The sequence below is a fragment of the Hippocampus comes genome, unplaced genomic scaffold, assembly GCF_001891065.2.
Source record: "Hippocampus comes isolate QL1 unplaced genomic scaffold, H_comes_QL1_v1.1 scaffold486, whole genome shotgun sequence".
Classification (NCBI taxonomy): domain Eukaryota; kingdom Metazoa; phylum Chordata; class Actinopteri; order Syngnathiformes; family Syngnathidae; genus Hippocampus; species Hippocampus comes.
The window spans coordinates 17,802-81,740 of record NW_017805138.1 but is presented as its reverse complement, the minus strand read 5'-3'; the positions used below and the strand labels follow the sequence as shown (position 1 = coordinate 81,740).

General features: G+C 41.4%; 2 protein-coding genes across 2 annotated transcripts; one reads left to right on the top strand and one right to left on the bottom strand.

Annotated features, from left to right (window-relative positions):
- Positions 1-14,125: 14,125 nt before the first annotated feature.
- LOC109514261 (olfactomedin-like protein 3B) lies at positions 14,126-20,939 on the top strand. The gene is made up of 3 exons (XM_019867191.1): positions 14,126-14,363; positions 15,296-15,602; positions 18,081-20,939. Exons 1-3 carry the CDS (start codon positions 14,253-14,255, stop codon positions 18,860-18,862), a joined length of 1,200 nt encoding a protein of 399 aa, XP_019722750.1. The 5' UTR covers positions 14,126-14,252; the 3' UTR covers positions 18,863-20,939.
- A 2,829-nt stretch (positions 20,940-23,768) lies between these two features.
- Positions 23,769-49,934, bottom strand: syt6a (synaptotagmin VIa). The gene is made up of 7 exons (XM_019867190.1): positions 49,731-49,934; positions 34,237-34,648; positions 31,397-31,958; positions 29,088-29,208; positions 27,560-27,731; positions 26,323-26,473; positions 23,769-25,588 (listed from the first exon to the last, which is right to left on the bottom strand). The coding sequence occupies exons 2-7, from the start codon at positions 34,413-34,415 to the stop codon at positions 25,517-25,519; spliced, it is 1,257 nt and encodes a 418-aa protein (XP_019722749.1). The 5' UTR covers positions 34,416-34,648; positions 49,731-49,934; the 3' UTR covers positions 23,769-25,516.
- Positions 49,935-63,939: the final 14,005 nt, after the last annotated feature.

The following is a 63,939-nucleotide window of genomic DNA, read 5'->3' as shown; positions in this document are numbered from 1 at the left end:
ACAATCACACACACACACACACACACACACACACACACACACACACACACACACACACACACACACACACACACACACACACACACACACAGTGCCTTGTGAGTTTTAATTGTCTTGATGCTGTCTGTTTTTTTTTCCAAATTGTGTTTAATGACAGCTATGCGTGCATGCCATAACGCATTTGACTGCCCCGCAGTGGAACACGGAAAAAAAAGGGCTTGCGAAAGCGCTCTGACAGGAATTTCCCATCGCCCCATTATCAGCATCAGACAGGCTGAGTAATGGCAATTACATGTGTCCAAATGCTGAGAGACACTCTTGCACTCTTGCTTGTGCTTCCCTCCAGAGTCAAATCTCTCCGCATGAATGGGCTCCATTGTCAATCTGTAAAATGTGTGTGCATTTGTGTGCGTGTTTGCTCACGCGTGTGTTTGTGCATGCACGCACAGCCTTAACGAGGCTTTGATTAGCACATTCCTCCACCTCCATGACCTGACGAGCGCATGTCTCACACCTCGGGAAGATTCAATGCCGGAACTAAATTGGGCTTGTCATGGAGACAGCACGTCGCAGGATTGTTTATCACGGAAAATAAATCCCTCATTTTATAAAAAAATAGCATGACGTCGATACTGATCTTTGAACCTTCTGGGATTGTTTCCCCTCTAAATTACAGATTATTACGGATTTTTTGAAGCAGTCAAATCAGTCAATTCGTTGAATCAGCGCTAGACCTGTCTAACTTTTGGCCTAAGTATTTCAAATTACTTGCCAACAATTTGCTACTCAAAACTTAATAGAAAAAATACTTTCAATTTGGCCACACAATGGTGTCAGTTGAGAGGGTCAAGATTCCAATTTCGGCCTTCTTGCATGAAGTTTGCATGTTCTCCCTGTGCTTGCATTGCATCCTAACATTCAAGTTTTGCTAAATTTGATCACTCATTGAGATGTTAACAGACCAAATGAGAACCAGGGTTGAATACAATGAACACCTGCCAAAGTTCTGCGACTATAAAGTTAAGATGTTTTAATGAGACAACAGCTTCTGCTTCCTCGTCGGGTTTTTCCAGTTTTTGATTTCAACAGAATCCAAATAAAGCATGAAAATCAAACCGTGTCACATTGAGTGTTTCACTTCACCCCAAACACAAACCACTGAAGCACAGTTTGGATGAGAGACCATAGTAGGAGCCCAAATGTGAAGAGGATGAGAGATTCTGGGAGGGGGCCAGCCACTGGGCCTGGACTCCGCGTATCCTGTCTTCCCTCTGGATTTGTCAGCACTTCCAAACATGGCGACCTGCAGAGAGGATCAGACACTCAGACTGCGTGGAAAAGATGCCAGGCTCCTGTATATTATGTCTTTAGCGTGCCTTGGATTTTTTTCGCAGCTGCTGTTGGTTACTCCAAACAAAGCCTTGGCGGTCCACGTCCTGCTGATACAGACCCGGGACTAAACAAAGCGGTTGCTATGATACCATTTTCTTCCTCCAGGTTGAAGAGATGGAGGAAAAAAAGGCGATCAACAAAACTTACGACTCAGTGAAACCTCGGAAGTCCAACACAATACTGAGGGGCTGAGGGGCAATAGCTAGCTAGCTAGCTGGGGCTGAGGGGCAATAGATAGATAGATAGATAGATAGATAGATAGATAGATAGATAGATAGATAGATAGATAGATAGATAGAAATCTCATCCTGCTTCCTTTCAGTCTTTGTCAGATAATCACTTTGGTTGGTATCCCTGTCATGTTCCTGTCAGTGAGTCTCTTCCCCTTGTTGGTTTGCTCCTTTGTCTCTTGTTTTTTGGGCTTGTTGATTTCACATTTTAGACTCCACTTTTTTTCTTGCCTTTTTTTCTTTTGAGGTTAAAGTCCTGTTTTCGATTGCAATCCTGCTTTGCCTTGCTTCTGGGTTCTCAACCACGCACATCTCTAATAGAATGACACACTATCCTTCCCAACACGGTAATTACACTCTCACTGACGGGGATCTGTCACTGGTATTGATTGTTTGTCCCGATGGTTGCATTCAGGATCCCGCGGGAGGCCCGGACTGGAGCCACTGGTCAGATTGGTATCGTGTTAATGGCTCCGCAGGCTCCAAGACACATAACAGCAAATCATAAGAAGCCCTGGAATGTGGAGCTCCCTTAAATTGTTGTCATAATTAAAGACAATTGCACACTTAGAGCCATTTATTGTATCAGCTGTCTTATTTTTCTCATGGAAACATGAACATCTAAAATCTAGAAATTGCAATTCCCTCCAAAAAGTACTTGTCTAGGATACTTTAGCAATCTCTCCATACCACATAAAAATGCCCAGTAGTGGCTACGAGCAACACAGAGAAAATTTAATCCGGTTGAACAATTAGTAAATGCTCGTACTATAATAATTCCACAATTCTGTTCTATCATTATACCTTGTTTGCTTGTCAAATGCAGTAAATGGAATAATTTTGTGTCATGGATTGTTCACCGCCCAGAATTCTGCAAATATATATCTCTCTCTATATCTATATATCTATCTATCTATCTATCTATCTATCTATATATATATATCAGCTAGGAGTCTTTGTGCAGCAGACCCCCAAAAAATAAATAAAACACGATATCTGAAATCAAGCGTGGGACAGGTTAGTCCTCTCCATGGTAGCAATTTAAATTTCATTTCACTATTAACACTAATAAGGGCAACTATCTTCCATTATCTTTTCTCCAGGTGATCACCAACGATTGGGGTGGGGGGACGGAGCACATTGTTGAAGTGATCTGGGACTCCTGGGAATAAACGCACACATTTTTCACACATCGAAGATCTTAAAAACTGGCACACCAACGACTAAGAAATATAAAATTTTCAAAAATGGTGTTTGGGTCAATAAAAACAGTCATATGCCTGTATTTTATCCGTATTAAAATGCCGTTTTTGTCATACATCTGGTTAAGAAGTACATGGTCCTATGTGGCCCTCCAGTAGCGCTGATGAAAAACTATTGCACCCTCCATCAGTTAAGTTGGCCATCCATGGTTTAAGAGGACCAGAGAATTCGAAGAATGGTGTGCAAGCGTGGATTGGGAAGTAAGTAGACAAAAAGGAATATGGCAGATCAAGAACATCTGTCTACAGGACATATTGCATCTCAATCCAAACCGAGCATTGTTGTTTGGAAAGGCAGACTATTTGATTCTACTGGATCTCATTACATTGGGAAGTAAGTATCAATAAGGGACTTCCATATCGCAAATAAAAAATCCCATCCCTAAATTCAAATTTGATGAGTCTTCACCCACTTCCTCTTCTCTGCTATGTATTTGGGCAGGTAATGAAAAAAAGCAACTCAGAATGAGTTGGAAAGCAATTTTCTCGGAAGAAAACCCTCCCTGTCTTTTGCAAGGCAGACAAGGCTTGGCCCGATATCCATCTTTGGGGGATAACCTTTGACCCCAGAATCACATGACGCCGAGTGCTTGGAGACCCCTTTGCAGCCAGACAGTCTGTCTAAGAACGCCTTCGCTCTCTTATCCCGACACGTCCTTTTCTTTCTCCCTTTTCTCCTAGGTTGGCCTCTCTCCTCACATCCCTTGCTTTATCTTGGACACAACGCTGTGGTTCATGAACAAACACATGTTATTAATAGCTCCTTTGGATCATGGCCTTGGCCTGGAATCAAAGGCAACACACATGCGAGCACACACACACGCACACACACACACACACACACACACACACACACACACACACACGCACACACACACACACACACACACACACACACATCGTGTGGCAATAGAATTACACAGGATTGTATTGCCTGACTAATCTGGACTGTAAAAGAAGGACGCAAATTTCAAATAATGAAAGGAACCCATAACAGCAAATAAGATGAAATTGAGAGCGCCGTGTCTCATCTCGTGAGCGATCGGACACCTCCTTCCCATATACGGTTGGGCAAATGATAAGTACATGTTGTTACCATGACAACCAGGGGTGGAGTGAGAGAATTAAACACAACAGGCAGGCAAGCGTGCTCTACTTATGGGAGCAGAGCCCAGAATTTTGAATCGAAGCAAGTGCCCGTAAAGACAATAAAAGTATTTTCACTTCAGAAGGCAGCACTTCATACACTGCACTGTGTACATTTGACGCACCGACACAAACAGCAAACACAAATATACCCCGCCCCAACTTTGACTACCAAACAGAGCAATGTGCCACTTGAGCATGCGTTAGATAACAAGTACTCTGTGCATCCAGGAAAACTCATTGCGGCTCTGCTTACCTTTCGGCTATGACATGATCACACCAGTGGGGCTGTGGGTTTTTCGGCATAATAGTGCCGATGCATGATAATATTTCAAACAGTGTATGCAGTTACTGTAAGTAAGGCAATACCAAATATTAGTAAATATTTATGCACATTTAACATTTTTATGTGATTAAGTAATTGGTTAATATTTGGAGACATATTATTTTATTTTTCAAACATACTATTTATATATTGTACTTACACGTCTTTTTTAATGACCCTACTATATCTGTTTTGACAATCAAATGTGGCGTGACTCTTGAGTAAAATCGTTTGTCCGCATCTACCTTACAGGCTATTTTATGTCATGACAAGACTGGAACGTGGGTTAAATTAACCTGCGCGTCCCGCCCCTTTTGGAAACTCATGCCAGAGCATACAGTGCTGATGAACTGGAGGCAAGACATAAGGTCTAAACATCTGGTTCCACGTTCGTTCCTCTTCAGTCTTGGAAGAGCTTCCAGGATCCGCTGGATGGGCTGACTGGACTTGAGAGAGAGAAATGGACCGATTGTGCCAACGGCCTGGCCCCGTTTCAATTCCATAACTCATCCTCTTCAAGTAAAAATTGCTCTGATGTTCCCACTGGCTGCTGTTTCATGTTCTCACCAAATTCCAAATGAACCACGAGAGTGTGTCAACACTGATTAACAGCGTGGAACATCTGAAATGGCTTGCAATTGGTCAAGTGCTGACACAAAAACATATCCTAAATTCTGGGTTTGGGGTTGTGGTTATGTGATTAGTGTGGTCTCCCAGGCAGTCCAAACGATCTGGGTTCAAATTGTGACCCTCAAAAGGATTTGTGGTTGAAAATGGTTGCAATGACGAATGGATGGAATTCAATTTGGCATTTAGAGATAGGTGTTAGGATTAGGTTGAGCATTTAGGGTTAGGTGGCTTTGTGGGGGTTGGGTATTGGGATCATGGTTAGGAGTGGGTTTAAGGGTTTCTGTTTTGGCGAGGGTTCATTGAGTTCATGTAGGATTATGGTTGATGATTCAATCTTCGGGTTTGAGGGGTGGACTATGGGATTGGTCTTGGAGTCAAGCATGCATAAAGCAACAAAAGAATAAAATCAAGACAAAATAAATAAAAGAGTCAATCATCCATCCATCTACTTTCTATAGTCCATGTAGGGTTGCTGAAGTACAGTTCATCCCAGCTGACTTTCGACATGAACCATCCTCACTCACACTTTAGTGTATTCAAATAACATACCATGCATTTTTTTGCAATGAAGAGGAAAGCTGGCGTATTCTGAAAAAAAAAAAAAAAAACTCATGCTTGCATGGGCAAAACTCCATCCAGGAAAGCCCATGATGAGTTTTGACGCTGAGGCCTCGCGACAGGAATACAGATGTACGAACTACCAATGTTCACTCCTAATGTGTGTTACTTGAATGTTTCGCTGATTACAAAAGCCGTTTTACGGCCTGTTGCTAAAAATCAGTGTTGGGAGCTGTCAATTTTGAACCAAACGACTTGTCCCAAATACATCAATATTGCCCCCCCCCCCCCCCACACCATCACCCCCTCGCAAGCTTGGCATGTACGCAACTGCATGCATACCATTATCTCACAAAGCACTCATCAGACAGGACCATCGGCCATGTGCTCGATCAGAGCAAACAAGTCTCATCACGCTGAGGGTGGCGGCGCTCGGTCCGATGCCCCACCCCCACTTGGCACCACGCTCGTCTCCCAGCATGACTCACTGCAGAGACATGCCTGCAGCGTGATGCCTGCCAAAGTATGAAGTGAAAATAAATGTGTAAACGCAGGGGGCCCACCTGTGAGACCCATTCCAAAACGTGTTGTCGCCGCGTATCTCACACGTTGGGAATCACTGACGTTCCACTTGCATAAATCGCTTGAGCTCGTCATGTTGGCTTTGTGCCTCAGTGTTGATTGGCACTAAACACCGGCTCACAATGTAAACTCTGCATATTTCTTTAACAAAGTGATGACATGTTTAGCGGCTTTCTCCATGTCTGGATGAGTGAAAGTATGAATGTTTGCCACCCGCTGTAATTATCGCATGTCTCTTATAAAAACTCAAATAAATCAAACAAAGAAGCCATTGCATTATATCAAACTACAACTGGGGAACCCGCCGTGAAATCCTAAAATTTGGGGTACGTTTAGAACTGCTCAACAACAAAATTGAAACAAAAACTGTGCAAATGGGAACGTACAAGTGAGCCAGCTCTCGAACAAAAATTCCAAATTCTAAATTAAAAAAATGCACACAACGGCTCAACAGCAAAGCGAAGCTTTGCCACAGCTCATTTTGTGCATGTTTTCATTCAAATCTGCTCCCTGAACGATTTTATTTTAGAGTACCATATTTTTGTCCAACATGTCAGTCAAACCATCCATATTGATTGACTGGCTCACTGTGTTAACACAGTTTATTTACACCTGTCCCAGATGTGTCTCCTCTGTAACACGGATATGCATATAACGCACTCACAATTGAGCCTGCTGTTATGTTATCTGTGCATATTTTGTGACTTTCAGAGCCTAGGTTTACATTTCGCAGAGATTTTTTTTTTCCTGATGGGCTTTGCTTTCATGTCATTGTCAATGGTTCTGACAATATGATCTCTGAGTAGCACTCTGAGATATACCTTGGAAGAGAAAATGCATCATCGCTGGGTGGTCTGGGCTGGGGTGCGTGGGGAGGTGGTTGCAGTGAGGTGTGGGGTCGTATTTTTTAATCCCTTCATACAACAATCTATTTTGTATTCTTTTTATCAGGTTTGAGGTCAAAAGGAGGTGGAACCGATCCTTGCTGCTTCAGGTCAAAGGAGGACTACATCCTGGACTAGTTGCCAGTCAGTCACAGGGTGCTTATATTGACAGACTAGCATTCACGGTCATATTCATACGCACACGCACACGGGATTCAAACCCCGGGAAATAGGTGGGTTGCGTCAGAAAGTTCATCCAGTGTAAACATTGTGATGAAAGTATTGTTTTTAACAGTGGGTATACTAAACTGCCTTTACTACTCAGTATAGGCAGTTTTTATCTCTTGCAAAATCCAAATCTTAACCCAACATGCTAGGTGAAGTCGTCAACCCAAATCACTGTGCGTATAAATAACCCACTTTCAACCCAGCAGATTTAAGAGTGCAACGTCACTAAGTGGGAGCTGAACCCATGCTGCCTGCATTAAAGTGAAATCAGAGTAACACGGCACCACCCATTACATATCACATTCTTAAAACTGCTGTGTCAAATGTAACCCAAATTGTGTTAAAAATGGACTGAAATTGCATTGTTTAATACAAAACTACGCAAAAAGTAATGTCAAATTGATCTAAGTAGCGAAACAGCCGATGTTTTTACCCAATTTTGTTTTTTTTTGACCCATTAGTTTTAAATGTGTGAATTTAACTTCACCTGATTGACACACATGCAAAATTCGATATGTACTAATACTTTGACATTAATTTAATTAATTCAGTGACCACACTCATAACTCAAATCACTTATATCTAAAATCAACTTATTTCATTGAAATGAATGAAAATGCCATTCATCTTTTCCAGACTACAAAAAAAACACGTTTTTTTTTTTTGCAACATCTTTTTAATAAGAAAAGCAACACTCCATGGTATTGTACTTTATAAAATTATGTAGCAATAACAGAATCGCACAGAACGTAAAGAATTACGGTAAACTATGCAACATTCTGCTTTGATTGGCATTGTGGTGCTCCTTGTGGTTCGCACGCATTGGCCACAGGCGACAATATAATGTCTGCTGTGCTGTGGATTAACCTGAAGTCTTTTACAAGGTCTGTTGTGTTGCCACAAATCCTTACAGTTTCTCCACAAACATGACAAACCGCATCTTGGCTGTTTGGAGCTGAAATAACTCCACACATGACTCCTCCTTACGCGTTGCCAAAATGCCATTGTACAAAGTCAGACTGAGTGACTATGCACTTCCCCCAAGTGGAAAAACAAGTAGTGCCCACCAACTGGGCATCGTTTTTGACAATATCAGAATAGTTATCTTAATTTCCACTTTGTTCCCGTAATGATATACACAAAATCAGCGCTCATTTTGATTTGAGAATCAATTCTAAAACATTACAATCTGGTAACGGTGGTATCGACATTTCAGTATCGATCCACAAACTACTGCACAAGACGTCGGTGTGATGATGAAGTATTATATTTCAGCACAGTCCTTCACTGCGATTTTTTTGTAGAGACGCAAAGAAAATTAGCAGGTGGACAAACGCGGGGCACGTAGGATATTTTGGATTGAAATCCTGTTGCAGTATTGGAGACACTTTTAGACTGGCTCAGCGGGTCTTGACTATCACCTGGACTGAAAGGGGCCAGAAAGTCTGCTCAGTCAACCAGAAAGCCTCCGAGCAGCAGGGCTCACGCGGGTCAAGTGACTTGGCGCCTTGGCCGAATTAAAACCATTTAGAAGGGCCTTAAAGATTTATGATCTTCATGTTCTCTCAGTGTGAATGCTCGTGTGAGCTGGCACTGAGCTGCAGCTTTGATGACCTTCAACCCACACAGTGATGAACAAGCAGGCGTGTTGCTTTTTTTACTTTTTTGCTAACTCCCCCCCACCTCTCCTTTCTATGACATCATTGCATGTGTTTCTAAACGCCACTCACCCTACATGGGCAGTCTTTGTGTTTCCCTCTGTACATATAGTTAAAAATGTTTATTCCATCAGCAGTCATGTTTACTTTGTCAGTCCACATTTATGATGAGAGCCCTATTTTATGATCCTAGTTATAGGACATTCCACCATGATGTCAGACATATTTGCGGGTGGCAAAAGCCTTCAGTGGCACCACAAGGAGCAAACCATTCCATGTCATCTCACCGAGGCGATTGAGAAAACATGTCAAATGGCTTGAATGATGATTTTAGGCTTCCTCTCTAATGCTCGTTCACATGTGCGACATGTCAGTTAAAAATTCAAGATACTACATGAGGTAAACTGCTTGAAAGGGAAACATAGAATTAATTGTAGAAACCCAACAGAGGTAAAGTGATTCAAATATAGACATGGAGCAAATTCAGATGAACCATTGTTCAGATGATCACTGAGGGAAGGGCTAATTAATTCCGAAGAGTAGGTGGAGGTTGGATAAGCAGCATGATAAGCAGAAAGACATTGGCTAATTGAGCATGTGCTGGTGAGGGGCTATTTTGTCATGGAAACAACCTAGGACAATGGATGGTTTCTGCTAGTAGTCCTAACAAAATTGATTTTACAATGGAAACTGCAGTATTTTTAGCCTTGGCTTAGACTTAAATTGTTTTCCAGCTGGGCAAACAGGAGCTAGGATGAGCACTCGATGGCAAGCTAGCCATTATATTTCAGCAAATGATATTAAGAAAATGACGTAGGTTTGCTCTCCACTCTGATCCTTCATGAGTGGCTACTAGTGAAAATGAAGCCTCTAATTTCCTTCATGAACCAGTTGTATTTGTGACTCCTCTTATGGCATCTGTCTGTTAACATTGGCTTGAAACCACACCGACTTGCCATTTCTTAAATCTCTTAATTCAAACCAGCAGTGCCATCTGGAGGAGCCAAAAAGTACTGGTTCATGAAGAAAATTTGAGGCTTCATTTTCCCATCATTAGTAGTGCGGTAACCACCAATAAATACAGGGGGAAAAAAACAACTGAAATTTTAATTTTCAAAGTTAGTGCAAATGGAAGTTTGAAAACAAAAATTAATGAAAGTGCATTGTACTTAAAAGACAAATACAACTGAATTGTACGTAACAAATGTACCGTAACTGTTTTAAAAATACGTTTTAGCTGTACTATCAGTGTGCAACACTCTATGTGGAGTTTGAACATTTAATGTAGTGATTATATTTTTTGCATATCACAAAAGGGAGCCTGTCTGCCACACTTTGACAATCACCAGTCCAAACAAAATGGATGGATTGATGAAAAGTTTTACTAATTGGTTACATAGCCACCTTGGCACGCTGGTAAATGCAGACAAAAATGTACAGGTGGCAAAAGAAGGCACACTTAATTACCACGATACTTAATTTTTGCCATTTCTTTTTTTGAGGATTTGTGGACTATAAATATTTTTGATGCAACTATTTACTGAAAGCATGACTTTTCTTCGGATGTTCTGGCTTACACATACGGGTTATTTAGCTGTACTTTGCCTATCCTTTGCAAACCGAGGACTAATTGTGCATGTTTTTTTTCTTTGTTTCATAAAAAGAACATGTAATAACTGAATTATTAAAGTAAATGTCAAATGGAGATTTTTTCTTCTGAAATTGGTTGGCAAGTTTTACAGTTTGCTTGAAAAAGCTTCCAATTTCTATTCATCAAAGGAAAGCCACATACACAGACAGTCTGGTGTGATGCTCCCATCTGGTGGCGCAACTGTGAAACAATGTACAGACCATTAGTCTAATGCAGTGGGTGCCGTGGGACAACAGTATTAGAGATTATCAGAAGTGCTACAGGAAATCATTCATTTTCACTGAACATGTCCAAAAAGTATGATTAATTAGTTGTAAATATATGTTTGTTCATTTATCTGTGCTGGCAACGTATAATGACAGGCAGAACAACTGAATGCATTAGATGGCAGAGGTTACAATTAATTTGTGTATGCACCTTTTGAAATTCATACAACAAATTCAAATTGAACTGATAGAAGTGAACGAACAGTGAGTGACACATGGGGTTGGGGCCTTTCTCAAGGACAGTTGTCAGCAAGCATGTATCTCTCCAACATCTAGCCGGCTATGTGACCTAAATGAAATCTCTTAGTATGCTCCAGCATTCAGAGTTCTTTTCACTGGCACAAAGGGGCCAATATTTTTGGACAATTCCATGTTCCCACCTGAGGGAACAGCTTGATGTTGCCTTGTTTCAACAGTTCACAAAGCAAGGTCCTTGAAGACATGGATGACTGAGAGTTTCTGGTATAGATGAACTTGACTGGCCTTCACAGAGTCTTGATCTCAACCTGACATAAGACTTTTGGGAACAATGTGAGCAGAGACTGAGAGCAGTGAGTGACCTAACAAATGTGCTTCTGAAGGAAAGTAAAAAATAAACAAACAAACAAAAATCTATATACCCAGTTCTAAAAGTTGAGGAAAGTCTTCCAAGAAGAGATGTGGCTGTGATAGTTGCTAAGAGAGGATTGGCATCATCATAAACACAATGAGATCATATTTAAGTTCATAGGCAGGGGAATGAAAACTTTGTACAGTAGAAGGAAACCCTTCACAGTTTCTTACATTTCGGCATAAATTTATCATAAAATGTAGTCAGATCATCAGAAGAATACACAAACAGAATCTGCCTTTTACCACACAATTCTGTGTTTTCAGGTATTTTTGCACAGGGTGAATTTTGACTCATTCCTGATTACACAACTGTTGATATTCTGAAAAATTTCTGGAATGATTGTCATGAATATCAGTCTTGAAGTCATCTCACAGGATTGTCAATTAAGGTTAAGGGTTAGGATTTGGGGTGAGGGTTAGGGTTAGGGTTTGGGCTAAAGTTAGGGGGGAGGGTTCGGGTGAGGTTTAAAGGTTAGGGTTCGGGGTAGGGGTAGCGTTAGGGGTTCGGGTTTGGGATGAGGTTAGGAGTGAAGGTTAGCGTTAGGGGGGGTTAGGGTTTATGGTAAAGGGTTGGGGTTAGGGGTTAGGGTTAGGAGTTAGGCTTAACGTTAGGGCGTGGGGGTTAGAGTTACGGGTTAAGGTTCGGGCTTAGGGTTAGAGTCTAGATTTGGAGTTAGGGTCAGGGGTTAGGATTGAGGTTAGAGTTAGGGGTTGGGGGGTCAGGGGTTAGGGGTTAGGGTTAGGTGTTCGGGTGAGGGTTAGGGGTTAAGGGGTTAGCATTTGAGGGTTAGGAGGTTAGGGGATTCGGGTTATGTTAGAGGGTTAGGGCAGGGGTCGACAACCCAAAATATTGAAAGAGCCAAAGTACGTCTGGAGCCGCAAAAAATTAAAAGCCTTTTATAAGCCTTATAAGGAAGGCAACACATGCTGTATGTATCTATATTAGTTATCAACTAAGATGAACGAGGCATGGGAGACACTGTTGTGTTAACTATCGTAGCTGACGTGTACCGTTTTAAAATGCTTCTCTCGGCCCTCCAGATTCCCATTCTTTGCCAGTACCGTCGGTGAATTGTTCAAGAAACCCGTTTTTTTTTTCCCCCCCAACAGCCACCTGCATTGCATTCCGTCCTGCTAATAGAAACATTTGGTGCAGGCTATGACGCAAATCTTCGTTGACAGAAATGTCATTAATTATTTATTCTTCACATTTTTACAGCATTGGAAAACGTTAAGAATGTTTGTGTCATGTTTGTCCTCCTGCAGAAACCATTTTAAAACAAAAAGTATATTTCCCTCCCCCATCTTTTTCCATTTTCAAACATTTTTGAAAAAGCTCCAGAGCCACGGGTTGCGGACCCTGCGTTAGGGTTATGGTTAGGGGTTAGGGTTAGTTCGATGATGTGCTATTACCATGTAGCTCACGCCCCTAATGTACTAACATGTAAACAAACTCATAAACAAAATGCTTATTTAAAATGCTTTTTATCTGTTATATTTGATGTGAAAATTGGTCATCAAGACGGAGGGACAACAGAAAAAAAAGGCATTTTATGCGGTGCTAAAGAGTTATTGGTTTGTGAGTTGAAAAAAAAAAGTTTTAAATCACTATTATTGTACCCAGTTAGATGAGTCAAGCACCACGATAAATCAAACTGCTGGTGGCAAGTTCGAAGGAAAGGTCTCTTTGTTGCTATGACAACACTCGCTCTCTGTCTGTGGGATTTAGAACATAATAATAGGGGTGGAGCCCCGCAGTTAAAAAAGAAAAGGAGTCATCATCGCGTTAATGTGGCTTTATATATGATGAGAAATTATACAAAGAAAATTTAGTAACCGGTTTTAGTTCATTTAATTGTACTTAGTGTTAGTGTGAAAAGTAGACATACGAGATGGTCGAGTAAAGTCAACAAGAGCATCTAAATGTATATGGAGGTGGTTAAGTCGGTTGTATTCTGCCCAAAGGCAACTAGGATAAAAAGGTGTGGATCCCTGATTTGCAGTTATTGTTGTTCACTTGTGTGAACATTGTAGAATGACTTCTCGAAATAAAAAAAAGCATTATTTTTCTTGACAGTTTGTATTGAAGGTATAGAAAATTTGCAGGAAACATTGTCAACATACGTGATTTGTCTTTGCGGGGCACATAGACTGTTGTGGACCGGATCCGGTCCCCGGGCCTTGACTTTGACACCTGTGATATGTGCATGTATTTTACCGGCTAAAGAGGTGATTACAGGAAGTAACCCGGTCAAAACACGCAACAAAGAGGCTGTGATGAAAGCCTAAAACAAGCACCAAAAATGGACAACGCAAAAGTCAAGAATCAAGAACGCAAATGGGTCACAGAATTGATGCGGCACTTATTGCAAACATAATCTCATACGCTCAGACAGATTTAAATCCAAAATATTTTCTCACCTAAAACGCTGGTGTTTTATTACAATTCATGGTCGCTTCCATGTTGTGTACCAGATTCAAATGTAAATCCAGGTACCTGGAAATAGAAGATGAAATGCTTCAGAGTGATTATTTCAAGTTCAAGAAAAGATGAACAATTACTGCAAAGAGTTGAATAATGTTTGTGCATGCAGGATGCATGTGCAACAAACAGTATCCCAGTTGACTCTGAGAGGTACCGAGGAGGCCTCCTCCATCTGGCTCCTCCCTGAGAGAAAACATTCCAGTAGAGAGAGAGTGCGCAAAAGGAAGTGGAAAGTCTCCGTCTTACAACACACCGATTGCTTGCTCGGTGGACGTTGAGTGCATGTGAGGAAGTTCTGAAGCCCGGAAAGTGAAGCTCGTCACCCAGCAGCGGGCAGAGGACAATGAAGCTGGTGTTCATCCTGTTACTTTCCACAACCTGGATGCTGTGTGGAGCTCAGTTCTACTACCAGGCGCTGATGGACTATCTGGAGAACAGATTGTTGGCTATTGAGGTAATCATACCTTGGCTTGTCATGCGACATCATGTTTGTTTGCTTCCTCCACCTATGAGGTTATTATCGTATGTTGTACACAACAGCAATTGAATAACATCGAAAGAGTGTGTCCGTTGCATTCATGAAAAGTTGTTCAAATGTTCACAGAGTCAAGCAAAACCAAACAACAATACTAAACTTGCCAATGTCAGAAACAAAACTTCAACACCATCTATTTGTCTCCTCCAAAAGCATCATTTGGAATACGCAAACATTGCAGCTGAGGGAACAGATGGGGTAATGACGAACAAGGGGATTTTCTTGATTGCATTATTTGTTTTCCTGATGGAGACGTCCTCTCTTGAAGTGAAATAATTCATTTGAATGGTGGGGTTTTTTTCTGGTTATGCCTTTCAGAGGGACTGATTTTTTTTTCTTTCTTTTTTCATAACCACTTGTCACAGCAGTGGCAAATCGTAATCGACAATCTTGAAACTGTTATCAGCATGAAATTAAAAAAAAAAAAAGAAATTGCAGCTTGCTGCTGGAGGCTCCATCTGATCAGTAAGTTGAGGCAACTGTTTGAATGTTATATCTAAGCATTTCTTTCATATATTCAGGACCGAAACTAGACGGTGATTTATAGACCAGTAGCATAATTTTACAATGTGTTCTAAAGCCGACTCGGAGTCAGTGTAAAGTCTTTAGAACTGGAGTAATATGTTCTAATGTCTTTGTTCAATTATGAATTTGAACAGCAGTGTTTTGAATGATCTGCAGCTGTTTGATGCCCTTCTGATAGAGTCCACTCAAAAAACTGTTACAATAATCAAGTCTACAGGAGATAAACGCACGCATAAGCTAAAACTTGAATACATTTAGCGTAAGCACCCGGGTAAAAGCCATCTGATTGTCAATGTTTTTTTTTTTTTTGTTGTTGTTTTTTTAAGGACCACATGCACTTGTGGAAAGAGCAGTCACGGCAATACCACATGGAACTTCAGGATTTACACAAACGGTCCAAGAAGACTATAGAGGGTCTGAAGCAAGGACACAGCATGCTATCCACCGATGTGGAGGCAGCAGCGGCCCGATTGAATCGGGTGGAGCAAAACGTGGACTTTGTGGAAAGCCAGACATCCCCACGGGCTTGTGCAAACCAGGCGGACCGGGTGTTGGAGCAGGGAGTGTGGAGCGAGGAGGAGAGTCGAGGAGAGGAGGAAGAGGAGTGGGAGGAGCTGCCCTCCAGAGTAACTGGTGAGATATGTCCTTTGTGGACTCAAAATTGTCTTGTACAATGTCAGACATGTTCAAGAATGACACTGGTCAACAGCAAATTTTCATCAAAGATGGCTTTATGGAGCTAGTATTGGGGTACTGAGGACTAAGCCGAAGCCGATAAGGGATAGGTCAAACCCTTTAGAATGACTTCACATGAAATGTTAGGAAAGCCCTCCTCTCTGTCCATCTTTAAAATTTGTCTTAAAACACAATTTGATTCTTTGGCTTCCCCTCAGCATAACACTCTCGGCTTTGTTTTTGTGTTTTATTGTGTTTACTGTTTTTATGTTCTGGATTCATTGTTGTTACCATTTTGATTTGTATAGTTTGTTTTATTTTATGTACAACACGTTCTAGGCAGCTCTGGTTGTTCTATAAATAAAGTTGAGTTGAGTGTATGTGACCTTAAAAGTATTTTGACAAAAATGTCTACTTTTTTTTCCTAGCACATCAGATTTTTCATAAAATGTCACTTTTCTGTTTTTAAAGTTGCTTGCGCAATACGAATTTTACCACGTGTTGTAATTTATAGCTGTGACGCTTGAGAAAAAAATTCCAGTTGTTGCTAAATCTAACTCTTAACTTATAAATATTATAAAAGATATTATTAGATTACATATTGTATAATAACAATAATAATAATAATAATAATAATAGTGATGATGATGATTATTATTATTATTATTCTTAAGAAAACCTGATGTGCTTGAAATGGCAGATTCAGAATCAGGCCAAAAAAAATGTAATCTAGAAAAGTCTATTTGTATCTTTCATTAAAATAAATAAATAAATAAATAAAATGTAATTTATAGCTGTGACGCTTGAGAAAAAAATTCCAGTTGTTGCTAAATCTAACTCTTAACTTATAAATATTATAAAAGATATTATTAGATTACATATTGTATAATAACAATAATAATAATAATAATAATAATAGTGATGATGATGATTATTATTATTATTCTTAAGAAAACCAGGCCAAAAAAAATGTAATCTAGAAAAGTCTACTTGTATCTTTCATTTAAATAAATAAATAAATAAATAAAAAATACCGGTAGTAAAAATGTGAGTGTAAATTGTGTCTTCAAAATGATTTCATGTCGGCTAGATTTTAATCAAAGACTCTAAAGCAGGGGAGGTTGAACTACGGCCCATGGTTCAACATAAAGCCAACCATTTAAATTATCTCTGCACATATACCAGACAAATATTACCAAACAATGTTTATGGGCTATGTTTTTAAATTTTGTTTTAACTTTTCCTGAAAACACGTGCAGTATGCTGTGATGAGAGAGTCAATTATCTTTGATGTACATATGTAGAGTACATGCGAAGGTTGGTTCATTAAAGCTAAAGCTTTAGTAAGTAAGGTACTGAACATCGTAGACTGCAAACGCTACTTCAAATCATCTGCAATGAGTCTGTTTTGAACATTAACTTCAAGGGGATAAAAATAAAATGTATGTTTATGACTTCTGATTCCCAGACTCAGTAGAGTCATTTGCAGGACTCATGCCCTGAAATGTTTTCATTTTATCACATCAGTATTCATTTCACTGGAACACGAAATGAAATATCAAATATGTTTTAATTGGCTCCAAATGGTGATGGTTGATCGTGAAACTCCTTTGGGTGTATTTAGGCAAAATGAACACTTTCCTCAATGTCTCAAACACACACACACACACACACACACACACACACACACACACACACACACACACACACACACACACAACATCCAGCACAATTATGACATCTGTGCACAGTCATACAGTTTAGAACTAGGCTTTGCTTTTTCTCCCAGAAACAAACATCAATGTAAAGCTCATGAGAGACGTCGTGCCCATTGTAAGGTGACCCCACGATGAACTGATATTCCTTGTCAGGAATTGGCTACTTTTTGTTGGAGAGTCTAATGTTTATTTGCCTCAGGTCATGTCAGAGGAGAGAGCCTCTTTTGTCCCAAGCCGCTTTTATGTTCCATTTCATGGCACTCTACCCTGAAGGTTTTCAATGGGACTTTGCTGCATACAGTTGTTGACTGTATGAGGAAATTACAGCTAGGTTGCTAAGCTTTTTTTTTTTTTTGGAGACCCATTTTTGGACTAATGTTGAGAGGACCCGACTGCAGGGAAGCTGGGCAGGATGTGGTCGAAGACAAAATGTTATTATTTTCCAAAAGATCAAAATCACTAATTTAACAAAAGTCCAAAATAAATTAGGTCAAAGTATCCCAAAACAAACATGAAGAAAAAGACTTGATGCCTGAGCACAAAAATAGTGATGATCTTTTCAGAGATGGAGGATAGGTTCCCAAAAAGCATTCACATATATGCAAATTTACATACACTGAACCGCGAATATGAGGGTGTTCATTGCACAAATAATCTGGACTTGCACAAGCATGTAGCCCACAATGCCGATAACGTTTTGCGTTTTGTGTCTGCGTAGACTGCGTGGAAATCATCTCTGCCATCCGGTCGGTGAAGATCCTGAAGCGAGTGGGTGGTTCTAAGGGCGTGTGGCTCCGGGACCCTCGGTCATCCAAGGTCTACGTATTTAACGGGACAGCGGGGGACACCATCTACCAGTTTGAGTCCGTCAAGGAGTTTCTTCAGGGCTCCCCGGGTGTCGCCCTCGGTCGGCCGATCAGGCTGCCGTCCAATTGGAGGGGCAGTGGCGTCGCTGTTTACAACGGTTATCTGTATTACATCCAGCAGGGGGAAGACATGAATGTGGTCAGGTATGACATCATTGGTGGCAGGCTCATGGATGTCGCCATTCTCCCCGTGGAGAGCCGAGCTGCTGTTTACAGCCTCAACCCCGAGACAGTAGCAGATCTCGCAGTGGACGACCAAGGCCTCTGGCTTCTCTATGCCAGCGGTGAGACCGAACCAAACATCAACCTCGCAAAAATGGATCCCGTCTCTCTGGATATCGAGCAAATCTGGGACACCCGCTGCCCGAGGGAGAATTCGGAGGCGGCTTTCATTGTCTGTGGCGTCGTCTACGTTGTTTACAACACGTTGCAGACCAGTCGCTCTCGGGTCCAGTGTGTGTTTGATGTCAATGACAAGGTGGTGAGTGAGGAGGCACCCCTCTTTTATTTCCCTCGACGGTATGGAGGACATGCCAGTCTAAAGTACAATGCCGAGGAGAAACAGATCTACAGCTGGGACGATGGCTACCAAATCCTCTACAGGCTGACGACCAAAAGGAAAATGCTGGTTTGACGGCCCAAACCAATGTCATTTATGGTAAAAATGTGTTGTCAAAAACATGGAAACACAAGTTAGTTTCCACAAGTCTTCGATGTTAACAAACACTTTGATTGTTGTCAAAGGCAGGGGTCCCATATCTACCGGTCCGTGGACCGCCCATTTGTTTTCGTTTTTGCTGGGCATCGGTCAAACATACATCCCGCCTCCAACACCACGCAGCCCATCAATTAACTTCCAAAGGGCAATATAGAAAGGGTTGCGTGATTTTACGATCGAGATTTGTGATATTACATGACCAGCGGCGAGCTGTGAGCATATTTATGCAATCAGACATGGTGGGAACTCTAGCTAATCGGAGTCCTCATTCTAACATTGGTTTGCAAGTGGAATTCACCACCAGAATTCACCAAGAAATGAAAGAAGATTCAGTCCAGAGAATGTAATAGAACCAATTTTGACAAAACGCACATCTGTACGTGCTGCTCATGGACAGCCATGACTTCCAAAGATGAAGCTATTTTGACAAGAAAAGTTCCTCTCCTGGCGATATCTCCAGAGCGGCATGGAGGAAGAAGCTGTTATGTGTGGTATGTCATCCAAAACAAGACAATACAAGAAACCTGCTGAATTATTTATACAAGTAGCACCCAAGTGATTAAGTGGAAAGCATGAAAATGCGAGCACAACCTGACCGTGTAAATATTTGAAGTAGCAATGATGCAGCTTTTGTGTAAGCACTATATCAAGATGTATTGTATTGATATGGACCTTCCAGAAATTACATCTTAAAGGGCGTATGAGAGGACTGACACGGGTGTAGTTCAGCAAAACTTTCTCCCGGCTATAGATGCCAATTACTTCCTTCTACTATCAACAACTGGTATCGGCGGCCTTTGAGAACACTTGATACCTTGTATCGTTACTTGTCCATCCCGAATTAATAGTATAGCTAAATGCTTAAAATGTGTATTTTCTACTACTTCACCTGGACATACAATTATTGTATATCCAACATGTCTCATATTTTCAACTGCACTATACTATATCATCAGGATCATTACTGTAATGTACCGCAACATAAGAATTGTTTAATAATTAAATGTTGTTGAGGATCCTTGCAGTGTGAGGCAGTGCACATTTGACGATCTCATCTAATGTCGTTGGGGAGCGCTCTGGCTCGTTAGGCTGACAGCATTATCCGGCAAAAACAAACAACAGCTCACTTTGCATAAATCATTTAATCAAAAGGCAGATCATGTCACAAACCAAAACACGTCACACCCAATGGAAGGGAAACAATTAAGAGGTTTTACAGTGACAAGTGGGGAACAAAATAATGCCAATTATTTCACTGGTAAGTCTATAACAGACTCCTTAGACTAAGTGCTCATTTCATCAACAGAATATTTTCTCACTTGTCACTATTATACAAAATGCCCATTAAAAAAAAAAAACAACGGTATTTTTGTTCAAACTCAAAGAAATCATTTTGAGAACGGTGGTGACATGAGGCGAAGCTAAAAGGTTAACAGTTCAAAGAGCAAACAACCACACATGGTTACAAATACGTGACTGCCTAAAAGTGCAGGGGGTGTCAAAACAGCACAGGAAACACTTAAAAGTTGAAGAAATCTGAAGTTGATCTAAAATTATAAAGAAATGAAAGTTCAGAAGATGCACAGAATCCACAACATGAACAAAATGAGTGGGACAGGAATCCTAAACTCGGTCACCCCCTTACATCCACATCCATATGTTTTGTATTTGTCCGCTTTTTTTCTTGTGTGTGTTGCGCCTTTCACGAGGCTTTCACTGAGGATCAGCAAAGCACAAATATGGTAATGCTCTTGACTCTCACACTCAAATTACTTTGACAAGAGAGATGTAATGTTGAGCATATAATTGCTTAAACAGAACATATTGACAAAACAACCACAACATTTTTTCTGACATAGCCCAGCACACACTTTACTGTTGTCTTCACCTTATTTCATTGTTATGGTTCAGTTCCAGTTTTATGATGATATTTACAGACAGTTGCTAATGTGAAAATGCCTGTAGTGCACAGCGAATAAAGGTTTTTATGTTGGCATCAGTTTCAACCTTTAACTCCTATTATTTCTCACGGCAGTTTTTGTTTTGAAATTAGAACAACTTGGAAGTCAACTCGAATCACGGTGTTCCAGTTTTATTTTTGATCGCGATGAAGTCATTACTGCTTGAGATGTCAACGTGGGCCAAAAATATTGTCTCTTGCTTCAGTTTTGATGAAATGATGGCATTTTTCTCATTTATTATTTATGATGGCATTCAAGAGACAGTTGGAGCTCACCTTATTACGGAAATCTGACTGGTTGAACTGGTTTTAATGAGACATACTGTGTGTAGGATCAAAAAGAATTGCAGGATACCTTTGATAAAAAGCGTCTATGTCTGGTGGTGCTTATTTTATGTCTCCCTTGACACGCACATACATGTAGGATTACATTTAATGGTGAGGGGCCACTCTCTAATTGCCATTCACACCTTTTTTTTTAACCAATTTTTTACAGGGGCACCTGCCACTGTACACCCACTGCGAGCGTAATGCCTGGCCTGCCATGTCCTGTCCTAATTTCCATACATATAAAATCCAATTCCTATGCAATGTTATTATTGTTTTCTATTGTTTTAGCCTAAATTGTATAGATACTCCAACTTGAAAAACTGCTCAATAAAAACACACCGATATCACTTGAATAACCTGACATAAACAGTAACTTTTGGGCATGGTCAACAACATTTTGGTAAGAAAACGATGCCCTCCAAGTTGTAACGGCGGGCTGTCTGGCAAGCACCACAAAGCTAGCTGAGCCAGCCGTGCCCCTGACATAAAGACGGTGAGTGCGGTGCTTCGAGTAAAGAGTAAACTGTGTTGTGTTAAAGTATCATTTCCGTTGTCCAGTCACAGTTTCATTTATACCTTGTGGTATTCTCAAGAAGCGGTCTTGAATTTCTTTTTAATTCGCTTTATTTTGTAGCTAACACAGGTAACCTGGTATCCGTTTTCCTACATATCCACCAGACTCTGCAGTCTTTTTTTTTGTCTCCTCTCCGCTACTGTGTGTGCTACTTCTACGTAGTGCCCGCAAGTGTTCAGACTGATACGCCACGTAACGTAAATGGCTTGTGTTACAGGCTATGGTTTACTGAAACCTTTGGCAAGACCATTAAAAACATGCAGCTGGATATTAAAATGTAAATCATGAAAAGTTGTTCTTCTAAAAAGTTTGATATTGGAGTGAAACCTCTGCCGTGGTCCTTTGTGTTTGTGAACAGTATTTGATTACAATAAAGCACTTGCTGGGTGTTCACAAGTAGTCAAATGGAAGTACTGGTACTCATACTTAAAAAAAAAAGTGGTTTCAGTGCATCCAGTCTTTCTTTTTATCTGTTGTGTTGTACGGTTCGACTGCTCTGTCATAAAAAGGCACACAGATCCACCATACTGCATGTTTAAGCAATGAACAAGACCGGTTAAAAAAAAAAAACATACAGAAGAAAATCCTTTGGAGGATACCTGATATTTTGCGGCATGAATTTCTCCTGTACCATGAGGGAAAATAAAAACCAGCACTGACTATGAAATCTCCTGAAATAAAATTGTCAAATTTAGAGGTTTCAATGACACCAAGAGCTGTGACATCGACCACAAACAACAAGCAAAGGCCAATAAGACCAAAAGTCACCGCTTGGTAATGTCAACCCGACTGGACTGAGCCCAACTCGTCAACATAACAAAAAAAAAAAAAAAGAAAAAAGTAAATGCCTAAAACAGATTCTGGCGGACACGCCTGTACATTTCCTGAAGCCCAAAAGCCCCCCCGAGAAATACTGTGATATATGAAACATGCACACTGAGGTCAGTGATACTGTGTCATCCATCTTGGAAGACGCTTCACTTCAACACTGAAGGAAATGTTATCATTTTTTGTGGGGGTGAGGTTTGGGCCACATTGGGCAGAAATTGAGAGTAAACCAGTTTTGAACCCAAACCTGCTGACTGTTTTTATTAAAAGACCCGATGGCTGCCACTAAATGTGATCCATTTAATCTTTCCCCAATCATTTTCAATCTTTTTTATTTTTTTTCATATCTGTTTTCATTTTTCGTTTTCGCATTTTTAGGAAAATATGTTGCGGGTCACCGCTGCATCTGAGACATTTAGCCATCAACTAGTTCAGGATTTGTTTGTGATTTGTACATTGCTTCTGGTTTTTTTGGGGGGGTTTTCTCCCACTTGGGCCCAGTAAAAAGATGTCTTAAATCCAACCTCCAATTGGTTGCCACCAGAAATTTCCAAACACCTTCCAATTTGAGTGCCAGCATTTTCCGAAACAATTTCTACGAATGCTTTCCACATGGAAACAAACCACCTAATGTTAACATCATGGTGACGAAACTAATGATACACAACAGAATGGTATTAAAAAATATATAAGCTAAAAACAACAAACAGCATGAATTAAAATAGTGATGACTCATTGGAGCTCATATTTTGTTACTGCTGTTCTGTTTTCAGCATATGAGAAATGCTACGCAAGTGAGCATTTCCATATTCATTGCTAGTATTCTTCATTGTCCAAAGACCAGCCACAGTTATTCAAATAGTATCACTCAACCACCCCTCCCCCCACATACACGTTAATATTATCCAAAAATGAAAAGACTTTAAATTATTTATTTTATTGAGAGTGATGAAATCCTTATTGTTTTGGGAGCTAGCATTTCTGCTTTTAAATCACAACCCCGATAAAAAAAACTCACACATATTGATCCAACAGTTTTCCATTCACACAGCTTGAAAGGGGAGGTTTTTGTTTTTTTGGGATACAAAATATTTACTTCTTCATTTACAATGTAAAACACAACGAAACAATTTTCAATTCATTTTCAAGTTCATGTTAACTCTGACAGGTCCAAAAAAAAAAAAAAAAAAAAAAAACAATACAACTGAACCACACCAGAATCTGAGGTGATAAATGATAACATTTTCCACAAGAGAACCAACGCAATGTTTCAAGACAGAGTAAACATCGAGGAGGCTTTTTTTTTTCTAATTGTCATCACCTGCTAGGCTACATCTAGCTGGGTTCAAAGAAGCCATACAATCACGAAAAAAAAAAGTGTCTGTACATAACTATATGCACATAATTATACATGACATCCTCCAAAACAAGAGGAGACCCTGCAAACATCAAGTTGTGCTCAATTCACGGCATGTGGCCAGTAACGTCTATTTACTAAACTTCAGATGGAAGGAGGCCTTTTACAGTGGGGGAGACGCTCTCAGTTTATTTGTATAAACACATTTTAAAATGATATTTACCAATATGGTAGTACTAGAATACTTTGTATATTTGTCAATTGAAACTGGGGTTTAAAACAAAATCATGACGATTATGGAGAAGTGCAGCTAAACATCAAGAAACGTGGCAGACTTGGCGGAACAAAAAAGTTGTGTTACTCCTCGAAGCATAAATAAGGATGCACATACAAGTCAAACGCAAATCACTGTTGCATCTGTGTCGAGTAGCGCATTACAACGTGTGATAAATCCTCAAACGTTCAAGTGCTCTTCAAGGGCGTCATTTTCATGTGCAAGTATTGTGCAAAGCACAGTCTAACTGTGCGTACCAGAATATGTCTGCCTCCAACTGGATCAAATCCACCAAAATTGCATTACACCACCTGCGCCACAACTTAGACCTGCTTTTAAGCTAGTCAAAGAATGTTTGGTCACCAAACTGCTCGATACCTCAAGGCATGCAATAAAATACGTCAGAATGCCTTTGAGGTGCAACGCGATTCGCAAACACGATAAACTTGATCCGGCACAAAAATAAAGATGCAACAGTTTTCACGCTGAGCACACATGCATCTGTCTATAAAATTAGGGCCCAAAATTTTTGTTGTCTTGTCATGAGTAAAGGGAGGCCTCTCTCTGAGGGAGACTTTCTATTTGTCGTATGTCGATGACACAACTGGCGGCTAATTAGGTCAGGGCATCTACTAAGGGACAGCCATTTTTTGAGAAAATAGCAAATACGAATTGCCATTAGTGGTATTTCCATGTTTTCTCTCTTTAATGAAATACTTTTTACAGTGCTTAACATCCAGTTGACTGCTTGTTCGTGAAAAAAATTCAATCACATCACATGATGATAAAACGGGAAACTGAACTTTGACACCTTAATGAAGCTCCGTTTTGTTTTGATATAAATGAATGCAGCACCAGAACATTTTGAAAAGCCACACGCGCCTCCTTGGACTTACTACGTTGCTTCAAGAAACATCCCCTGATCATCACGACTTTGTCTTAGTTTGACTCTGCACACATCCAACCAAGGAGGAAGGACACTGTAAGACCTGCCTCAGCAAGGTTGAGCAGTCATAACACCCAAAAATACGGCCTGACCTGATGTGCTTCCAGATGAGTCTCAGACCACGCTGGCGTGGGTTGAGGGGTGGGTCGGGGCGCAGAGAGGGAGACAGAGCAGGAGCGACAGCAGGGTTTCTCCTCAATAATCAGACAGACAGGAAGTGGACCAGCAGGAGGCAGGAAGATCCTCCCACCGCCCCCCATCTGGGTTGCAGGGGGTCGTAAGGGGTCGCAGGCGGCGTTGCTCAGGGTGTCGCTGGGGGGCGAGGGGAAGGGCAGGAGCCCTGGCTGTCAAAGCTAGCGGCTCTTGCTTTCCACTGTGACACACACACACACACACACACACACACACACACACACACACACACACACACACACACACACACGAAGAGTGAGTCTCATGCCATTTTAGAAATAACAATGAAATTGACTTGTATAAAAATGTAACATGTCTGGCTTTTGTGATATGAAAAAATGAAACCAAACAAATCATAACAAAACTCCCCCCCACGCACACACACTATTAATGTAATTTATAAGCTGAACATAAAATGTGTTCAATCACTTAAACACAGTATTTGGGTTAAACCATGTATGATAAAATCATTTCAAAATTCAAGTGAAATTGAACTGAAAGTACTGTACAATATTATTAAGGGTGTGACACTAGTTTTTTGAGTTGGATTCGGATCATTTGTTACAAAATACTGTACATCGTGTAGATTGGCTGGTGCTCGAGCCACATGTCCAGGGCTGGACTGGCCATCTGGCATATAGGACAGATGTCCGGTGGGCCGGCACGTTACGGAGCTGATGCAGTGCTATTTAATTATCATTTTCCTCTAATTTTTCCCCAAGAGACAGGACCACAATTTAGAGGCGGCAGCCCATTGATCCAGTTACATTATAGACAACAAACCAGAGGTGATCAGAAGTCTCGTCACATTAGATTTTATTTCATTTATTTAGCGCGTTTGATACTTTGTTCACACATTTTGGTCAGTGAAAGTGATCCAAGAGAATGTTGGGGTTTTTTTTGCCCCTCACTCACCTCCTTCTCAGATTTTTTGGACTCCAGTAGAGGGTGCCAGTGTGCGATGGGCTTGCGAGGGTAGGCCAACATTTCGTTCCAGTGGTCCCTTCCCAGTCCCTCTGCATTGCATCCCACCCGCATTACGCCGATGACCTCATTGTGACCGACCCTGCGGGGTGCAGGCGTGTGCAATGTGAGTTAGCTCGAAACATCAACTCATTCGTGGTTCCGATGATTGTCATCACTCACTGGATCGGCGATGTCACATCATCAAAAGAGAAACATCAGAAATGAGAAGTACTGTTCTGAGACATGGCTGAACCGACGTAAAAATGAAAATTAGCCCACAAAAGTAATATTAAAATGCAATCAGTTATGCCTTCCTTCATTCTTTTTTTCTTCCATGAAGTCTTCTGGCTGCACCACCACCACCCCCAAAGTCTCTCCCCAAGGGAAAATGCGCCCCCACGAATCAAACCGTGGAGAGAGAGGCAATGTCTTTATCACCTTCCACAGAATTGACTCTTACAAACATCCCCCGTTCCCTGCACACAAAACACCATGATCAATCATGTCGAAGGGGTAATGTCACATTAAAATTCCATTCTAAATGATGCACTGTTATGCAAATGCAAAATAGGGTAAACAGGTAAATCTTTCCATAAAAAATATATTCGACAAGCATTTTTACGGTGTCACTTTAGGACTGCTAAGATTAGTCAACTAGTCCTGATTCCATCAATGATCAAAATCATCAATAACATTTAATTTAATCATCAATGTAGTCCTTCATTTTTTTTCATCGTATTTTTTTTCTCAAAATTGAATTCTCAACCTTCCACGTCGTAGTTGCCTTTCTATTTTTCATGCACATGTGCAGTAGCAGTAATCTGAGTCAGCGGTCAACCGGTAAAAGGTTCATGGCTATCTGCCGGCAACGGAATGTGATGCAGAACTTGCTGGACACAACTTGCCTCTCATGGCAGCAGTATGATGCACAGGCATCTATAAAGGAGACATGTTGTGGCTGATTCCATTTCGAATGGAGAGGGACAGTCATCGATCTGACATCAGTCAGATATTTGGCTTGTCAGCTGCTAATCTTAGTTTGCATCAACGTTCATGAGCAACTCACTACTAGCCGTAAATATTATCTTAAAAAGCCTTCCTCATTCTGTGTGTGGTCTCTTAAATCTGAAAAAAAAAATCATTGAATTCAAAATTGTCACGTGCACAGCCGACTTTTCTTACGTACAAGTCATAATCCATGACAGAGATGTGAAGGCTGACGTGGTCCATGCTGTCGGGTGGGATGTCAAAGATGATGGCCTCGTTGTAGGTGGGATTGAGAGTGTTCTTTTTGATGCTGGTCTTCTTCTTCTTCAGACGTCGCCCGTCACATATTAGTGACACTTTGACGTAAGGATCTGGATTGGAGAAGGATGACAAAAGGGAAAGAAGTCATGATGGGACACGAACATTTATGAAGTCCTGAGAGGATCTGTTCTAGTTTGTCCTACTTTATGTTGACTTTAAAATAATACGTTTTCAAGCTTATGATGTCAAATTAGACTTGCATGCTAAAAGAACAGAAAACTTACTTATAAAAAAAAAAAACTTTTAGAGTTGGATTTTGTGCTTGATATATGATGTAAATATGAACGGATGAATGCATTTTGAAATTCTGCTTTCCACTCACCTCAACTCAACTCAACTGTATTTATAGAGCACTTTCAAACAGCCATCGCTGCATACAACATGCAAAATATTGAGAGCTCACTGAAATTGAAATAGTTTGCATTAAAGCACCCCATATGCTGGATTCTCATTTTCTTGACGGGTAATCTAATGAATATGTCATGCATCCATCCATCCAATTTCTGATCCGCTTTATCCTCACAAGGGTTGTGGGCGTCCTGGAGCTTATCCCAGCTGTCTTCGGGCAGTAGACGGGGGACACCCTGAACCGGTTGCCAGTCAATTGCACGGCACACAGAGATGAACAACACACAAACACTCACACCTTGGGACAATTTTGAGTGTTCAATCAGCCTGCCATGTATGTTTTTGGAATGTGGGAGGAAACCAGAGTACCCGGAGAAAACCCACGCAGGCACGGTGGGAACATGCAAACTCCACACAGGAAGGCCAGAGCCGGGATCGAACCCACGACCTCTGCGCTGTGAGGTCGACGCGCTAACACTGGATCACCGGGCCGCAATATGTCATGCACTGTATGCATAATGTTCTTTCATAGTATAACAAAATGCTTTTGTGGATCTTCAGACCTCCCCTTAATAAAAGCCTTTCTCCTAATAAACACTTAGTTGTCTTTCCAATCGAGTAAAAACAAAATTCACACCACTATATGAGGAAATGCAGTCATTTATACAGAGTATGTATATAATGCATGAAACGCCAATTAAAATCATGGTAAAAGCATAAAACTCTTGGGAGGAACTTTGTGGCTCACGTTGAATGCCATTAAACATCACAAGGAAAATATGTCACAAGAAATCCCCAATATGGCTGAACTGTGGCATTTAAAGCAAAACAAAGGTCACATTTCACACTATCAGTCCTGCAAGGGGAAAACGGGATGGCAGGCGCTTATACAAAAAAAAAACGTAACAATAGCTTGATATTACACACCTTGCCTGTGAATAATTGCCAGAATAAACAGAGAGATGGCTTGCCAGGCACTTTCGTGTTTATGATCTGAGACAACAGTAAACACACACACACACACACACACACACACACACACACACACACACACATGCCTGAGTATCCAGTGATGTCCATGGCCTTGAGGTTCCTGCACTTGATGACAGTCAGTGTGAGTCTTCCAGCAGTGGGCAGGTAACAGAGTGAAAACATGATCTCCCCAAGGTCGACACTCTCCTGAGGATGGACACACACACACGCACACGCACACGCACACGCGCGCACACACACACACACACACACACACACACGCACACACACACGCACACGCACACGCACACACACACGCACACACACACTATTAAACAAATGTTTTTTAACTTTCGAAGAGTTGTACACAGCAGCTGTGAGATACCAGGGAATGAGGGAATGCATCCTGTCTGCTTCCCATCCCAACACAGACTACCTCCAAGTTTTGATACGGCCTCTTACTTACTGTCAGTTTTAATTTGGCTCAACACGTCTTACTAAAACCAAATACGGGTCGTTACAATGGAAATAGCTATCCCGTTAACATATATATTTTGCCTTGTCACTTAATTTTCTCCATAGTTCATGAAGGGCATTTAGTCAAACTTTATGAACATTATCGCAATGTTTTGTAATTGATCCTAGATTTACAAAAACAATTAAAAATATAAATATGCTTGCCAGGTGAGTCGTTGACGATGTAACTTTGTTAAGAAACACCATCTACGCTCACTGTTTGTCCGCACGGGTCTTACCCAAAAGTGCTTTTTGTCAACATTTTTAACATGACACAAGTCACGCAGGGACGTAGCCTGAGTTTTCTTTGAGCGGTGCATGCTCGTAACCCTGTCCGTAACCGAGAAGTCATTGTTTACCAGCCCAACCATTGGCAGGTTTCATGAAACAAGATATCCCGAAACTTGCTTGACGCACTCATCATACAAGCAGGATCAAGTAAAAAGAAACGATACGCTGAGTTCAATTTTATTATACATTGTAATTTTCTTTTCTATTGATTTGCTTTTGTGTACTATCTTATCGTCTACTTTTACCTAATGCACTGATTTGCGGGCATAGTGTACTATCTTATCGTCTACTTTTACCTAATGCACCTAATGCCAATCACAGTGAACAATTGACATCACTTTGCACATTGCGATTGATGGTCCATTCATTCAAATCATCTCGAGCTATCACATTGACACGAGAATCATTTAAGGCTTCACCATTCTAAACCTTAAATTTTATTTAGGTTTGTTCCAGATTTTAATGTGAATGTGTTATGCAATAGCGGTATACGTGAGCATTTTATTTCACGTAACCATGTCTGTGGATCAAATGATAAACAATGACTTCCCAGCCATGTTGTTTGCTTGCTATGATGTGAAAGTAATGATTTTCATTGACATTGACCGAATCAAATGTTCTTTACTCAAAACAGATTCTTTCAGAGTTTGCATTCAGATTAATTACAAATTTGTTCTTGAAATTTATCGGAAAGAAAATAAAACGGTGAGATGCTCTTTCTCCAGAAAGGTGTGAGCGTGCCAAAAAGCAGGTGCACGTCATCCGTACGCTCGCAGGTGAACGTCCGACATGCATGTCTTCCTGTGACGTGGTGAGGAATTTATTTTGAAAGGTGTGAAATTCGAGCTGTGATGTGAGAGCGCAGCCGTCAAGTGGTGGAAAAGCATAAAGTGACACTGATGGACTGCGGAGGAAGTTACACAGCTTAATGTGTCATACACTTTTGACAACCGGGAGATTTTCAGTGTTTTACCCAAACAAGCTATAACACAGCTGGAGGTGTTTCTTTTGCCATGTTGATGGAGTGTTAATGCGATATGAAAGGGATTAACACTGTCAAGTCAACAGTGGGGCGGCAAGTTAGTTTGAATGACAGAATCTCAATTTTGAGGTTCACAGTTTGAATCTCAGCTCAGGCTCTCCAATGTGTATTGAAGACTGACCTGGACTAACTTGAACATGGATATGAATATGAGTATGAATAGTTTTAGATGTGTCCCCTGACTGGCTCCCGAGCGGTCTCGGGTATACCCCGTAGCGAAAGTTTTTTTCGGATAGGCTCTAGATCACCCGTGACGCTAGTAAGGACAAGCGCTATGGAAAAGGGATGGATCAAAGTGCTGCACTGTATGAGCTCGAGAAGTATGGAGATCGACTTTATGTAGGTTTGGGTTTTTGCAGTCATCTTATGTGTGTGGTCTTGCTTCGTTGAGACCAAATGTGGACCCGCACTGGCAGAAACGCTCACCCCGCATACGGTCTGAGAATTAGACACACTCTCGACAGGAATGTACAATAGAAACTTAAAACATGAAATCACATGAAGAGATCTCAAACTATGTGTTAAAAGACGGCACTGCATTCTTACACTTGTTGCGTAGTCGATATCTCTCCATAGATTTGTTTCCCGGGATAGATCCGACGTCTCAAAGAGGTTGTCCATCACCACCTCGCCAATCATGTCGTGTCGTGAAAACCTGTCAAAGTCGAAAACGCTCATGTGGAGCTTCCGAGTCGCCAGCTCGTCATAAGGCACGGGGAAGTGGAAGCTTTCACTGAAGGTGGGGTTGAGGGTCTTCCGGTGGACACGCGTCTGGAACTTCTTGCGGTCAGGCAGCAGGTAGATCTTGACGTAAGGGTCGGAGGTGCCGCACAAATCTTTGGCGGGAAGGTCGACCGCCCTGATGACGTTGACAAGCAGGGCCTCATTGTCATAGTCATACTTGAGAGAGAAGTTAATCCTGCCACAGTTTTTGCTGCTGCCGTTCTTGGAGGAGTCCCCGGAGTCACACGTTTTCTGCTGGTAGAGCTCTGGCTGAATACGGCCAATGCTTGTGGATTTTTCCTCTTTGTCCAACATGTAGTCGTTCCCCAGGTCTAGACTGCCGACCTGCATCTGCCGGGGAAGGTGCCTTTTGAAGGAATTGTGCCTGCAGAAGGACAAGCATCAGATGAAGTCATGAGAACAAGGAATGGAAATGTTCGATAACAAAACAAAATGTTTTTTCAATTTCCAAAACTTGTGCCACTTTATCAAAATGATATCCTTACTGAGGGTTTATTATTGCTTAGTAACACTATACCAGGGGTCGGCAACCCAAAATGTTGAAAGAGCCACATTGTACCAAAAAAACAAATATGTCTGGAGCCGCAAAAAATTAAAAGCCTTGTAATGAAGGAAACACATGCTGTATGTATCTATATGAGCTACATTAGCCTACAATCAAAATGACTAAGTTGGCTACAAATAAAATACAAAATGAGCCTTCATCATTAAATGTTTTTTTCCCCTGCACTGCATCCTGTAGAGCAGGGGTGCCCAACCTTTTTTGACCGAAGGGGTTCAATTGATGTCCCAGCCACCCAGCTGTGCTTGTATCTCAAGTTTGCGCTTGCAAGTCAAAGCAAAAGAAAATCGGTCGATTTGACGGCTATTTGTCTCAAAGCATTGACAAGTTTGATCATTGTAACGCTGCATGCCCGTGTTACATAAGGAACACACAGGCCATGTGGCCCACATGAGAAGGTGTAAATTGAGGATTTGAGTGACGTCATAGTTTTGTTACCGTATATGCTGCAAAGCATCTGACAAGAGTTCATCTATCATACTGTAATGTATTATTTGATGCCTTACCCCACTTGTGACCTAACTGTCAGTAGCTAAAATAAAAACATTCAAATTCATGGAAAAATAAGGGTTCAAGTTTTGATAAATTCATTAATTGATTTGTTGTGTCCTCCAAAGAGTTTTCTTCACCTTCGGGCAAAAGTATACGGTTAATTAATGTTTAAACGGAACCACATCACATTGATAAAGTCAAAGTTGAACAGATGCGGCTCACAGCTAATCAGTGATGACAAAGTGACGCTAATAGCATGCTTCTTGTAGTGCCGCATGCACGAATCATTGCGGATTGCCTGATGAGTCGTTGGATTGAAGCCCCGCGGGAGTGCACTCCTGCTTTAATTCAAGGACAAAAGGATTTAAAGGATGACGAGCTGGCGGTCGCTCAACATGCTGGAAACATGCATCGCAGCATTTTGCCCCCTCAGTGGAAGGCTCCCGATGAAGTCGTCACATGTAATTAACTTCAGTGTAATGACTTGCAAGAAGATGCAAATGCCTTCGAGGCCGCTGACTTGTTACATAACATGTTACAGACAACTCCAATAATGTCTTGAAATCATTTTAGCTTATTATCTGAGAATGACTTTAAATAACATGCAGCATCAAATGTGAAATTATTCTGCTCACCTACAAAGTGATACACCAGGGCGCCACAATTCAGGGCAAATGTAGGATCTCGCCCTCTCTCTGTCTTTCATTATTTTAGATTTATTTTTGAAAATGATGTGCACCTGCCAGTGCCTCTTTACATTTCAAACCACTCACTACATAAAGATGTAAGCAAAAACAAAACAAAGCAAAACTAATGAACGTCTTAAGTGCGCCCACTTGGAAAGGAAAAATGTCAAATAATGACAAAGAAAAGCAGGCGCCGACAACTTTCAGAAAAGAAAGAAAAAGCTGCATTTACAGAGACAATATCAACATCACATAGTAAAATGTGGTCTTGTTGCGAGAGGGGATTTATTTTTTTAATGCTTCATTTTAGTTTTTATTAATTTTTAGTGAAAGTGTAACTTTAAAGCCGACTGCAGGAACGTTGATCCAGAGTTTTTTGTCCTTGTTAGAGTACACGTGTACCTGGTTGGACACGTAACCCATGTGACCACATCACAATAAATACATGATGATTTGCTGACAGGCCCACGTGATCGAAATTTACGTTCCACACACGGACATTACTCCCACAAATAACATAAACAAAAGAGAAGTAACATGAATAGCAGGACACACTCATCATGGAGACTTTGGACACACCTAGCGGCCCCGGGTCTCTCCCAGGGTCACCCTTGTTCGAGCAGGGCTTTGCAATTGATCAGCTGAGCAGCGTCCCTTATTTCAAACCACGTGTCAGGATAGACGACACACAGGTAACACACTTGGGCTGTCATTGTTTCCCATGACCCCAAGACGGATGGGCTTGTTGAATTTAAACAAGCCATGCAGGGTTTTAATATTTTGATTCTACTGGTCCTTCACAACATTGCTTGAGATGAAACCATACAATAAGTATGGCACGCAACATGTGTATTATCAATGCGTCCGCACTCAAACACGCACACACACGTGTCATGACTAACCGTGTGGAGGAAGCCGGCTCAGTTGTTTGCCTCTGCATGCGCTGTGTGCGGCGCAGGAAGTGCTCCCTCATGGAGAGTTGAACATCAGTGGGGATGTCAGGAGATGTATGGCTTATCTTCACCGCTGCCTCCAGGAAGCCCATCGGGCCCATGGGGTCCTTCACTTTCTCTGTTGCCATGGTGACCGCTGGCTGCTGCTGCTGCTGCTGTTGTTGGGGACCTGGGGGCGACGGCAATGGCACCGGGTGAGGCAGCTGCAGCGGGTGGTGCTCCGGGCTGGGGGACGGAGCGAGAAAGCTGGCTTTGCTCCGCCGAGGCGGACCGCACCACTTCCAGGAGCCAAAGGCGAGGAGGCCCAGCAGAACTAAGCCACAGAGCACAAACACACCGAGCAGGAGGCCAAAAGTAGCGTCTGGTGGCGAGCCGTGGGGTACAGGAACACAATATGTGCAAGCAGATGGCAATGATGAGGGTGAGAAGACAAAGAGAGACACTATATTAGGTCAATATTTTTGGACATACCTCATTGTCTCCATATAACTCTGCAATTCACATCCACAGACTTCAGTCAGAAAATATGAAAATAGATGTTTTTGCCCTCAAGGAAACTTATTTGTTCACTTTGCTAATTGAAAATAATATCACAGTGCCTAAAAGCTCAGTTAACAACCATAATGGCTCACCTGTTTTCTGCAAGCTGAGCCCTGAGGCACTGTGATGTCATTTTCAGTCGACAGCAAGTGGCAGCACAAGGCTAAATGATAGCCCGCTGAGATGGATAGAAACAAGTGGGTTTTGCTGCTTAATTCATATGCGGCAAACGCAATCGTTTTCACAGTGCCGTGTTTAAACTCGTGGGGGCAGACACTTTTTTTTTCTGTACCATTTAACCTGACTATCATTGTAAAGAAAAAAAAATACTTGACTTCTCCATTAAAGGGAATGCGAGGACCCGCTTTGACTGAGGGCAAATTGATTTTAGAAATTGCTTTGCACCACAGTTTATTTTGATTTTTCAATAAATTTAGCTTTTCTATGAGACTGCTGCATATGTTTTTATTTTTTTTTGTTAACTTAATTTCATTATGTAAAAAAAAAACAGAGATGAAAATGAAAATGCTGAACCTGAATGAAAATAAGCAGAGAGAAGGAAAAGATATGATCCATACCAAGCATTTTAAAAAGGAAGTCAACCCAAAAACATTTCTTTACAATAATATGTTCTGTGTGGCTCCACTAGTCTCAACACACCATTCTGATTAATACTGTATTGTGTTCGTGGAATATGAGTTAAGCAGCAAAATTTACCTGTTTTTGGCATCTCAGGGGGTGGCCATTTTGCCACTTGCTGTCAACTGAAAATGACATCACAGCTGCTCAAGGCTCAGGTAACCACCAATCGCTGCTCACCTGTTTTCTGTAGCTAAGCCGTGATTGGTCGTTACCCGAGCACTGAGCAACTGTGATGTCATTTTCAGCCGACAGCAAGTTTCAAAATGGCCGCCCGTTGAGATGGACGAAATTGGGTGGATTTGACTGCGTAACTCATTCCACAAATGCAATATTAATCTGAATGCCAAGCATGAATGTATGATGAAAAGGACTGCCTCCATGACACAGCCTCTATTTTTATCGGGTTTTTTTTTCATTGTTAGAGTAAATCTTTTTAATTTTTGGAAGGTATGATGTCATTTTCTGTCATGTTTGAAAATTTTACTGTACACAGTGAATTGAATCAAATTCGTAATATCTGTTCAAAAAAATGACAATTAGATATATTCCTAAAAGTGTGCAGCACTAGCACATATGAAACCATTCTCACTCACATCAACATCTGCAGTCTGACAATTTATAGTTTTCAATAAACACAACATGCATAATTTGGGAATGCGGGAGGCAGCAGGAGTACCCATAAAAAAAATAAAAAAAACATGCGACAAATAAATAATAATAATACACAGAACCAACATAGCCAGGTTACAATATATATGATAATATGCTGTGTATTCATACTTATCACACGTCACACACCAGACAACACATCTAAAGGTGGTGATATACAATGCAGTACGATACTGTATCTCTGTGACGTTTTTATTGAATGGCACGCTGCCATTGAAAGAAAAACAATGGTCGGGGCAGCGCCAATCGGCGCGGAGAAAAAAAAATGATCATAGGCTGACAAATTACAGGTTAAATATATAATCTGTTAAAACGGTAATGCTAGATGTGTCACGTCGCGTACAAGGCAGGGAAAAGAACTGCTTCGTACGCAACAGTGCGAACGAGAATAAGTGGATCCCGAAGTAGCAGACACTGACGAGGCTATTGTCTCAAAATAATATTTATTACAAACGAAAAAACTCTGTCTAATGGAAAACAGAAAACGCTGGTCAAAAACGAGAACCAGGATGTAATGAAACGCGAAAAACAAAACGCTTGCGAAAAAACGGCAAGGAAAAGGATAAGACAATTTACTAGGTTACGTATATTTTCAGAATAATCCCCAATGGGATGACGAACGTGTAGCAAACAACAATAGAATACGGTTTACGAGCATGGGCAATAACAGTGGCACGGCAAGCAATACTCCGGCAATGAGTCGACAGCCGGAGCGCCTAGATATAGCAGGTGTAATCACAGACAAATGGGCAGTAGGTGTGCAGGCGGCAGAATGAATGCCTGCCACCTGCTGTCAAATACGGAACATGACAAGATGGGTCCTGGGAGCAGAGATGAGGGGTCAAAATGGCCAACAGATGAAGGAACCTGGGCATACCGGTTGAGTTTGAATGCATTTGGAGTCAAACACAAAAGACTTGGACACGGGCCAAGGACGCTGACAAGCAAGATGCGCGAAGCCTGAGGGAGAACAGGCAAAGCACGCTGTTTGTTGATTCCGTATAATCACATTTCTGCATCTGATACCTGGAACGTTCCCCAGTCGCCCAAGCCTGAATTCAATTCCCCACATTTTGCAGCAGTGTTCTTTTCCACACACTGTGTTGACTCTAATTTATCTACCATAGCTGAGTGCTGCTCTCAGAAGACTCTAGTCTCCATGTAATAGTGCACCGATAGCAGGAAGCCGCTTTAGGGCACATTGAATTAGCTTTTTTTTTTTTTTTTTCTCAAAATGTTTACTGAGCTAAATCTTCCCCCGCGGAAGACAAATAGAAGCTGCTGGAACCTGCAGGCAAAGATGAGTTCATCTCAGATCGTTTTTCGGTTTTATTAATAGAGAAAAGCAGATTGCTTGCTTTTGGCTTACATCTACATAATGTACATTTGTTCAGCTATTTAATCACACAAGTGACGAAACAAGAGTGGATAACCCACATCCTTTGAGCAGATGGAAGAGTCTCGGTGTCAAAAGCATGAAGTGACTATCGCAGTCTAATAGATCTTTATGAAAAAAAAAAAAAAACTGTGGCACCTACGTGAACTGAAACAGATTGCTCTCGCTCCTCAGACAGCTTTCTAGTTCCAAACTTAATTGAATGTTCCTCTTCAGATGAGCCCCTCCTTGCACAAAGATTTCTGCTCTTGGTAAACTCAGATCTCAGCTGTCCGCAACAGCTCCAAGGCGTCATGTGAAATTTCACAGACGCTCCACTGATACTGACGCTGAGCCTGCATTGTGAATTATACATGAGAATAAAATACAGTCAGCATGCTTGGCGTGGGTATCATGATATGGTCTGTATATGGCTGCTAAACGTTCAAAAGTTTGTCACACTTACTTGGCAATACCAGGGATAGTGAAAAAAATGAATGTTCAGAAAACAATTGAGAGAAGTGAGTTGAAAGAATGTCTTTTTTTTTTTTTTTTTTTGGCATGACTGGCATAGTACTCAATTTCCAGTCAAAAGCAGGTATTGATGGTGGTTGAAAGTTTACCCCAACATAAATCCGCACTTAACTGTTCATCAATTGGAACACTGAGATCTGACTCCCGTTTCAGTGTAGACTGAAGAAAATCTGATTTTGTACACCCGTCCATCAACAGGCATCTGGAAATACATTTGACTTTGTTCATCTCATAAAGAAATTCTTCTATCTTACTCATGGTAGGCAGGGTCAATTCAGGACCGAAGCTTGTCCTCAGGAGTGATCGTATCGAGTGATTGTATCGGGAGATAAATAAAGGTCTAGTTGGGAAGTTATATTTCTTTTTCAAGTGTTCAAATGACATGATTAAGCCCTCGTCAAAGCCGTTCTCTCGGCGCTGGAGCCCGTTCTTGTGTTGCATATCCAAAATCCTATTGTCAAGAGTCATGGGTGGGAGGTTTGTTTTTTTTCTAATCATGTTTTAGGTGACAATCCGTCTTTCGATCCAAGACGTTTGTGAATCTCCTACCAAATATTAATTCGATGCCTCAGCATCAATCTGGCAGATTGTTTACACATCTTGCATTTAATTATAAATGGAAACCAGATTGATCATTTCCTGTTCGGGATGTAATCCCATTTGTGTCCAAGCAGGTGCGTCACTGTCCTCAAAGAGAGACGATATGAGCCTCATTTGTGCTGCTAGGGAGTAGTTTAAGAAATCTCTCTAACTAATAGACCCAAATTAGTTGTACCAAGGTTATCTGGGTTGCTTTACAGTTCCATATGAATTGCCCAAGGCAACTTTTGTTGAAATAAAGATTGTGGTCATGGAAAGGGTGTGGTTTGAAAGAAGTACATCTTCATTTTGATCCAATTAAACACATCATGTTTGAAATCACAAACTTGTGGGCTAGCATGCATACGATTTTACATTGTTCTCGATGATTTCTGCTGATTTTCATATGTGAAACTTTCTAAAGGCACAAAAGAAGAATGTCCTTTTTTTTTTCATCGAGGGCTTGAAAACAATATATTGTTGAGACAGTACGTGTTGATCTTGTGATTGATGCTAAAAGGCTGTTATTTCCATATTTCAAAGAATTGTTCAGCTGTAAACTTTTCTTGATGGTCTGTGTGCTCTATCTGGTTCAGCGCGAAAAGGTTAATGAGCGAACGATCGCGCCACCACACCTCCGCGCGCTCGTCAATCAGCCGTGAAAGCGAAAGGAGCCTTTCCCATAATGACGACAGAAATAGAAGCATACGAGCTGAAAAGCAGCTCATCACTTCAGCGCTGCGAAGAAAGAACAGAGAGCTAAACATCCCCGCAGTAGTAAGACATGGACAGGCATGACCAAAAGCCGAATAGGAAGTGATGATAATAAAGCCGTTGGTCTTCCTCTTCAGACACACGGCTAATGAAGCGAAGCGTATTATTCCCGCCGGACACGAGCTCCCCAGACAGCGTGGGAATGGAGCGACCTCCAGCATTTTTAGCTGCACTATTAATGATTACACCCGCGCTTCCGCAGGAGTGGACTACCGCCGGGCCGCAGTCGATCACCAGGCTCTTTCTGGGGTACCTTCAATGCTGAAAAACACTTCCCACAATCAATACTGCCGAAGCGAAATCAATCAGGCCATTAAAGCTCCTTCAGGTGGCTGCTGGCTCTGCAGCAAAGGGCAGACAAGTGTGCTGCGATGTTAAAACGGTGTTTTAGCCCGGATGACTCGCACAAAGGCTGTAGACCACCAACACCCCATTACAATGACACATTGCACATTGAAGGTGACTTGTCATCTTTTTTTTTTCTTTTTAGATTGACGTGTGTTTACGAGGGTGCAAGTTGTTTGCTAGGAAATGAAGGAAGACGGCAAATTGATACCCGAGGGTTTTGTGCTCGAATCAAACTGCGTTTCGATGGCAACCAGGTCATCTGGAAGAAACCTGCTCATCGACTTCGGCAAATGTACAAACAACAAATACATGCAAAAAATATATATACTGGGTACACGTTTATGTTAACAATCTTGTTGAAACATTCAAGATTTTTCATTGTGTTTGCCAGAAATCTTGTGACGTGAACATGTTATAGGCATGCCAGGCCAGCAGTTGAGTCAAAAAGGATAATGGCCAAGGATAGTTTCTGTCCCCATCTTGAAATTTCCAATAATCCACGCACAATATACAGAAACATGCAATTGTTGTGTAAATTAGTTTCTCCAAAACAGTATGTGTGCTACAAGTATATTCTAAATATTACTTAAAATACCAAATAACTCTTGAGCATCCCTTAAAATGGCAAATGTTGTTTGGTTCTCTCTCCTGATGACCATCTTACATATTAAATTGAATAAATAAAATAAATTCACAAAGTGTACTATTGATATTTGAGCTGGACCAATCAAATTATAATTTATCTGTTTTACAAGACAAAAAAATGAAGATAATATGAAATAGATGGACGTTTTGAAACCCACATTTCCCTCCTATTCGGGAATGACCCATTTGGAAATGATATTTCCGAAACACTTGACACATGCATTGTCGGTCCTCTTGCAGCATTGTCTTTTGAACACCCTGTACTAGCGTTGTCAAATCTGACATACAGCACACACACAAACGTATTGTGGCTTGTGGTGGAGTAAATGTAGCTGCATGTTGATGGAGAAGCATTATAATCACAAAGACAACAAACGCACTGTTGCTTTGGTTATGACATACTCACACATGCCCATCTTGAACATGATGACTGTTTTCAATGATTACATCCAGAAGCCGTGTCTGGCAAATGCAATATGTGTAGCCGCAACATGGCTGGGAATTTGGCAGCAATGCAACCCAACATTTAAAAAAATTGCTACAGGGTTTTTTTTTTTTTGCGTGTAATGGTACGTCTGTAAAATATATATTTGTGCTCGCAAATGCCAATCACGAGAGTTCAAAGAGTACAAGCATTTCTGCGCCCTGCCCCCCACACATTTACAGTACAGCAAGTGAGGGGGCAGAAATAAAGTTGAAAAATAAAGTTCCAGAAATAAAGGGCAAATCGACAATACCGTATGTTAAAATGTCGATCATTGGCCTTTGTATGAGGAATTTGCACTCCCATTTGGAGTCGCCCTCTGGACTGGTCTGAGAATTACTCTCACTCTTCCCCTCAGTCACTATGGTTCAGGCAAACGGAGGACCTTTTCAAATCGTTTGCATTTGACTGTTGCTGTGTACATACACCATCAAAACTGTTAAAAGCATTCATACCACCATACAAATACTGAAAGTACTAAGAGGTGTATTATTACAACAATAAAACTCAACTAAGGGGACTGACATCTAATGAAGGAACAGGAAGGTTTTTGCAAAATGACATAATAACCTTAGGGCATTTTATTAATAACACACACACACACACACACACACACACACACACACACACACACACACACACACACACACACACACACACACACGGTTTTAACTTTTTGTACGTTCAAAAGTGTCAAATGTCCGGACGAAGTCCGAACAGAATGAGGATTCCATCAAATAAGAGGTTTTGGTCACCAAAATATTTATTAACAAAAACGCAAGACCAACAAAGTACAACAAAGGATGCGGGTAACAAAGAACCAGGAAAAGGGGAGAACGAACAAAAAAATGCTTGCAAAAGGCAAGGAACGATAAAAATGAAAATTGCTTGGCAACTTAAAGGACAAGAAAATCCGAATACATGCCGAACAAAAACCAAGAATACGTAACAAGGAAAATTCTTACCAGAGCAAAAACACTATGAACTAACGAGGCAAGGCTATGAGGCAAAAAATGTCAAGAACGTCTAGAATATTCGCCACCTGGAGACAGAGTCATAAGAATCCGACAGTCTGTTGTTAGCGTGGCCTGGTTTATAAAGCAGGCAGATTTAAAACACGTGCGACTCGTGAAGAAACGCCCACTCACAGATGAAGACTGAAACAAAAAGCAAACAAGACAGGATCATGACAAAAAAGGGTTTACTTGGCTGTAAATGGTCCGACGAGAACAACTCTGCTCACAAATTCAAGCGTGCCATAGTTGAGCGCGACAAATGTCATCCGTGAAGGAGCACATGATTGACATCTGTTATGTATCTGCGATGTATCACTGCGATGAGATGAATTAAGTCATTCAACAAACACAGCGTTCTTTCTTGAAGAGCCGTAGTCCAGCTCTGACAAAACAGATCGAGGGCTACCAGACAAGCTTGCAGACACTTCTGACCTTTTCCCAAACCATGTCCATGTAATCCCATCTCCTAATACTTTAAATGTATCAATTGTGTGTTTTCATTCTGAGTTGATTAAAAGACACTTCTGCGCTTGTTGCAGGGGGAGGATTGACATACCAAGACACTGAAAATGCCCAACGCGGCAGAATGCATCATGGAATGGGATTTGTAGATCAACGTTAATTTGTAAAAACGGTTTCGCCTACACGCACGGGAAACTTGTCTTTCCTGTCTGCTTTCTCTGAGGGCGGGAATAATTCCCACTAAGCTTGATGTGGGCATCTCAGCCATTTTTGGAGAGTTTATTCCGTGGTGTCTTTTTCTCCAAATCCCATAATCCCCCCCCCCCCCCCACACACACACACACACACACACGCATCATCAAATCCTAAAGCTCCAGCATTTGAGAGGAGGTGTTAAGCGCCAGTGGGTAAATCGCATGTGTGAAACCAGAAGGGAAATGCGATGAGGTAAACATTACTCATGTGGGAGTTCTAAAATTTTGTGCTTTGTCCTACTTTGAATATTTTGAATGCTACTTTTCACTGTAGCAATTTAATGATTCAATTCGTGTACCCCCCCCAAAAAAAACGGTGTACCCTGTGTCAGATATCATTTTTGAGACTTGTATGAATCTGAAATGAATCTGTATAAATGTATTTTTTTTTATAAATGCAAAATGTCACATTGATTCCTTCTGTGATATTGTTTTAGCACATGCGCACACATACACTCGCGTGCATACTAACACACAGAAATTAGAAAAGTAAATAAATAAATAAATAAAAAATCTGAAGTGGCTCTTGTAATTATTATTTTTTTTTTTGTACAAGCATTTTCTCCTACAGGTCAAAGGTAACTCCACATCTGCTTCCGAGCGGATTTATCATTGGCCAATTGAGCCAACTGGGAAATGGAACAATTAACCTGCTTGTTGACCGCAAGCTGCAGTCTCTATTGTAAGGCTTGCAGCCTGCCTACGCTTGCACGGAACAAATAGTGAAATAATCTTCTAATATCTTAATGGGACACATAACAAGCTTGTCCCCTGTGCTCAAACATTGGGACAATTTTAATCACTGACATTGTTGTTACTGCATTGGGCTTACTGTCAGCATGCAGAACACTTCTCTTCACTTCCAGTTGTAAATTGTCTCAACGGCTGGAATTGTCACCCCTACTAAGCGGATTCTTAGGCCATTTTATGGGACCATGCCAGAATTACATTACTTGTGTGAAAATGTTTTCTTAATTTGAACAGTTTTCTTATTCTTACTTTTTGCGGCTTTTCGCCACAACCTGTTATGTAAAAAGAAACATTTTCAAGATATGATTTGAGAAACACTTTACAGAGGAATTGAATGAACAAATAAATCAATACCGATTAAAGTGTGACTTTGAAACGGTACTCGTATGTGAGTGCACAATTCATGCTCCCATCCCCCCCCCCCCCCCCCATCATGTCACATTAATTTACCGTACTAACGTCTCAACAGAGACGTCTTGGAAGTCGCTGTAGAAATGCAATAAAAACACAATCGCTCTCTTGAGGGAACAATGTATTGTCTTGACCTGGTGTAATCTAAAGTGAAGCGATTTGAACTCTACCAGATTTAATGACAACTTTGGTGAATGATGACCCGTCTGTGAGGGGGAAATTCTGATTTGTTGTTCAGCGGTTGACAAGACTTCAATGCATATTTTAAAGTGGGGGTGGGGGAATAAAAGTATTACTCAACAGTTTTAATCTGTAATACATATCATAGGCTATAGAAATAGATGTTGCTGAAAAGTCTTCATTCTTGTGAAAAGAAATACAGTATAGTGTTGTTCGACAGCGTAGGAAACATCATTATATAACATTAATAATCGAAAAACTGCATTGAAACTAGCATAGGGCCCACAGCAGGACAATGACTGTGATCATACCGTTTGCAGAGGACATGCTGGCGCTTTTATAGAATGAGTCATTGCAGTTTGTTCAAGCTTTATGATATGAATGATTAACAATATTACGATCCATTTCCAAACAGCTCAGACCAATAGTGTCAGAGCAGCACAGCATGATGCCATCCAATAATAATAAAGATGGACTTTATTGATGTGGCCTGCGCTTGCCGCATGGATACTTTCATTTGCAGCCACATCACAACCAAAAACAACATGTATGCATCAACAACCAAAAAAAAAAAGGGAAAAATGACTCCCACTCATTTTCAGTCATCCTAATTTTCTTTCCCAAGGATTTAAAATAGATTTTCTACATCCATTACAAACGCGAGTTAAATCTGCCTGCTAGCCGATGTTCCGCAAGCTTCAAGTGTCGCATCATTGTGGCAAATTAATAAGACTGCTAGTACGCCTGTCAAGTGGATTGCAGGCATAGGAGTGATGCTGATTGAGGGAGGAGGAGGCACTTTATCTACTTAACAATTTACTTTAGCTAAAAGAACTGGTTTGGGGGGGATTTTTATTCAAAGAATATTTGAATACAGGACGGTACGGTGATGTAGCCGTTAGTAAATCTGCCTCAAATTTCTCAGTTTTGGGGGTTGGAAACTCAACTGCGGGTAGAACGGTTGTTCCGAAAGTGCTGCATAATTCCTTTGCGTCACGGGCGCGAGCCCGCTCTGTACCTTTTGACAGAGAGATTGAGAAAGGGGAATAAATTCCTTGACTGATGTTTTTAGCCTTCTTCTCTACTGTAATTGCAGATGTGAAGTGTCAGTGGAAAAGAAGATGCTATGTGAGGTAAATGGCTTCAAAGGGAGACAGAACACCCTACATTTCACCAGGTTGATTGATGGAAAAAAACACATGGTGGAAACTCAAAATTGAGGGACTGGCAGGTTAAGTGGCTTTCGTGGACGAAAAAGCTGACATTAGCTTGCAAGCAAGCCATTATCTATCCATCCATTTATGTAGCACTTATCCTTACTAGGGTCACTGGTGTGCTGGAGGCTATCCCAGCTGACGTTGTGCAAGAAACGGGATACACCCTGAAGACAACCCAACCAAATATTTTAGACAGACCTTTGAGAAAATGCTTTCATCACGCCCGATGATGGAAATTTGGTTTTATGTCCTTATGGGATGGCGACGATGTCACGAGGCATTGTTGGAATCTTCCCCGTTCTAATTATTTATGACACAAAGCCAATTATCCACCTCACGAAGAAATTCCACTGGACTCGTTTTGATTTTCAGTGGAAAAAAACTCGAACCCATTTTGGGGAAAATCAGATTTTGTCATCATGTAGCTAAGAAACAAACATAAACAGGAAGGTTAAAAGTGCAATGATGCATATTTGTTATAATTATCCTTCAAGCAGACGTGTCTTCTCCATTGATTCCACTTCAGGAACACAACACAATCTTGTTGTGAACCAAAAAAAAAGCCACCACATCAGATTTCTCCAAGCCTTGACTCGACCTTCGGCCCTTGAGGCTACCAACGATGGCGGGAAACAACAAGTCAGCATGAAGAAATGATGCATCCATCACTTTGACCCTGTTACATCATGCGTCGGCTGACATTTGGGACGTGCGCATTCAGACACCCACAGCCTTAGCATATAGTTGTAAAAGAAAGATGGCCAACAGGGTTTCAGTGATTATTGCTGGAATTATAAACCTGCCACTAGCCGGGCCTGATTACACTCCGTCCTCATCTTGATCCCACACATATCGATCACTTATTGATGCCACATCATTGCCACAAATTTCTACAAGCTAGAAATGGTAACTGAATGCCGTATGCTCAGGGCTCAGGTAATAAACAATCACGGCTCATGTGAAGTTCACAAGCGGAGTCGTGATTGGTCGTTAACTGAGCCCTGGGTACTTGAGATGCCATTTTCAGTCAACAGCAAGTGGCAAAATGGGTTTTTAAAAGTGTTAATTCTACATGAAAAATATGGAAGTTATCAAATTCATTCAAGACAAAACATGAACTTTTTACTCCTGAAAATTGCTAAATTAGTAAAGTAACATTTTAAATGCATCGTGGCATGTCATATCAATCACTGGATATCCCTGAAAATAGCGGCAGATGTGCAGGCGCAGTCGAAGGATGAATAACGCGATGCAATGTTACAAATGGCACATAATGAACTGGCACACGAAGCAATGCTCATTTATCACTGCACTTACTGCTTTTCAATTTGGGTCTATAATTTATGGCTCAAGAGTTTTTTGTTTTTTTTTACACAATTACTGTAATTAGGACTTAAGTACTATGTCAGTGTACGTTGGTGAAATATGGTGCATTATGAATATTATTATCATTATTATGTAAATCAGTTACACAGTGACAAGGATTGCAGCATGTTAACAGCATTAACATCATTGACAACATAATTGTCAATGATAAGGCTATATGGTGCGCTTAAAATCCTTTAGTTTTTGCAAAAAATCAACGGTGCGCCTTATAATCGGGAGCACATCATGTATTAATTCTGGTTGTGCTGCATCTGAGGAAAAATAACCAATCAGAGACAGAACGCTTGATTAATGATGTGCCAATCATTTAACGTGCACACTTGAGCACACTCCTATCGCAAAGCATGCACAGTGGGCAACACCCCCCGCAGCCTGGTGCTAATCTGTCAGTGTGGGCAATTTAATATCTATATCCATAAAATATTTAAAAATGCAGAGATTAACAAATAGCAGTAGAGCAAAGAAAAAAAAAATCAAAAGAAAGAATTGGACAGATACTGAGACAAAATGAAGTATAATGACAGCAACAGAAACGGATTAATATGAAAAATGAACCACAGAGGTTTGGTGTACAGCTGCCATATCTTCCGTTGCTTTCACTCAAGCACCTGAACAAACTTCCTGAACGGACTTTTCTCTGTCTTGCATGGAAACTTCAACACAGAAAAGTCTTGACTTTTCAGCCCGACTGTTTTTGGAATACAGTACCGGATTTATAATTTTCTGTAAACCGGACAAAAACACCAAAATGGAATAGCCTCAGGATGTTTTGATCTCTTTATAGATGAAGTGTGCAGGTTGCAGTCAGAAGCAGCGCCCGAGCCTTCGTGAATAAAAGCTTTGAAGTGTCAGATGAAGTACTTTCTCTCTCCGGCAATTTCGGATGTGTTGATGTGTCTCGACCACAGTGGAGCCCCCTATTACACTGGGTTTATTTCATCTATTAAACATTAGCTTCCTGTAACAAGAGAGATCATTGTCAGTATCGCACCTCCCCTCGTTTACAAGGCCAATATTGTTTCCGCTCATGCGCTATTGATTGGGGCAAAAGGGCTCTGACAAATCACTCCAATTTCGTTTCGTATTGACACCCACACTGCGCCTGAAGGAGGTTGGGAGGGGAAGCAGGGGCCAGGCTCAGCATTATCGCACCAATCTGGAAATCATGTTTTCCCATGTTTATCACAGAGCCGGGCGCCGTTGTCAGAGTGTGGGCACATTTTCGAGTGCAGCCTCGGCGAGTGACATTTAAACAAAAAGTCATAAAAGGTGTCACACGAGAGGCGACACAAATCTCTGTATCCACACACAAAGAAAGCACGCGACCCCCCGCGGCCATCCTCCTTGCACGCCATCACGTCAACACTTGGGCACACGTGCGCGGTCACATGTTCTTTCCCAACCTGGAATTGTACACACTCGCACACGCAAAGCACAAACACGTACGCAGCAAGCAATGAAGGGCCACTTGGGCCATATATGAAAGGATGGATTTGTTTACAGTTAGTCCAGTTAAGTTCTCTGTGAGGACTGGGAGGCTAAATATTAGCCATCCTAATGTGGCAACAACAAAGAAGAAGATAGCGACCGAAAGGACACCAATGGAATACATCTTTCTTCTTGACATGTGGCCCTGTATTACAACCAAAAAACAAGCTTTTTTGGTTGTTGTTTTCTTCCTACTCCGACTTCTTCCACCCTTTAGCAATATGTCCACTACTCTTGGTACCCCGACAGAAATTGGAGGTCACAGTCTTACAGTATGGTTTGTTTAGAAACTGAAACCAAAATTGCCCATTGGACATTGGACAGAGAATCATCACTTCGGTGCTACAATGGAATGTAAAGGCAAAATGGGAAGAAAATGAAAAAAAAAATTGTGATGGAGAAGGTTTGGCCTTTGTGGTGGGAGTTACATAAGACTCATTACATTATTGCTGAACAAAAAAACACATCGAATGTTGCCACAGGGTCAGCAAAAGGGTTTCGGCGTTTTGGCTAAGATAGCAGTCAGTGGAAAATAACATACATGTGAATACATCTTAAACGTTAAGGGGAAAAATGCACAAGTACTTCACAACCAAAATGGTGGACCAGTTTGTAACACTTTGGCATCAAATTGTACATTTACGACAGCACAACTATCTCCAGCAGTCACATAACTTTCAGATGCCATCATCTAAAGCAGAGGGACAATCATTTGCTGTGTAGGTCAATGGTGACATCGCCAACTAGTGGCGTGGCATGCATATTTCAGTGTTGCTTTATAGATCAGCTTTCTAAAATCCCATCAAAAAACAAGCATTTTCCCAAGGTCATTGATTTTGCCACATTCAAAATGTTCAAGGTCACTTTGGAGTACTAGAAGCAAGTTGGCAAAAGGTAGTGAGATTTTTTTTTTTAAATGTTTTGTTCTCCTTCACAATTTTTGACAAAAGTAAAACAAAGCCTAAATGAACCAAACTGAACTTCTTGGAGGCTGCTTTTGCTTGTAGAGGACGAGGGAAAAGAAAAGGGCCCGAATAAGCACAATGAGGGACATTAACAGGTTGCTTGGTTTCTTTTTCTTTTTTGCCTTCTGTCATCACAGCTTGGCTCATTATCGAACAACAAGCGTCTCAAAGGTGCCAACTTCTGTCACAATTACACTTTCCCCTCCAACTCTGGCTGATCCCCTCCCTATTAGCCCCACGGCTCTGGCCTTTCATCAACGTGTCAGGACAAGGAGCGCTGAGGAAGAGCACGAGGAAGAGAAGGGGTGAAAAGTGACAGAAAAGACACTCAAAGGAATCAAAAAGCTGACTTGACCGATTTTTGCGCTATGCAGCAGGACAGGTATCTTCACCTCAGCATTTAAGATGAGTTTAATCACTGATAAAAAAAAAAAGCTGGAGGATGACAAAGAGATGGTTTTACAAGGAGCGCAGGCAAGTGAGATAGGACGCCTCATCAAATATTAACACGGCGGTCCAGCAATGAATTTGTCACGTGCAAAACAAGGAAGCAAGTTGCTTTCCATGCAAAAGTAAAATGCTTCGGCAACTACAATGTCGAACCCACAAGATGAGACAACACAACTCCTGCTACCTGTTTCAGAGCATCGCAGCAGTAAACCCACAATCACTCATCAACAAAGAAGACGAAAGAAAGGAACCCAATGCTCCATGCCGTACTCACCCGTGAAAGTCACTTTTCCTTTCTGAATAACCACACCCGCTTACTTCTCCCTCTGCTTCTCCTTACCTCCCCCCAACCAATAACACCACCACTCTGCTAGCTCTATCTTTTGTCGATGCGCTCCCTCTCCTGAGCGCACATACTGCGAGCCTTGCATGCACCACCCGGGATGCTCCTTTTGGTTTCTATGGCAGCGGGATGCTGCGGTGTAAAATGGGGCTGGTGTGGGGGTGCGGGGATGGGAGGTGAGGGGGGGGGTAGGTCAGATCAGACCAATGAGACTGAGCATGCAGTGTTGGGTAGAGGGGGAGAAACAAAAAGCGAGTGACAATGCAGTAAAGCTGCCCAAGTTTGAGCTGCATGAATATCAATGGTGTGGTTGGGGCCGGGGCTTTCTCATGAATATCAAAGCAGGTAGGTGAATGATCCGACACATCCGAAGAGTTGTTTCATGGTCTACATTGAATGAAACCTGATTAGATGGGATCAAAAGGAGCTTTTTTAAATAGAATTGTTTTTTTGTTTTTGTTTTTTGTAATAAAATGGAAACCTTACTTTGTTGTGTAATACAAACAAAGATGCCTTATTATTATGATTAACTATGAGACTCGCCTGCAGTCCTGGCGGCAGTCATGCGACATATTGCAGCACAATCATGGAGAGAGAGCGAGAGAGAGAGAGAGAGAGAGAGAGAGAGAGAGAGAGAGAGAGAGAGAGAGAGAGAGAGAGAGAGAGGGAGGGGGAGAGAGAGAGAGAGAGAGAGAGAGAGAGGGGCGGGAGGGGTAGGAGGGGTGATTCCCCCGACCCTCCCATCCCTCTTTTGCCTTTCCCCCGCTCCCCCTCTCCTTCCAGTCTTCCCTCTATCTAGATTAGCATCACTTCCTCAGCAGCCTGTGGAGGATGAGACTGCATGTGTCCGCTGCGTCCCATTGCAGCAGAGACGACTAAATAAACACAAGTTAATTGCTTTTGAAATGTCGGAGAATTTTTGGGGGGTGGGGGTACCACTGGTGAGCATTCAACAAGGTGATTCAGATAAGGAGATAAGAAGCAGCTTTTCGAGAAACCTGACATCAACTGAATGCATTGGAATTGTGTATTTCTTATTTGTGGTTCAAAAGCAAAATAGCTAAAGTTAAAAAAAATAAAATAAAATAAAAATGTTAAAATCTTCCTATTAGCACATATTAAAATACTACCCCAAGAACTATTCAAGAACTTCAATTGAAACAGCGGTTGTAATGGGCCTTTCAAACATGTACACTAATAAGATCATGTGTGCAGGTTTTGTATACTGCAAGGATTTATGAAATAAAAGAAAAGAATAAGGCATGTTTTGCAATTGCCAACCAATGTCCCGTCTGACATGACACAACGCAGTTTCAGTAGTTTTATAATCCACAACCTCAAGATGCAATCTTGTACAAGAAGAGCAGATCTTGACTGTTGCATAGAACATGTGTAAATCATCGTCACATTGATGAACTATTCATTATATTCATTGCATGTACCCTTTGACAATAAGTGCGCCCAGACAGTATCTATCTAGGACAAATAAATAGCATCTTTGGTCCTGCCTACAATGAGCACAACAACTTTGGTTCAGTTTGGTGGTTGTGATGTGATACCACTTTTTGGGAATCGCGCTGTTGGGGGTATCTAGTGCAGCGGTGGTGTTCTGTGGTGAATTTCTTCGATGAGGAAATGGTCTGCCATGAGTGTTGTCTTCAGCAAGACACCGTTACCCTAAATTGCTAGCCAGGCGCTTAAGTAGGACCCTGCTGCTATGTGTGCCATTAACACTGTGTGTTTGCTGTGTCCTCAGATGTCATGTGTGCGTATTCATGAGAAATAAAGATGATGCTATCTTCTGTCATATGTGAAAAAGGAAAACCTCCTCCATTTTTTTATTGCAAACCGAACTACACTGCTTGGTGGAAACGAAAGTTGAGACTCATGGAAGCTTGGAAGGGTTTAGGGCACTAACCCAAAAAATTGTGATTTTTAAGTTGATTGCATGGTTCGAGTGATGAAATTGGCAGCAAATCTTTCCAAGTTAGCGTGAGCGGTTGTCAGGAAGTTCTCGATAGCGATAGTTGTGAGTTGTGTGTAATTAAGCAATATTGTTGCCACTGCTAAAGCAGGTGGCATTATTATTACTGCCAGCACTCTGGAGGGAGGAAAGGATTAGCACAGTAGTTGGAGGTTTTCCGAACTTCATCCCTGGAGCCAGAAGTTAACCTTCCCTGCACACGACTGATGGCAGTTCAGAGGCTCATCAGCAGTTAACAGTTTTGGAATGAGCAGTACGACAAAAGACCATTACATTACGCTGGAAGCAAACAAGGTACATTTTGAATCACATGGAGTGTTCAGCAAGCTATAAATATAATATGTTAGAGATATACTTTATAATAGAAATTGTGAATACAATATGGAAAAATGTCCAAGTTAACTGTCCAAACCAAACTTGACAAGATGAAGTGTTGTGCATTAAACATTAGCTTACTCGTGTCTTGTCACGTACAACGCATAGTCGTTTACCAGCTGTGTCTGTGGCATAGGTTCATGTCTGTTGCTTCCCGTGTTCAGTTAACCACACTACAGTGATCTCAAATAAGGACCATTTTAATGATGAAAAGAAATAAAGCCATTAAATCTGAACTGGGTGATACAGCGCGCACGTAATCCATCTAAATAATGACGTCGTCAGTGCAAACGTGTCTAACAATAACCTTTAAAGCAATCGGTTGGCTGACAGCAGTTGGCTCGGCATTGACGGGCTGAGGAGCTCAAGTGCTGACAAGTGCACGATGAACACATTGAGTACGAGCTGCGACTGTCAATATCCTCTGGTGAGTAGCAGGTGGTATTATTAACATTTCAAAGTCAGACGCGAGGTGTGAAAGAGGAATTAAAGGCCACATTTGTGTCTGACAAGTCCTTGTCAGGTTCAATTTACAAATGTGAATACTGTTACCAAAAAGTCACTTTCTGAAGAGACGTGTTAGTGGTTGTATTCATTTTTATCACATCAACAAAAGATCAACCATGTCACACTGTGACCTCAGTTATTGGAGGTGAGTCTCAAATGCATGAACGAACGAACGTTCCCCCTGATAAATTTTTGGTGAAATATTGGTCTCTAATTTAGTACCCAACACAACCCTGGCATGAGCCGCAGTCTAAATCTGTACAGTGGCGGTCTAGTTTCACAGACCCGTGCAAGCAGGAGCAGCATGGCATTTTGCACCATTGTGGGTGTGAACACAGCCGACTTGATTCGTCACCAATCCTCCTTTAATTGTCTTTCAATGTGGCGCACGAGAGGTGCGCTGATAGTCCTTGACACGACGGAAGAAGAAATTGATTTGCCCGTGTCCTACGGCATGGCGGGGCACGCAAAATACATTTATCAGGAATGAAAGCAGACCTCCATTGGCAGATGATATAAAATTGGCTGGGGAAACTTGGAGATCACGGTCCACTTTGATTGTAAGTGTCCGTAAGTGAGGTCAGGGGCAATCAAAGGGCTCCACGATGGAGATGGAGGAGTCTTTGTGGATTGATTGGACCCCCTGGGGCTGTGACCGTCCTGGATTCCTCGATCATCTCCTTTGTCTTAAGTCTTCTTATTTTTCCTTTGTTTAACTGCATATATGTTGGGTCTTTATGCATTAGTGTCATGAAAGTGCTCTAACAGATTTGGCGGACTCCATTTAAGTGGGTTAGCACAGTAGCTAGCAGCTATTTAGCCTAAAGTGAAAGTCAGCCTGTTTTTTTTCGTGTTGCCCAAATACTTTTAGTTGTCTACATCCATCTTGCTGCGAGGTCTGTGAGTTCTTCTCCAAGTTTCGTGGTGTTACTCTCTGGAGCCCTGTTCCTCCTGACGGATTCCGAGTTAGCTTGTATATCATGTTTTCTACGCAGTGCCGACTGAATCATTTATCAGGCAGCTGCCAAGACATGCTACTATCCCCGGCAAAGAGATCCTCACGAGAGCATGTGCTGCTATTGGGAAGTCAGTTCTAGATAGTGATAGCTGTTAGTTGTGTGTAAAAGAAATTAAAAAGATATATTTTATGGATCCCCAGATGGGAAATTAGTAAAGTAAAATTTATGTCCTGAAAGTGTGTGTGTATGGAGTTTGAAACTGTAACATCTTAATTTTGCCAAACTTCTTAATTTACTACTGTCTATCGATCTTTAAAAAATATCAACAATTAAATATGAACTATTTTTCAGTAAAAGAAGTGAGCTTCCAACCACAATGTTCGTCGAGCCTGTGCCCTACAATTGATTGCCGAGTGACCAGTCCAGGCTGTACGCAATTCAAAGCCAGCTGGGATAGGCTCCAGGTCATTCGCGACCACAGTGAGGACATGAGCGTGAATGAATGGATGAAAGCATGGATTGGGCATTTTTTGTCGTCGCGATGGAACTGTTTTCATTGTTGCAGAATGAAAAACTCATAATATATTTTTAAAAAATCATACTGTCATCATCTTTCATCTCCCTCCACGAACCAGCAATTGGCCAGCTCATGCCAAACTATGGGCAGATAAACAATCACAAATTGTCTCACCACTCTTGTTTTCACTTTCATTCACACTTGGTGGAGGTCTGCTCTCTAACCAGTACTCATTCACGATTTTAGCGTCTCATTAGCCAAGGCAATGAACATAACATCGATATTACAACTGCAATGCGCACCAGTCAGACATTGCAGTTGAACTTTGTGAGTAATGCGGCACTTCAACAGTGTAAATACTTATTTCTCCAAACAATTTGGACATCATGCATACTAGTGGTGCCATGGTTGGATACAGTGAGAGCTGAACAAGCTGCAGGGGACCTCAACCGTGATATTACATATGTTTTGCCATTTTCCCTTGAGCATAAGAAACTTCTGGAATGACTCCTACCAATCTTTTAATGGGTGTTGGCATTAAGAGACCAAGGTACATTGTCTGCCTGTTAGTTTTGTCATTGCGAAGTCTAGTTGAAGCGTGAACGCATCTTTGTACGCTTTCTTTCCTTATTCCCCTCGCATAAGCAATGGCGAAGGCAAGCTGCAGACAATGACTCGTAATGATGTTGAAAGAGGCCTCAGGGGCTGACTCACAAGCACTGCCACGGCGATTAGAAAAATAAGCATAGTCCCACCAGAGTAAACCAACATAGATCGAGCACGAACACAATCAAAGCTTTTTCCCTGGATGATTTGAGAATGAGAACTCTCCCTTTGCAGTGTCTATGTCTGATGGCAAACCTTGTAAATCCACTTTATTAGCATTTTGACTTTTTAATATAATGGGATTGTCTGCTTTCAGCTCAGTGTTTTGTCAACACAGCTTAACTTGACAACCAATGAAGAACTGTTTTGTGGCACCATGTTTTTAACAATTATTGCCATTGCCCAAAATGTCAGGGATTAACCTCTTACAGGCAAAAACCCACACCACGGTGAAGACAGGACGGTTACCATTATTTTGATTTCATCAGCCAAATTTGTACTCTCAATGCCCTATTTTGCGCAAGTCGAGCATAAAATGCAGTCCAGCTGCACACATTGGTGGAGTTTTTTTTCTCGTGGCATTTTCAAAGATGGGCGCATGTAGAAAGTGGCGTTTGCGCCATTGTGGTTTTGAACACAGTCGACATGTTCCTCACCAAATGGAAGCATACCATCTCTTTTCTCTCAGGAGCGGTGCTCACTCTACATGGCGGAACCATAATGGACTCATTGAACTGCGAGAAGATCTCCACTTGGGGATGATGCAACGTTGGCTGCTGCGAAGTGGGCACTTGGAGACCCTCCCCGCCCCCGCACACACACACACACACACACACACACACACACACACACACACACACACACACACACACACAGCTGAACCATATAATATAATAATAATAATAATAATAATGTGTTGATTGATTAAAAGGTTTGAAGCACACTGCTGTAATTTTAATGAAGTATGATGACACCCACCCCACACATCAGTGGACGGCAGAATGTGTCTGCTTGCGCCTCTATCAAACCCACTACAATAACATTAGACCACCTGCACCACAACTTAGACCTGCTCCGAGCTGGTCTAAATTCTAGTCTCCTTTTTGTCACCCAATTGTCAGGTACACCGGGGGCATGTAAAAGAAAATGCCCTTTGTCCGCCAGCATCGTAGGCACAGCGGAGTCTCCCAAATTCCCAAACATGGTACTAGATTTTCCCCGGCATGAAAATGAAGATGCACTGGTTTTTACGCGGAGCGCACGGGAACTTGGACATGTGGTTCTATTCAATGCTGAGATCAGGCCTTTCTCTGTGGAGGTTACATGTTCTCTCTTATCTCGCATGAATTTATGCCAGATCCTCCAACTTACTCCCATTTCTGAAAACATGCATGTTAGGTTGATTGAAGACTAACATAAACTACCCATAGCAATGAATAGTTGTTTATCTATATGTGATACTTCCCCTTCCTTGTTAGACACATTTTATCATGTACCATCTTATTTGAGAGTTTGTGATATTGTTATTATTGGCAAAATATCGCGAGTTCTTTTGTGATTCCGACAAAGAAAAGACATTAACAATAAAGTTCAGACTTAAAAACAACGGTACAAGTAAAATATATACTATAGTGAAACCTATGACGTGAAAAGCTTTTGAAAACTTTTTAGCAGCACAGTGGTCGACTGGTTAGCACGTCGGCCTCACGGTGCAGAGGTGAAGTGTTCTATTCCTACTCTGGCCTTTCTGTGTGGAGTTTGCCTGTTCTCTCCATGCCTGCGTGGCTTTCTTTTACTCCAGTTTTCTCCCACATTTTAAAAACGTGCATGGCAGGCTGATTGAACACTTTAAATTGTCCCCAGGTGTGAGTGTGAGCGCCGAGGGTTGTTCATCTCTGTGTGCCCTGCGATTGGCTGGCAACCGGTTCAGGGTGTCCCCTGCCTACTGGCCGAAGACAGCTGAGATAGGCTCCAGCACGCCCCATGACAGTTATGAGGATAAGCGGATCAGAAAATGGATGGATGGATGGATGGATGGATGGATGAATGGATGGATGAATTTAAAGCTTGACCTTGACTTCACAATTTGTTTACTAATGTGTGCATTTTATGATGAAGTGATTCACTTAATTTCACACTTGTAGGACCATAAAAAATGTCAAAATGTTACCTTAAGGTTATACTGGATGTTGAGAACATTTTCAACTCTGGAACATATAAAATCAGTTTTCATTTTTTGGGGGCTCGGCTTGACATAACTGTGGGTGCAAGGCAAAGTGTTTCAGCTGCGAAGTCCTCAGGGCAAAGATTTTTCAAGTGCACACACACACACACAGAAGGTTCCAAGCAGGCAGGAGCTGGCCACCATAATTAACCTCTCTGGATGGATAAATAACTGAAGATAATCCTTCTGGAAGAGTAATCTGAGCAACCGTGGCTTTCTGTCTTGAAAGGATTAGAAGTGATTAGGCAGCAGGCAGGCTAGATCATTCTCTCCGGGGTCTCGACAAGAGAAATAAAAAGTCTTCAATGAACCAAGAAGGCAAGATGCTGCTGAGACAGGCCATGAAACCTGGCAACCCTAGAGGGTGCAGTGCACCGGTGACAGCAGGTGTCCAACTACTCATGTTCAAGTTACTTTCCAGTGGCTACAACTAACGCTGCCTTCCAGAAAACGGGTACGCTCGATATTTCTGTCAAACTAGCCAGAGTTGACTTCCACGAGTTTAACTACACGGAGGAGGGTTTGCCACTGCATGAGGCAGACCCACCCTGAAACCAGGTTAATTTATTATATATAGTATAAGGTACATTGCAATTTCACATTTCAAGTGCGTGTCATTGTGTGTGTGTGCTCATGTATGAGAGATGGGGGTAATTTACATCACATAAAACACTCAGGGTGTGAGAACTAGCCGATGTTGCAAACAAAGCACCTACAGTGTACTTGTGTGTTCCTTTTCACTTGTCATGATGCACACAGCCGAATGAAATTTACAGTCCAGTGCACATGCTACCCGGGTACTGAATCACAAACCTTCCAGCCAGTCACTGTGAAGTTATTGGCCATGCTCTCTGGAATTAGTCTACCTGAATAAGAAATACACAAATAAATACAAACATAATTCTTAAGGCATTTAAATTGGAGAGATGAACGTATTTTCCCGAACAGCTAATGAGTTTGAGGTCGTCTCTACAGGCTGTTTGCGTATCATTTGCAAATAAACAAGTCCGGGTATACACCCAGCCAAAAAAACTTAGGCTATGTTCACGTTGCAGTTGGGAGAAAGTTTTCGGGAGACTGCTGACAATCTCTGTGAATCAGCAAAGTTGTTTTGAGGAACAGTTGTATTTATATTTGACTTTAATTTAATCCCACTTGAAACATGACATTTGTGGTGATAGCAGTAATTCAGCCACACAGAAGGTTCATTTATTACGAGCAGATGTGAAATCATCTTTCGTAGACGTCACCATTAAATGAGTAGATTGAGAACTATTTCCTCATATCTCCAAAATATTTCTACCTCCTCCCACCTTGCTACTCTGATGATATGAGATGTGTATTTGCTTGTGTGACGCGCATTGAGTTGCCTTGTGTTTGAAATGTAGTAGTAGTAGAGGGCATTACATCCTCATACAATGTTATTATTACATTCTCAAATGTATTATTCAAGACATTTTAAGTCCTTTTGGAGAGTTGTATGGAAATCAATAGCCTTGAGTGAACCCAGAATGAACTAGTCCTCTCTGGGGAGTCAAATGGTAACATTCATCTTTCTAATGAATGGCACATCAAGACCTTCCTACACTCTCAGGCACTATCAAAGCAGCTTGCAGCTGATGGCCTGAGGCGGAAATATGAATGTTCTGTTCAGAGGCAAAGTAGACTCATGCTCAACCATGAGAATGCAAATCGGAATCTACTCAGGTATTCACAGGAGAAGATTTAAGATAGACCTCCTAAAGTCCTCTTATGGATCGTGGAGCTAACTTGGAAGAGATTGAGAAGCAGCGACCCGAATCAGCTGAGCAGAGAAATAATGTGGAGCACAGCTTATTTTTTTCTGGGAAAGTCGTACTTTCTTCTGCTGCTGCTTCCTTGAAGGAAGATTGAGATATCTATTTTTTCATTCCAAACAAATCTCCATCACAGGTAATCAAGGGAACTGCACCTGAAGGCTCAAGTTACATTTTGAATAGCTTCAGGAGAAGACTAACACTGAGAAGTAGAACAAACACTTGTTCACAAGCAAAAAATAATTCACTTTGACAGAATACATGATGGATATAACTTTCCAAGCATATTTTTGAGCTGTCATTCTTTTTAAGGTCTGAAAACTTAAAACTGGTTCCTGGCAAACACAATCACTACCTGCTATAAAAGGATGTGATGGTCTGGTGTAGTGGAAAGCACACTTTCACGCCACTTGCATCAGTCCGGGGTGTAATCCATCTGGGACAAATTCCAGCTCATGCGCAACAACGAACAGGGGAAGCAACACAGAACATGGATGGATGGATATTCACAGACACATGTAAAAACTCCTGAAAATCCTGAAATTTGTGGTCAATGGTGGCAGGATATTAGTGGACTTCACAGTCCGATTTTTGCGTGCACCACGAGGCGAGATCCCATTGCCCCTTTTAACCCTTTCATGCACCCTGTAACCTGATAACATGATTAGCTGTCCACTGTAGTATCCGCTGTCCCTGAAAAGGTGACCCACTTAACTCAATGTTCCAACGGTGACAATATTCTCCCAGCCTTGGCTTAATTCCAGGACAGCTTTGTCTATTGATTAGAATGTCATCCCACAGCAAGTATAAGGATGTCAAGATTGTATTAGGACTTAAGGGCGACATGCTCCTCTTACAAGAATAGAGATAGGGAACGTGCCACACTTTTGACTCCAAGCATTCATCCATCCATCCATTTTCTGATTAGCATTATCCTCACAAGGGTCGCGGGGGGTGCTGGAGCCTATCCCAGTTGTCTTCGGGCAGTAGGCAGGGGACAGCCTGAACCAGTTGCCTAACAATCGCAGGGCACCCAGAGACGAACAACCATCCACCCTCACACTCACACCAAGGGACAATTTGGAGTGTTCAATCAGCCTGTTTTTGGAATGTGGGAGGAAACCAGAGTACCCACAGAAAACCCACGCAGGCACGGGGAAAACATGCAAACTCCACACAGGAAGGCCAGAGCCTGGATCGAACACATGACACCTGCACTGTGAGGTCAACGCGCTAACCAGTGCCTGACTCCAAGCAATGGAAGGTAAATCTTTTTTAAACATCATGACGCTAATAACATCACTATCTGTTTTTTTTTCCAAAGTCAGGTTTTTGCAGGAGATGACGCACAATCAGGCAAAGACTGGGGCCCTGATTCCTGAGCCCCCCCAAAAGTCTACTAGCAAAAAAAATCATCATTTTCGCCTCCCTTTTCATGCAAAATGGACATTATATGGACATTCAATTTTCTTAAAACATGTGCAAATTTGATCAAGAGAGACGGCAGCAAAACAAATTGGTTGGAATGTTCTGACAAAAATGAAGCCGAGTTACCCCAGTGCAGAAGAGAAAAGAAGGTGAGATGAAAACAAAAGAGTTTTGATCAAAACTAGTAATAGGGTACTTAATTACACTAATATTCTCCCGCCGTCCGCCCCCCCAAAAAAAAAACTCACATGTAGTATCAAGTACCTGTATTGCGTTGGGCCCATCTTGTTGGTCCCTTGCAACGACGTTGAAGTGAGTTGAATAGTTTCATGTCGTGCTTACCTGCCACCACATGGCATCTACAGGCAATTATAAACCCTTTCAGTGCGAGTGTTAATTGCCTGTGGAATTTCGCTTTTTGCTGCAGGGGAACACTGTACTTGGCTTTTTAATTTTACACTTGATTGACGTCAGGTCCTCAGAGATCCCAACAAGCAATTAAAAACTGTATTTGCGATAATATTTCCCCTGCATACTCAATGTCAACAATCTAAGATAATACTGGGTGGCTGAATTATCCATTGATCTATGAAATGTGCACATTTCAACATAAAATAGCGATGCCATTCTGATGACACCGTGAGCTTGGTAGAAACAAGCAGACAGGCTGAGAGGAATGGCAAAAATTAAAATAGAGCCTCAGCAAAATGGAATGGGTTTTGCTTGACAATGAGACTTGTTTTGGTTTTGTTACACCTAACACAGTAACTCCAGTTAAATGGACTGCATGGCAAAGTTGTGCAGACATGTAGTGGGGGGGGGTGTTAGAGTTAAGTAATGATGCTTTGAACAGTTCGATGAATCACTTAGCAACACTTCTTATTTGTCTTCATTACAAACTGGCAGATCGGAAAGTATTAGTGCCCGTGCTCGGCCACCGACATCGATGACAGGTGATTCGTTACGACTCCGCTGGCACAGGCTGTTGGCTGAACTGCCGCCTGTTTGCAATTACACGCTTGGCTGGAAATTTGCTTGTCAAAGACCGGGGCAATGATGTCGCAGGAGATGAGTTACCGGCTGTGAAACTTATTTACATATTGAGATTTCCATATGTGACCCCCACAGGTCACCACTGATAACATGAAAATTAGTGCGAGACTCGACTGACACATTTCGTACAGGATAACATTCTTGGCTGCTAACACAGAGGGAGACACGAATGAGAAACTGCAAATCTGAAACATATTTAAATACAGGTGAGCACGAGCATGGAGAGAGCACAAGGCTTTTGTCACCTTTGGAATCAATGATGAAACGATGCGGAAACAGGTTATCAAACTCAATGCAATATATGCCCCACCTCCTGTTTTTTTTAGGTTTTTTTTGACCCACTAAAGTAAATCAAGTGTGTCAATTTCTACATTTTTTTTTTGCTAATGGATTTCTTCTTTTCCTTTTGGCTGTCTTTTATGGCGGCAATTTGTCATCACTTTTTATAGAAGGAGCTAGCATTAAAAAAAAAAAAAAAAAAAAGCCCTTCCTAACATAAATTGAAAAGTGCCTTTTATCTCTGGTTGTTACGCTTGTCTATGACTTCCGATGATATACTTATTTTTTAAAAGTATCTGTAATAAAAATGGAATGCATTTATGATTAATATGATGATGACATTCATAACGGCCCCCTGAGGGAAACCATAACAATGCTGTGGCCCTGAGTGAAAACGAGTTCATCATCACTGATATGGAAAAGTAATGTGGTGAGCTCCATGCATGGTGGGATTACCCGCGACCCTAGTGAGGTCACGTGCTATTGAAAATGTGTGGATGAATATGTATCCAAAAGAAAGAACGTATTTTATTCTTGCATGTTCTGGAAGAATGAGATGATTGGCAGTAGTTATGTGGATATCTGAGCAGTGTTAGTTCTGTTTGGTAGCCAAAGTTAGCATTGACAGTTTTTTTTCAAAAGGACTTTGATTTGGACATTGTGCTACTGGTGTGATGCATTTGAGTCCATTAGTTTGTGATTCTTGACAAGTAGCTGCACGGAAGAGTGAATGGATATGCTAAAACTGCCCAGATAAGTAAATGAAGGTTTTATTGTGGCGCTGGATTAGACATTGGATGAATTATTATATAATATTTTATTGATTCATTGTTATTTCATTTGTGGTTGAATTTTGTAGCTTGAAAATATTTGGTATATGGTCAATGAACAGGAAAAAAAGAAAGCCTCTGCTCTTTGTCTGCTTAGCTGTTATTATTTAGCAAGTAAACTCTGCCGGGGCACTAATAATGATTAAACAATTTTTCTTTGCTTTGACAATTTGTAACCGAATATTTATCTTGCATGGGAAAGATAAATGAGATATGCTAATTAAATTATCTGCAACTTGTGTTGAATAATGTATCAAGGCTCCCTGTATGGCTGAGCGTGCAAAATGTGATAATTCATACTTGTTGTCTAAAAAAAGAATAACAATAGTTAAAAATACTATTGTGGGAGGCCCGGTAGTCAAGTGGTTAGCACGTCGACTTCACAGTGCAGAGCTACCGGGTTCAATTCCAGCCCCGGCCTTTCTGTGTGGAGTTTGCATGTTCTCCCCGTGCTTGCGTGGGTTTTCTCCGGGTCCTCTGGTTTCCTCCCACATTCCAAAAACATACATGGCAGGCTGATTGAACACTCCAAATTGTCCCTAGGTGTGAGTGTGAGCGCGAATGGTTGTTCGTTTCTGTGTGCCCTGCGATTGGCTGGCAACCAGTTCAGGGTGTCCCCCGCCTAATGCCTGAAGACAGTTGGGATAGGCTCCAGCACTCCCCATGACCTTAGTGAGGCTAAAGCGGTTCGGAAAATTAATGAATGAATACTATTGTATTCTCCGGTTTGATGCAATCTAAAAATATTTCAGGTTAGAGTTAAGGGGTGAAGTTCATGGATGTAAGGTTGCACTAGGGTTAGGTCGGGTCTTTGTTTGTATCTACTTGTGTCTGCTTTGTGTTTGTATTTTTTTAAATGCATTTTGTTAAGTCCACTCTGCTCCTCTCTGCCTCCCTGCCTTTTGGGGTCCTCGACCTACCATCGCGCAAACCTTGACAAGGTTTAGGCTTAGGGGTTAAGGTTGGGTTAATATTAGGGTTCAGTGTTAGGGTTAGAGGGCTTTAGGGTTTAGGGTTGGGTTAAGGTTCGGGGTTAGGTTTTGTTTATGCATAAATTTATTTTTATAACACTTATACTCCTCAGGGTCATTGCGGCAAAAATGGAGACCCAACTCAGACATTTTAAATGTGATCTTGTTACTATGTTGAAGTGTCCTTGAGCAAGATACTGAAATCCCAGTTGATCCTGAAGCTGTCTCATCAGTAAGTGAATGAGGATTTAGTGTGTTCCAGTGGAGCTGTGGTCTCTGGACATATTATGGTGTGGCACTAATGTCTAATTAACAAATTAATATTTTTGCGACAGCGTTTCTCCCTCATTGTCCCCAAGCTGTCGGCACCTCACTCGTCACACTTGACTTCTTCTTATCAGGCCGGTTATATTTACACCATATCATCGAGTGACTTTGACAGGTCTGCGCTCACCTATAAAAAGCCTTTCCAGTCTAATGAACGAGCAGCTTGTTAAGAATACACTCGGTTGCAAGGATGGTGTTCTTCTGCATAGCTATGTATATACACACACACACACACACACATATATATACACATATATATATATACACACACACACATATATATA

Coding starts and splice junctions, on each gene's coding strand:
- LOC109514261 (XM_019867191.1), top strand. CDS start 14,253: ATGAAGCTGGTGTTCATCCTGTTACTTTCCACAACCTGGATGCTGTGT. Junction 14,364..15,295: donor ACAGATTGTTGGCTATTGAG/GTAATCATACCT, acceptor TGTTTTTTTAAG/GACCACATGCACTTGTGGAA. Junction 15,603..18,080: donor GCTGCCCTCCAGAGTAACTG/GTGAGATATGTC, acceptor GTGTCTGCGTAG/ACTGCGTGGAAATCATCTCT.
- syt6a (XM_019867190.1), bottom strand. CDS start 34,415: ATGGCAACAGAGAAAGTGAAGGACCCCATGGGCCCGATGGGCTTCCTG. Junction 26,474..27,559: donor TCTGTCATGGATTATGACTT/GTACGTAAGAAA, acceptor TGCACCCCGCAG/GGTCGGTCACAATGAGGTCA. Junction 25,589..26,322: donor CCAAAAAATCTGAGAAGGAG/GTGAGTGAGGGG, acceptor TGTGTGTCACAG/TGGAAAGCAAGAGCCGCTAG.